Consider the following 72089-nt stretch of genomic DNA (forward strand, 5'->3'; position numbering starts at 1 on the left):
TTCAGGGGCCTTCCCCACCCGCCAAGGCTGGGTCTATACAAAGACCTCTACCTGTTTGGCTCTCAGAACAGAACATTTAATGTTTTGCCAAATTTTCAAAAATGCTGGGAGTAGGAACAGCATTTTTAATCTTTTGCTCTTTGGGCTACTAATTATGTAGCTAAGGGTATAAAGAGGGCTTTACAAATCATTATTTCCATTAGGAAGGTGTTGGAACCGATTCCACAGAGGGCTCCCCTCCTATTTGCGCAGCTGCTGTTCCCGGGGGAGGCGGCCGCTGTGGTGCTGGTTGAAGCGGGGCTTCTGTTCTGTTTCCCCAGCACTTGGAAGAAAAACAAAACAGGCCTAATGAAAAACACACACGGGAAATGCTTTATTACTTCATCAGCCTCACCTACTGCGCTCTGGCACGGCTCTGTGATCGGGAGGACTTCTCCCCGGCCGGCTTGCTCCCTCTCCGAGCGAGCAGAGGCCGAGTGGGGCGGTATGAGGCCGATACTCTGTCATTTCCTGTCAGATCATTTTGGAGGAATTTGCTCTTATTTCCTCCTGGCCACAATTCCCCACCTCCACCCCTGCCTCCCCAGCTCAGCACTGGCCCTATGCCCTACAGTACAGTGGTGGTAACTTCAAAACACAGGGATCAGGGGCTCCGGGGGGGGCGGGGGTGTGTGGAAACTCTGGGCACCCAACGCAATCAACCTGTAACTTCCGAAAGCGGAGAGATGGGTCAGAACCAGAGTGAACCCTAACCTCCAGAGAACACCAAGGGGCACCACTTCTCTGGAAAACCAGTGAGTCTGGGGGGAGAGGGGAGGGTGCTGAAGTGAGTCACAATATTAATCCAGACTGCAATCTTCCCACATACATTTTCTTGACTTTTCACCAGAAAAGAGCGTCAGAGAGCAGACATTCCCCAAATCTCATTGGACCGTTAGCAAGTGAATAACTCCTTTCATAAAAAAATGTCTCCATTTCTTTATTCCACACAGAGTGAAACCTGGATATAATAGACAATGCATTTATTCACATGGTACTCAGCAGCCCCCTACCAAATAATCCAGGCATGGTCAAGCAGGTATGGCTACCCAGGAAATTGGAATGCTTTAGGCCAGACCTTGGTGGGGCCACCAATGCCTGTCTGTAGCCATGCATCACTCACAGCTTTTTTCTGTTGTACAGTTTGGCAACTTGGAAATGGTACCGGGCCCTCTGCTTAGAAGACGTGTAATGAATATTTGCTAGATGTTCAATAAATATCTGATGAATTGAGAGGATGGAATGCTAAGCTGCCACCCAGTTTTGTGGTAATGGAAAGTGGGTGCTTCCAGGTAGCACCCCTATATGTTGCCACTCTCTTGGGGGTCAACACCACCTACCACCATAGCTAAATAGTAAGAGTTCTAGAATGTGGGCAACTTTTCCTTGATGAAATTTCTACCAGATTGGGTAGTTTTATCTGATATTTGTTAAACTACAACTTATGGCATGGGTAATACAGTATTATTACTTAGATGTTTCATTCAACGTGCATATCTTCTCAAAGAGTATTTCGTAAATAGATGGATCAGTAAGGGTGATATTTGTATAAGCGCCAAGTAAGTTTGTGTGGGGAGCCTTATGGTGAGAATTGGTCTATGTGTATAGACGTGCCCAAATGCAAGATAGTCCTGCCGAAATTTAATTCCCCATGGAAATGTAGAAATAAATCATGTAAAGTAGCTTGTCTGATGGAAAAAATTCGAGATGAGAACAAAATGATCCTCCAAAGCAGAAGCCATCCAAGATACCTGCCACCAATAGATGGCGGGAAAGGTTCTGTCTGGTGTATCTGTACTTCATTTTGAGGCATTTGATAAACATCATCAATCCCATCACAGTTGATAACTACAAAAGCACTGAGAATACTAGAGACGCTAAGTATATGATTATGATGGAAACAGTAAACTTTTTTTATAAAGGCAAAAGGCCTAAAATGTAAAAGTGCTGAGGAAAAACAAACCTTGCTCATAGGTATGGAGTGTAACTTTGACAGTAAGAATAACGCAGAAGGACAAAGAGTAGTTTTCCAACCTGTGGAAAGGTACCTACCTAGCGGATCGACAATTGTAGCCAAGAGATTGATGAAATAGGAGACATTCTTGTCTGGGCTATTACAGTGGTTTCCAACCCTCACTTCACCTTTGAATCATCCAAGGAGCTTTTAGAAACTGCCTTGGGGGGCCTACACCATAGACCAATGAAATCAGAACCCCCAGTGGTGGAGCACAGACATCTTGACTTTTTAAATCTCCCCACATGATCCACTGTGTAATCAAAGTGGGCCACAGCCATAGCGCTCAGGTTTTAGTATCAGGACCACCTGGAGGGCTTATGAAGCTACAGTTTTCTCATTCTCACCAGAGTTTTTCATTCACCAGGTTTGGGGCAAAGGCTAGGAATTTGTATTTCTACCACGTTTCTAGTTGATGCTGCTGCTGTTCAACCTGATGGTTTCTTCTTGACTTTATGGCGATAATGCAACTAGGGAAATTTTTTTTTTCTGCAGAATATGGTTCATTCTTCAGTTTCAAGGGCCATATGAATCTACACATGATGAAAGTAAGTGCTCGAGTAGAGTGTGAGACAATGCAGCTGCTAAGTTGTTTCCTCAACGCTTGGCTAGATCAAGGAATGTGGCCAGTCTCAGCATACTGTGTCTTAGAAGACACCAGGTAAAACATATATCAGCAACGAAAAGAGAATGGTGGGGTATAAAGCATCTCAGAAATTCACCTTGGGGCTGCAAGTTCATACCCTTCCTCCACCAGATGTTACCAACAAACGAACTTTAAAGCATTCATCTGGAACTTCTATATTAGCCAATGAGTATTTGCTATGTTTGTAACAGTAAAATTGTGATAAGCACTTTAAGCATAAAACCATGCAAATTATAAATGAAAACCATTCAAAATTACATGAGAGAAAATTGGGCTTTAAGAATGTGACTTTGAGGAGATGGTAAGTCAGAGAAAAACTGTGAATGAATTACTGTACCAATTACCATTAATTCCTAGCCAATAATTGTTTCAAGGAAAAGCCAGGTTTCACTTCCATCCCCTTCTCTCCCTGGCCACATGCCCATCTTTTCACTGCTGACAGATGCAAACGTAGCTCATGGAACCATCACACAGCTATGGCATGAGTAACCATCTCTGGTCCTCCAGTGGATGTGGCCACCAGCCCTTCTTCCTTAACACTTTACCTTCACGTCTAGTCATCTTTAGGTCCTCGCAATTCCATGGCAGTTCCAACCACGTTTTTTAAAAAAATACAAATTCTCCAGTGCAGTTACAAAGGCTACCATTTGTAAAGCTCTACCTTAAGAAATGCAGCCCTCTCTTCCTGTTTTCTCTTTTAAAAAATATTTTTAGATGATTAATGAAAATAGTGCAGTAGTCAGCCAGGCTGAAAGGAGACTGTAAGCTCATTCATGATTTACTGAGGTTTGTTGGGTGTCCAGGGGCAGCTCTCTGGGGGTGTCACATCCAAGCAGCTCTGTCTAGTCTTTGAATCTTCATATTAAAATCCGATCATGTGATTTTTACGTTTCTCATTTTCAGTGGTAAGTGGTGGGCATAGAGAGGGTCACTTAACTTGCTTTCAAGCACTGATAGTACCTACAGTCTTTGGATTCATCCTGCATTTTGGAAGTTTGTTGGCTTTCATGCGGGAAACCTGTCAAGTGAGCCATGTAGCATTAAAACTCCAATTAAAAGTAAAATGATGGGGTTGTGGCTGCTTCATAGAGGGGAGATTGAACCACATGTGTGGGTGAAGAACGCAAAGGAGAAATATGCATTTTGATGACTAAATATTACAGCATATTTTTAAACTATGTACTCAAATATATTTGGTCTGATCAAATAAATCAGAATGTTTGGAAATAAGACACTCTGATTAATATTCTAATTAACTGAGTATTAATCAGAATTTGCGGGGGGGGGGGGGAGGAGAAATCCTTATTGAAAAATTTTTAAGGGAGAAAAAAAACTGTACTCACCCAACTTCTCATTTTAGCAAATGGGGTTCATAGAATCAAGTGTATCCATTTACAATTGTAAAACTTGTGTCTAGTTAATGAAGATCAGCTAAATGTGGAGTTCAGATTAGTTGTTACTCATTTAGTTTGCTTTTCAGTGTCAGACTAACCTAACAAGTACCAAATAATAACTTCAATTCCGGGGGCATAATAAAGATGAAAAGGAAAGATCCCCACCCTGTTGGTTATATATATATAAGTCCTTTTTATTGTTTAAACATGTTAGATAATGTAAAAATATCCTATTAGTGTCAGTTTTTGTTTGAACACATTTTTCTTTTAAAAGTGCCTTTTTCAGTAAAGCTGTGGGAGATTTTTCTTTTCTGGTATTTAAAGTAAGATAAAGTTTGGCTGATCCCTTTGCCTGACTATCCACTTCCCCCTCCAAAGGCTTAATAACCACAATCCTAAGATTTATGGTGAGTGACAAAGAAAAATAAGTAAATTATCTGTCTGAGGAGCCATTCTTCCTCTCTCTGGCCATACAGACTATTTTAAATGCTGCTAGCAGCAGTCTAATTAAAATAATTTCTGTCAGAAGTCTGTGAAATATGCAGCCACAGCCCAGCTCAATGTTCTCGAGCAGGAATGACAAATCTCTGCTTAATTGGTACTTAATATGGTAGTACAGGATTAGTAATTCTCCAGGATAAAAGGAGATAACAAGTAGAAATCTCTTGCTTGGGGCAGGAAGCCTTGGAAGATGAACAGACCAAATAGTGCTTACCCCCAAACTGTTCCTATCAAGGGTTGTTAGTTTGGCCATCATTTATGAAATAAAAGACAATTAATGCACACTTTATGGCGAGTTCTAAGTCCTAATTAAATACAACTATGTACAAAGAATGTGAACATCCTGACTTACAGAGACCAAAATAAATACTGGCAGAATTATGGTGACCACTGCAGCCTTCGCTCATCTTTTTATCCTGTCTTGAGGATAAAAATCTTGGCAGAGTCATAAGCTACTTCTGAGGTACAGCCATTAAGCTGAGACTCATAGTGAATTTTAGAAAATTTGGAAATTGTAAAAGAGCTGAAGGGAGAAAATTATCCATAGTACCATTGCTAATAAGTTGGGTAATAAGTTGGGACCACTGCTAACAAGTTGGAATATTTCCTTCCTCTGTGTGTGTGTGTGTGTGTGTGTGTGTGTGTGTGTTTATTTCCAGTGCACAGTTTCTCTGTTTTGCTTATTCCAGGAATTGTTGCAGGCCATTTTGTATTTGACTTTTTTTTCACTTGATATTAAATAGAAACATTTATTTATATTCATAACTGCTCAGTATAAGCATCACGTTTCATGTTGACACAGTATTCTATCAGGTACAATAATACCTATCTTGTGCTGACTGTGTGCCAGATGCTATTCTATAGGCTTTGCTTGTGTTAACGAATTAAATCAATAATAGCCCTATGAATCCAATACTTTCATCATCTGCATTTTGTAGGTGTGGATACTGATACACGGAAAGAGTGCATTAATTTCTCCAAGGCTACATACAGTGGTTAGTTGAACAAGGACAGTCCAACCACAAAAACTGTTTTCAATTATTCTACTAGGTCATCTCTTGAGGCACTACCTCAACTTAACCAGACAATGCCCTTGATCAAAGTCAGGAAACTTTCTTTGCTAAAGGCCCAATAGTAAATATCTAGACTTTGTGGTCCAAATACAGTTTCTGTGTCATACTCTTCTTTTTTCTCTGTCTCTTAAAAAAAAAAAAAACAAAAAAACAAAAAAACCCAGCATTTTAAAAATGTAAAAACCATCTTTAGTTTACTGGCCATATGAAAACAGGCCACAGGGCAGATTTGGCCCCATGCTACTGAATAAAACCTAATTGTGTGAGTAGCAATTAAGATAATTAATTTCAAAAAATTTGACACTAATGAAGCCAAATAATTGATTTGATTGGATTAATTATTCTTACTTCAGCTTGTAATGTTAGTATTATGAATATACTGCATAAGCATTTGTGTATACATATTTCTAACGGCAGTTGAACTGATTGAAAATATTTAAGTTTTCATTGAAACCTAAAATTTAAAGGAATTGTGATTTGACTTAAGGACAAAATGAATTTGTTCTTGGTTAATCTCACAAAGTTGATAGAAAGTCACAAATTTATACATTTAATAATCAGTGTATGCTTTTGGATGGACCACATAAAATTCTAGTGTGTTCTGTTCATTCTTTGATGGTAGCGGTTCTCAAATTGTGGCCCTGAAACCAGCAGCATTGGCATCATTTGGCTTTGTGTTTGTTAGAAATACAAATTCTTGCATCCCATTCCAGAAATCAAAAACTCTGGAGGTAGAGCATATTAAAAGTTTGAGAATCACTGTTTTGGAGAAATTTAGTTCCAAACAAAATTTTTTTGAGAACAAAGCTCTGTGTGTGTGCACACAGGCACACACATATACACACAAACAAAAGGACTATTTGTGAGCTAAAAGTATCTCGTATTATGCCATATTATGATACATCATGGAACCGCCATGTAGATAAGACACAAGAATGAAAATGAGCAAATTTTAGGGTTGCATGTGTCTCTTAGGAATATGAATAAATCTATACTGTCACACCTATCTTGTTATATGACACTGTATTGATTTTGTCACAGCTATTTCCTGGCTCATTACCTAAGCATGTCTTTCTTTATAACATTAAGGGATTTAAGACTTAAATATCTGAAAACTTCTTTTTAAATTGAATGTCCTCAATTATTGAGGACACTGTCCCTGAAACTTTAATTGACAAGTTTATTGTAACAAAATGTGTCATTTTAAAATGTCACTCTCAAGATTTAGGTTCTGGGGGAAATGGAGAAAGCACACTCTTCTGTGCTCTCCATTTGAATACAGGTGTAAAACTTGGACAGAATGTGTGGACCAGTTGCTTGAGGACTTTGAAAAGTAAGCAGTAAATAGAAAGTTGCAGAAGAGGACCCAACTTCAAAGTACCATTGAACTGGTGTGAGTTTACCACTATTGTTTCCCTGTCACATGACCCTGGAGGCAGATGCAGCTGTAGAAATGCATGACAGAACCCCAGCTTTCTGACAGCCTCAAAAGGGAGTCCCTGGAAACCAGAAGGAGATTGTAGAAAGGGAAGGGCTCACAAAAACAACCCTATAAAGTTATTTACTAACTCTGAGACTCCAAGATTTGCACATGAATGATCCTCATCCTAATCAGTATATACAAGATTTTGAAAAGTGAATAGATTTTCATCTAGGTCTCAGACTGGGTGGTACACTCACGGCACAGATCTGAATAGCAAAGGGCTTAAAACCTGAACTTACAGTGGGACCACAGTCCATAGAAAGCAAGTTGAAACTTGTGGCCTGAAAATAATCAGGTCAATTGACTACTGAAACAAAATATCAATATTCTTCGCAAGCTTTAAATGAAATCCAGAGTCTTGTAATATAATAGTCACAATTTCCATACTCCAATCAACAATACTTGGCATATGAAGAACCAGGATAATTCAACTCATATGGGAAAAGGCAATCAATAAACATCAATGCCAAGATGACATGTAAGTTCAAATTATCTGATAGAATTTAAAGCAGCTATTATAAAAATGCTCTGATAAGCAGTGACAAATTCTCTTAAAGCAAAGGGAAAAAAGTCTCAACAGAAAAACAGAAAATATGAAGAAGAACCTAATGGAAATTTTAGTACTAAAAATACAATAACTGAAATAAAAAAGCTCACTGGATGGGCTCAATAGCAGAATGGAGATGACAAAGTAAAGTCTGAATGTAGAAATTATCCTGAGTGAAGAAATTATGCAAACTAAAAAACACAGAGAAACTAAGATTAAAAAAATTAATAGAAACTCAGGTGTCAGTGGGAAAATAATAAAGGACCAATATTCATGTCAAGTCAGTTCCAAAAGAAGAGAAAGGGAATGATGCTTAAAAAAAATTGAAACGATAATGACTTAAAATTTCCCAAATTTGGTAAGCCATAAGCCTAAAGATTCAAGAATCTTACTGAACCCCAATGGGACAAACTCAAAGAAATCCATGCCTGACACATCATAATCAAACTGTTGAAAACTAAAAGCAAGGAAAAATCTTGAAAGCAGCCAGAGAAAAAACAGCCTATTATCTATAGGAGAAAAAAGATTCTAATGACTGCAGATTTCTCATCAGAAACCAAGGAGACCAGTGGGAAGTGGCACAAGAATTTTCAAGTGCTGAGAGCAAAGAACTATCAACACAGAATTCTTTATCTAAAGAAAATATCCTTTAGGAATGAAGGTAAAATAAACATTCTTAGATGAATCAAAACTAAGATAATTTATTGCTAAAGAAATTGTTCAGAAAGAAGGGGAAAGATATTAAAAGGAAACTTGGAACATCAACATACGAATAATCAACTATTCTCCTCTTGAGTTCTTAAAAACTGATAATTGAAAAGGAACATTATAGCATTTTCTTATAGGGTTTCAAAGTGTATAGATGTAATACGTGACAACTATAATATCCAAAGAGAGGAGTATAAAAGGATCGATCTGGTGATAAGGTTTCTACATTCTATTTGACATGGTACTGAGTCTACATAGATTATGAAAAGTGTATACATTATAATCCTTAGAGCAACCCCTAAAAACTTATAAAAAGAGGTATAATAAAAACACAATAAGTTAAGATGGAATAGTAAAAAATAGTTCAAGTAATCCAAAAGAAAAAAATAAAAGGATAGGCTTAAATCTAAATAGCCCAATAATTACATTAAATGTAAATGGTCTACACACTCAATCAAAAAATAGAGATTACCAGAATGGATTAAAAAAATCATGCCCTCCACTTGTGCCTTCTATAAGAAACACACTTAATATATAGTGATATAGGTAATTTAAAAGTACAAGGATATGCCCCATATAAATAATAAATGAGAAAAATAAAATAATAAATAAAAAAGGACATGCCACAAAAACATGAATTAAAATATTGCTTCCATTTGCTCTTCCTGGGAAAATATCTGCCATTCAAGAACCCTGATACTATAATATGAAGTAAACTCATTTTATTACTTGAGATTGTGTTGAATGATCATCAGCTCTGCTTAAGCTGCATTTTTTATTTTTAAGTGGGCTAAATACAAGCTTAATGAGGAACGAATTAAGCTTTCTTCTGTCATTTCCAAGGAAGTATCGTTTCCTCACACTTTCACAAATGTTTTTGTGTAGCAACAAGCACCGCAAAATCCAAAGATTGATTTTAATTCTAAGGCAAAATCAATCTGAATATTCACATATAATCTTTTAAATGAGAGAAACACACATAATCCTCAAGCTCACATGAGGCTCTAAGTGTTTATTAAATATCATAAATACATCAGATTTGTACCTGTGCTCACAGATAGACATGCATACACAGGCAGGTCACAGCTCCTTGGAAAACCACCCATGTTCTCTTCCTCAGCTATATTATGTAACACATATGGTTCCTGTCAGTACCACTCATTCAGAGAGATAAAAATCCTGCAACAGCTAAGTTCAGCCTCTCTCCAGTGGCCCTTTCCTTTGATTTCCAAGATATCAAGTGACTATTCACTAAGCCCTATAATTGCCAACCTTAGCCAGTCCCACCTCTGAAAGAAGAGGAAAGAAATGGCCCATTTAAAAAATATTTTCTCCAGTACATTGCATAATTAACCTATCGTGGTTCTTTCTGATAATAGCCTTCTTTGTTAATTTTTTTAAAGAAATAAAAGCCATCAAAAGATACATGTGTTGATTAACTGTACATAAAAACTTGAAAACTAATTTAGGGACATATATCATAATTTTTGTTGTTAATATACACTATTAAATGTGTTTGATAGCATAATAAGAAGCGATAGTCATGGGCATGGGGAAGTTTCTTTCTTGAAAACTTTTACAGAGATGAAGCTAGCATTGTTTTCTTCAAACCTGGCTTGAATTCAACTTGACACATTGTTCTTTTTCTTTTTTGTTCTTCCTGTCCTTAACTTCTCTTCTGCAATGTGAAAATACAAGGCAGATGTCTTCATCTCACTGGAATGCTTTTAACCTTAATGAAGGGTTGTAATAAATCAGTACTTTCAACCTGCTTTCTATCATCAACACATACATACTTTTTGAGATATTGGTCTCTACAGAGATTATTAGAAATAATTAGAACAAGTTAGAGCTTACAATTATCAGTTTGTTAATGGACATATAGTTGTTTTTTGTTTACTATATTTAACTTACAGAAAATTATCTTGTTTGTTTCTACAAATTGTAGTTATTGGATAAGACCTTTTTCTAAAAAAAGCCATCAAGAATTCAATTTTATGCTAGAATATGTGTGGAATATGTATGCATATTTACACACAGAGATACACTCACATGTACAGGACTATTAAAGTAATTGGGTGATTTTTAAAGGTTACATGTATAAATCATACAAACTTAAAAACTAGGAAATGAAGAACTTTTTTCACTTAAAGATTTTCTTGATTAATATGATAAAATTAGAATTTACCTTTTCTTGACTAGATACAGTATTTCGTTATTTTGCATTTTGTATTTTTTATTTACTCAGGATTCAAATATGTCAATTTTTTCGATGAACAAAATTCAGTACCCTGAACTCCTCTCATTAATACACAGAAGAAAAATAACCTGCAAAACTGCAGCCCCAGAAAAGGGAGGCAGTATAAATAACCTCATAAAAACGTGGTGTCTTGGTGACCTATTTTAAATGGAGGAAATTTGGCGATAGCAAAACAAATCACTACTTTCCAAGATCACATCAATTAAGATGCAGCTAAAATTTCTGCTAAAAACTACAGCTAGCAATGGCTGAAACTGAAGATGTGATGGATATGAATAAGCTTTGCAGTATACTAAGCTGAAATAAATTTTTCTGATGGTGACATCCATAAGAAAATTTTATAAGGCAGACTAACTACCTATCTTGATTCTCAAATGTTTAAAAAAGCTGTTCTGACTTCCAATGAATCAAACCTACTCATTCACCTTTCAAGAGGCCATAAAGTTTCATGCATGAAACCCTGGATGAGAAATTATGAGATTTAGGTTATGGGCTTCCTTCTTGGAAGAGGAGAACCAGGCCACCCCAATTCTGTGGCACCCTTCTGCCACATGGATGGCCTCCCACGTGGGTGGCTAGGTTATAAAAGCCTTTTATATTTTTGAGTTTGTGGAACGATGGAATCCAAAGACTCAGTTTCTGATGTCAGCTTTGCCACTTGGGTGACATAAAGAAAATCAACTGCCTTGCCTAAGTTCCATTTTCCCACTTTTAAAATGGGGCTCAAGGTATTCTTACGATGTGTGTGCAATTGCTTGTGACCAGTAAAGTGGGATTCAGCTGTCTAGGTAAGCTGCACTGGATCCTGTAGATACTGTTGGTAGCTTGATCTGTATTGACCTGTCTGACCTTTAGCCTTTGAAACTTGCTCTTTCCCCTTAAAACTTCCTTCCAACACAACACACATTTTTCTGATCATAATTCCAGGCAGAGTTGGATGGGATCTCAAAACTAATCTCAAGGCTGATCAGTTAGAGAAACCAAGGCCCGGAGAAGAAGCCAGAATCTCTCAAGGAATCAGGATTTGAATTGAGGGTCTTTATACCACTGGTGTAATTCTCTTCTCTCTTTTATTAACTGATTTATTCATTCCATAAACATTTACTGAGCACCTATTATGTGCTAGCCACAGGACTATCCTAATCTCTCTCCCAAAATGTAGTCTGTGAAAGTATTATACCATCTTTTGGGGCGCCTGGGTGGCTCAGTCAGTTGAGCATCCAACTTCGGCTCAGGTCATGATCTCACAGTTCGTGGGTTCGAGCCCCGCATCAGACTCTGTGCTGACTGCTTGCTCAGAGCCTGGAGCCTGCTTCAGGTTCTGTGTCTCCTTCTCTCTCTGCCCCTCCCCCTGCTCATGCTTTGTCTCACTCTGTTTCTCAAAAATAAATAAATGTAAAAAAAAATTTTTTTTTTTAAAAGTATTATACCATCTTTCAATGCTGGTGTCTATGGCGGAGTTAAGATTCTGGTCATAATTTAGTCATCATTAAGTAACAAATTTATAGTCATACTGGTACTTTTCTATGACTGTTATTGTTGTCACTGTTAATACTGCTAAGGAAGCCTTCTTCTAGGTGGGCACTGAGAAAGAGGTCCAAGGTAGAGCTCAGATAGAAGCAGGCTTGCTCCAGGTGAGGCAGGAGTACTTCTACTCCAGAACTTCTGAGGCACCTTAGCCAAACTCCTAGAGGTTCAATGGTATCAGAGTCTAAACACTATGGCTTTGCATGATTCTCTTTTGGGTGTGTGTGTGGTGGGGGGAGGAGCTTGACTGAGTGGTTTCATCTCTAGATAGAGTATAGAAGTATTTATTATTATTTCAAGAATCCAGAGAAGCTTAGATCGCCTCAAAAAAGTTAATCTGCTTTCTTTCTAACATTATGCCTACATCCTTGAGATAGAGGGGTAAGAAATGTACATTTCCTTGTTTAGGAAGATGCTTCCTTTAGGTATCGTATGTTAGTTTGGCTCTGACTGGCTACCATTCTATGAAATAAACAGGCCTGTTAAGACTTTTCTAACACCAGGGGCGCCTGGGTGGCTCAGTTGGTTAAGGGACTGACTTCAGCTCAGGTCATGATCTCTCGGTTCATGGGTTCGAGCCCCGTGTCAGGCTCTGTGCTGACAGCTCAGAGTCTGGAGCCTGCTTTGGATTCTGTGTCTCCCTCTCTCTCTGCCCCTCCCCCGCTCATGTTCTGTCTCTCTGTGTCTCTCAGAAATAAATAAACATTAAAAATTAAAAAATAAAAAAGACTATTCTAACTCCAAATGAGTGAGGTTGTTCATTGGCTTGGTTATACTCTGTAATAATATTCCAGTGATATTAACAAACTCATCATCACAGTGTATTTTTATAGCTCCAAAGCCTTCTTTTCTCCCAGGAGCATGGGTGCTGGGACTGATGTTTTGATAGTTCTTCATCACTAAAAATACGCTGTCAGTGAAGACTACTGAATTAGGAACACACATGAGCTAATTATGGTGAGCAAGTCAAAATACAAAAACAAAACAAAACATATTAATAAACTTTCTCATGAAATCTGAAACAACTGTGTTTGTCTAGATTAAGTTTTTTTAAATGCTTTATTTATTTTTGAGGGAGAGAGAGAGAGAGAGCACACACAAGCGGATGAGGGGCGGAGAAAGATGGAGACAGAGAATCTGAAGCAGGCTCCAGACTCCGAGTCACCGGCACAGAGCCCTACACGAAACTTGAACTCATAAACCATGAAATCATGATATAAGCTGAAGTTGGACACTTAACCGACTGAGCCAACCAGGCACCCCTATGTTTGTCTAGAGTAAGAAGAGGTATATGACATGCAATAAATTGATTATTTTGAATTGAGCAGTTTTGGCAAAAGGTTACATTTAGAACACAGTAAACTTTAGTGACATCAGTTTCTTTTATAAAGAATGGATATAATAGAAGAAAACCTTCCTTTAAATAATTGAGTTTGGAATTTCCATCAAGCCAATCTACTTTTTGCACATTTTCAGGTAATCCATAGGCGAAATGACTTTCATTTGTCTCTAGGATTAATGCATGACAACTGGTTTCCACAAGCCTTGGACTAAGCCCATTTCTGTCAAATAATCTGGAGGCAGAGAGCCAACATTTACATTCTTCTTGGGGTTATGAAACATATTTTTGCAGTAACGATACATGTTTGCTAGATTTTTATTATTAAAGCTCCAGTTTTTTCTTTGTGGTCAATAAACCACATCAACTGATCTAATCCTCAGGATTTTTCCACACTAAATTATTTATTTTGCTTGCTCACAAGAAGAAAAGAAAGGAAAACAGTATTTCCACTCTGTCTGACTCTACAAGTAAATTACATAGAATTAAAGCAATTTGCCCTTTGGTTTCTTACATAGACATAATTAGATAGTGAAGGGCTGGTGCCATAAAACAACACTATTTTTACCCAAATTAGACTTATCTTATTTGAAGAAGTGGTTTTGCTTTGCTTTGGTATATTTGAGACAGATCCCTACTAGTTTATGTTTCCCTATTTTATTCATACATGATATATGTGGGAAAGAAAAATGATTGATCATTCCAAATGCTTCTAAAAATAAAAAGCTGGGATTTCATTTTTCAAATCTCTGCTTAAAGATGAAGTAGTCCCTTAAGAGTTTAGGGCAGATACCATTCTTCCAAGAAGCCAGCCCAATTTCTAAAGATTTACTCTGTGGTTTTAAGGACCAGAGCCATTCTAGCTCACAAGACTAAGCCATTTTTGACCACAGACAAGGAGCGGATTCTTGCCAAGGGGGGACCCCAGGCCACCATGCAAAGGACACACACACTTAGCAGGGCAGTACTATGAAACACCTCAGCAGGATTTTTTTTATTTGTTAGGGTCCTTTCACATACTATAATACAGTGCTCTAAGCACTAGTTACTGCAGAAAATGAATAAAAATAAAGAGCACCCCCTCCTATTATAAGTCTGTCACAAGGAAAGCACTATATCCTAAAGAACCAGGTTGAGGATAGTGTATTTACTTCCTTCCTCTCCCTGCTCCCCTACCACTCTCTCTCCTTTACGACGACCTTACCAAAGTGCAATAGAGTAAAATATAAAGCCTGGGGTAGAAAAGGACATGAACGGAAAGGTGACGGTCTCAGATCATCCACTGTCCGCTAGATATACAGATAAAGAAGGCCCCCGCTTTTCTGGGATAGAAAGAGGAGTTCACCAAAAATCCAAGAAAAAAAAAAATATATCAGAAGTACCATACTGTGTGAATGGAAACTGGTGCCTTTCTGGAGGAGTATTGGGCAGTATATTTCGCAGACGCTTGCTGTCAACGTGTCCAATGATAGGAATTTCTCCTAAGGACAATAATCGTGAATGCATACCGAAGAGTTTAACTACAAATATGTTCATTGCAGCATTATTTATAACGGCGTAAAACTGGAAACAATTTCAATTTCCAGCATAATGGTTTGGGTAAGCTACGACATAATCACCATTCAATGATGCCAACAACGAATATTTAATAATTTAATAATTTTGTGATATATTGATAAGTGACAAGAACAGATAACATTAAAAATGATGTCTGTGTGTATAATAAATATTGGAAGGCTCTATACTAAAATTTTAACAGTATATATCTCTGTATTATGATATTTGGGGTTATTCATCTATTTCTAGATGCTCTGCAAGAAATATGAATGACTGAAAACAAGAAAGTATGTATGTATGTATTTTTTAATGTTGATTTATTATTGAGAGACAGAGAGAGACAGAGCATGAGCATGGGGCGGGCAGAGAGAGGAGGAGACACAGAATCTGAAGCAGGCTCCAGGCTCTGAGCTGTGAGCACAGAGCCCGATGTGGGGCTTGAACTCACAAACCACGAGATCATGACCTGAGCCAAAGTCGGACACTTAACTGACTGAGCCACCCAGGAGCCCCAAGAAAGTATTTTTTTTAATAGTGGTAAAAAAAGAAGTGCCCTGAAGAGATGAAATGGCTTTGTAGAAATTGACTGAATGATTGTTTAGAAATCTTCTTTGTACCTTCACATTTTAAATGCAATCCAAAATAAAATATGATTTCTTTGTAGAAAGGTTTGTTTTGTTTTTTTTTTAGGAAAACTGTCTTCAACTTGGCAACGTAGCAGCCTATACATCCACATGTTTTACTTTTATTCTTTTTTTTCCTCCCAAAGTTCAGATTTATGGTACCTGCTGTTGCTTTTAATGTTGTGGTTGCTCCTAATTTCTGTAGCACAGTGAAATTCCACCAGTCTCCATTCCACGATTTGCCCTCAGCCACAAACAGTCTGGGAGACATAAAACCGAGATATTTTCTAAGGGCAGGTAGCAGACGCTTTTACTAAATATGAAATACCAGAGCCACCCCAAGCCAGAGGGCATTTACTAAAAAGGTTGCAAGTAAGCAGCAGATAATTTCAAGCTACTCTAACTGGGCAACTTTTGAAGTTGGATACAAGCCCCTTCAGTGAAAGAGGTCTTTGAAAAGAATCATGAGCCATCCTCCACGTAGACCCACAACTGTCCATCTGGAGAGATGTGAACTTGACCTTTGAATAAACAACCTGAGAGAAAAAAAGAATAATACATAATCTTATTTTCTCTTGCCAAAACCTGATAGGCATTGTAAAGAGATGGTTAAAGTCACAGGCAATAGAGCCCCTGTCCAAGTCCTATCTGTTTGAGCTTGGGGGAGTTTTAATCTTTCCATGCCTCAATTTCCTCAGGTGTCAAAGGGATATTAAAATGTGCTTAGTCTTATCAGGTTAAAATACAAGTTAAATAAAACCATTTTTATATTTTGCATATATTTGACAAATGGAAAATAATCTACAAATGTTACTCCTTTTATTTTTTAATTTTAGGATCATTTTTATTATATTTATTTGGTTCAGTCCCATCACCAAGAAAGGGACTCATCTTCTTGTGACTTCCAAGCAATAAAAGAAATTCTTTAGAAATGTTCAGAAAACAGAGGCATATTCCTAAATCGATTTCAGATTCATAAATATAGACCCAACCGATTTTTGGCTACAATCCATAGCTTCCACTCATAATTGCAATTCATAACTTCCCAACTCCTCTTTGCTTCAAGTTACATTCCTACATAGCTCTCTATTCTGACATGCATATACGTGATAAAAACAACTGACTGCCTCTTTAGAGTGGGAAATTGTGGGCAGTCATGAGCAGTGCTTAAAAAAAAAACACAACTGCCTTTTAAAACAAAAAAGGGTTTGTGTGTTCCTCTAGTTTTTGAACAATGTCAATCAGCAATGATTTCTTCACTTCCTGTTAATCTCATTGTGGTCACAGGAACGGACATATCATTATTCTGAAAATAACTTCTATGCTGCAGAGGAATCCTACTTAATCTTAGTCACTATACCCATCTTTGCCATTACTTCAACAAATCACCATCACCTAAAGGAAAAATTAACACCTTAGGATGTCCTCAGCTCTGTTCCACTGAGCACAGTACAGGTTGCTACCAATTTTTGTGTGCAAGCTAAACCATTCACTCGTGTAGCCATCCCTACTGAGAGTAAAAAATGTAGTGATCTTTATAATATTCTCATCATTCATATTTGAACATGGAGGTCCATGTCATGACCATCAGACTCCAAATACTATCGTAACATATATTATCATAGCAAAGAGGAACATCAGTGGCCCACATAACACAATAAATGGATTGTATTTTTCAACACAAAAAAGGTAAAAGACAGTTAACCACGGACACTTGCCTCTGCAAATTTACCACTAGCCCCTGGAAAACATTAATGGGCCCATTGATCCATTAACTAAATGTCCAAGTATCACAGACTTAGGCACATAGGTGCTTTAAAATCATTCCAATTTTCTTCATTCAAAAAAAAATATTCCCATTACACACTTTGTTAAGAAAACACCTCCACTGCAAAGGCTCTAAAGAAAGAAATGATACCAGATTTTAAAAAGTAATTCATGTGTGTTCAGACTATATTTTAAGTCTGAGATTTGTGTAGTCAATATAGCATAAGACAAGTAACGCGAAAATGCAAACACTTACTGGCCACAGGAACGCAGAGAGTTATTTGCTACGGTTGTCAAAACCAAATGGTGGAATGGAGGTGAAGGCTCTCCTTTGCTCAAAGGACCAAGGTCTGGGAGGTTCAAAGAAAAAGAAGTTCTTAGAATTAGGCTCCATAAGGGCGGGGGGGGGAGGGGGGAGGCTGTGTTTTCTTTTGTGCTGTGTCCCACAATGGTACACAGTAGGCATTCAATACCTGTTGAATAGATGGGCGAATGAAAAAAAAATTAGAAGACAATATCATAAATGCCCTGTATGTTACTTACAGGGTGTGATAGTGTGCATGCGCGTGCATTATTCTGATAATTGCAGGCGAACACTGGCACCCAGAGTAAGCAAACTTGGTAAGCAAAACTCTTTGCAGCATGGTATCCCAATAATTCTTATTCCTGCCAAACACCATCACTTAGCAACAGAAAGTGGAAGAACTATGCATTCCCTGGTTTTGTTTCTTCTGGCACTTGGGACATCTTGGCTACTACCTAGGAATTACGCAAAAAGTAAAATTCTGATGCCTACGTTAGCAATGACTTTATGTAAACAGGAAAAAATATTTATTGTTTAAATAAATCACAAAGTTGGACTAAGGCCTTGAAAAGGCTGAAGTTTCCGTATAAATGGCAACTGTCCAAACAATTTTACATTCTTAAGTGTACTTCAGAAAGATCTTTTGTGAAATGGACACTAGGGAATCATAGTATCAAAAAGGGAATAAAAGGACTTGGTATAATATCACCGTAAAACCCAAGTATTTGAGGTGCTTTCTTGGAAACTTTCAACAAAGTAATCTCTATTTCTGAGATACATAAATATATATATTTGTAAATACGCACAAGGTTAGCCATAAGTTTTATCACTGCTGTTGTATATTCTGGCTGCCTCTGTTACTTCCTGGTATTTAAAGAGTATGGCTGTGAACAAGAGTTGGAGATATGGTTTTATATGTCCTTTTTAGCCTTGGGTCATTATTTGATGCATAAATCAAAAGCAGGAATTCAGTTTTGCTACTAGAGTGCATGCACTGTAACAGAACCAAAAGAAAGCACCAGATTTTCATAATTTGGATTATAATGAAAGTCATAATTCCACTCCAGGCAAAGTTTTGGTTTTTAATGTTTGTTTGTTTTGTTTCATTTTTGTTTGTTTTTGGCTGTAGTACTTCTGCTCTATAAAATATTTTTATACAATTTTATAGAATATCTCCACTGAAACAGTTTGCCGACCATCACAGGAATCAAAGCTTAATATTTTGAAGTTTGTCTATTTCAATTCTTTGATACAATGATTTTCAAGCACCCGTTAAATGCCTCCCACCACACTGGGTCCTGTTAAAGATGCAAAAGAAATGCATTAAATAGCCCTTGCCTTCTGAAAGCTTACATCAGATGAAGTTGTACTCGGCCAAAAGTCAAGTGGTGAAATGTGTACTATGAGCTGTGCATGGCATGGAAAATCAGGCAGATGACGGAGGACAAAGCAGGTGCTGTGGAGGAAATGGAGCTGAGAAGAGGCTGACAGAGGGGGAAGCGGGTAACTGGGGTACTGAACTGGCAGGTGCAAAAATGTGCCAGCAGGAAAATCACGCAAAATAAAATGGAGTATAATTTTCTTTTGGGGAATTTCAAAATGATCTAATAGCTAACCTTCATTGGATATTTATTAAGGACCAGGCTGACTTGACTTCCATCATTTAATTTAAACCTAAAAACAAATGAGATAAGGTACTATTATTATCCCCATTCTCCAGATGAGGAACATGAACTTCTGAGTGCAGATAACTCAGCCACACAGCTCATAAGCAGTGCAAGCAGAAGTGAACCCGGGCAGTGTGGCTCCTAAGTCATCTTTTATACATTCCATTGATCCATGGAGTTCTACATGCAATATTACTAGAAAGAAAGCTAGACAGGCTTAATGTTAGTGATACCAGCAGCACTGTAGGGAAACTATTTAGAGATTGGAAACATAATTTCCAAGACTGTGTAATACCCTAGATGCTGAGAATGATCTTTAAATGGATTCCTCATTCTATAAAATGTGCACGCGCTCACAAACAATGCAGTGGTGATATCTCTTTGATCATAGAATCTGCTGTTATCATGCAGTTCAAGAAAGGCATCCAAATTCTACACAAGAAGTCAGCCAAAGAAGCCAAACCCTGGGCCAGTCACTTAACCTTTCTTGATCTCAGTTCCCTCATCCTAAATGAGGGGTAAGGACTTGGCGATCTCTAGGGTCTGTTTTGAAATTCTGCAAGTATTTTATAAATGTCACTAACAATTTCAGACAAACATTAGAATTCCAGAAATGGAAATGTCAACTGAATAATGAGTAGCAGGCGCCATGTGGAAATTCTGTCATGATCGTTCTTGAAAAATAAGCCTTCTTTGTTTCATTAGCGACACAGGAAGGCAAGTACCCCAAAGACTTCCTTTAACAACTTGAAAGTCTTTCTAAAAAGACAAATGCAGAAGAGCTGAGGTGGATTGTATGAAAAATGGGAAATGTGTATTTAATATCAATTTTTTTGGTCGTAAAATCACCATAGCCTCATACCTCAATTAATCTAAATATTCAAGAGAATGAAATATGTTTTACTGAAGTATGCTTGAGGCCAACAGTATCATTAACTAATTGATCTCTTGCTTGGCCAAGTGATGAATCAACCCTAAAATATCTATTTCCTGACTGTTTACGTTTAAATGCCACCATTTCCGAAGGAGAAACTTGCAAATGAAGCACTTCCTCATTTAACGGGAACATTCTGAAAACTTGTCCTGGAAGGTCTCTCTCCGTGAACTCCCAAGCATATCATATAATGATTTGAGTTTCCCTAGCCCCAGCATTTTCATGTCCTGTGGCAGAAGTGAGAACGGGTGAAAGGTTCATGTGTTTTCCTTTATCCTTTTTTCATTTACTCCTTAGAATAGAGTCTTAATTTTATCTCTGTTCATGATTGTTCCTACAAAGTATGAACGTGTAGTTTTGCTCTGTGTATTTTTTTTTTTTTTTTGGATAGCTTTTTAAATTTGTTATGCATTAAGCTACAATTTACAAACAGTAAAATGCACAAATCTTAAGTATACGGCCCAATGATTTTTTTCCATATTATGTACCGTGCTAACCACTGCCCAGATTAGGATAGAAGACATTTTCATCACCCAGAGAGTTTCCTTGCGTACCTTGCTAGTCAATAACGCTTACCCCACTGAAGTAGTTCACATGCAGATTTCCATTTCCATAGACTCGTCGTGCCTGTCCTTGAAATTCATATAAATGGAATCATATGTTACAGACCCTTTTGTGTCTGACTGCTCTCACTCACTGGAACTTTTTTTAGATTCTTCTGTGTTGTGTGGGTATCAGTAGTTCATTCCTTTTATTGCTGATGCAGGAATATAAGAATTTGTTTATCCATTCACCTGCTAATGGGTATTAGGGCTCCTGCCAGGCCTGGGAGGATAGGTATATGTTTAACTTTCTGTGCATTTTATGAATACCATTGGAGAATTGCCACATGAAACATCTATTGTGCAGGTGTATGTAGCTGAGATCTGCAGTAGGAAAAATGTGGAATTTCTGGGCACACTCATAGTAATCTCCCAGATCCAGCATTTGGACAGTGACTAAATAGCCGATCCAACAATTTTTCCAGAGTTACCTGCTCATATATAGAAGGTGAATGCACCTTTTACAACCTTCATGGATGCTGGGGAAATCCTGCCCCTCTACCACAGGGAGATCATTCTCTGGAGACCAGGTGGTATTTCCAAACTCAGATTTCCTACCAGGAAATGTGTCGCCAAACAAATCCTAGCATGTGAGAATCCTGGGCAAGGCCAACCTGACATCTCATTTGACCATTCAGGCTTCCACAGAATTTGATAACCCCTCACATCTAAGACTTGCCTGTGTCCCTGAACACAGTAGACTTCAGCCTCAGGAAGTTTCAGTCATTTTAAAACCCATCTCCCTCTGCTCAGATAATCATCTTCCCTGATTTATAGTGGCTAGCCTGCAGGTGTTGAAAAGGTGGTCTTCATTTAGCCAGAGAGCAATAATCCCAGAAAGTATATTTCCACAGCTACATCACCCTTCCCCCATTACCCACCATCAAAGCCAGCCAGCTCCTCACTCCCTCCAGCTGTGAATCTGTAACGTGCCTTGGGTCATATTTGTGTCATTGGTAGCAAACTCTTATAATTCTGCCCCCAAGTCGAAGTAGAAAAATGCCCACAGGGATCAAGGAGAGTGTCTCCTTACACAAATCTTTTTTCTGATAAGAGGTGACCCATAGCCAGAACCAGAGATTTATATATGCATTTTGACATAAATCTGCATCTGTAATTATGAGTCATAACGATCTTTATAGGCTGCACTAAATTGGTGAAGAAGAGTTACTGTTATTGACAAAGCATTGACCTGAACATTAGTGGAGGAAGAGCTAATTATTTTTTTTTCCTGAGGAGTGAGACTTCTTTTCTCGTTGTGAATCACTTTGAACCCGGGCCTTTGTTAAGTGTCTTTTCACATCTGAAAATAAACATAACTAAGCCTCCCATACTCATCCTGTATCTTTACATAATTGTAGATGTGTGAAAATGTCAAACCACATTCTAGAAGCTTTTTGATCATTTCCAAGACAGTGATCAGGGTACGGGAGGTGGCTGAAGAGGCCAATCTGCATTTTGTGAAAGCAAGTCATCTGGTGAGACGTGCTCCCGTGTCTCAAAGACCAAAGCCTATTTTCAGCTGGACATGCTGAGATTCAAGTGTGGATCCACCATTAGCCTTAATAGAGCTCCGGGCGGCTCACTGCTGTGGAGTCAGCCCAGAAAATGTACTCTTTGGAGCGGTGGAAGGTTAAAGCGAGCTTTAAATCACAGCCTTATCATACTTGCATGTTATTGGCAAGTCTGCCTAAAAATAGAATCTCATTACTTTAATTCTACAGTATTCTTAGGTGAGCCAACCTTTATTATTAATAACAGCATATCACATTTATATAGCACTGTCTGCTTAAGAGAACTTCACAAATTATACACATAAAACTTTCCTCCCTTAATGTAACAAGCTATGGGTTAAGAGGCCAGGAGCTAGGTGGTACGTAGTGGCCCCCACTCTCCAGCCAGACAGGAGAACTAAAGGAGTGTCACCAGGTGGCTCTAAACAAAGCCACTCTTTCAAGTGGAGCCATTTTAATTCTTCGAGAGTATGTTGTGGTTTGCATTGATGATTTGCAAGGCCCTGGGGAAAGTCACAGTAACTCAAGAATCATAGGCTGCTTCTAGAAAACATTTTGTGTATCTCTATTTAGGTCTTAGCTGAATTTTGAAACAACGGGGGCAACAAAAATGCACACCTTCTCCCTGCTTTCCCCCAACCAACCGGATGGTTCTGGAGTGCCTTTCTGTGGGTTCCCATATCTAGCTTGGGAACCCAAACCCAGCTATTTAGGATGGAAGGAAGATGGAACATTATAATCATTTAGTCTTATACCAATTCCTTACCAAATTGCATAGAACAGTTAGGAGAGTAAGTAGCCATGTTTTACAGATAAATACTGTGTGGATGTGTAAAGAATGCCTTTTAGGTGTGGGGCAGTGTTGTAGTCAAGATTCTAGTTCAACAATGTAACTTAATCGTGTGTGTGTGTGTGTGTGTGTGTGTGTGTGTAAGAAAGAGAGAGAGAGCTATGTAGTGGCAATAGGTATTCAGTCAGTCAGCCTACATTGAGTGGGACAAACATAGGAATGGGATAATACATTCTCTATACAGTTAGTGAGTTTTACTAGAAGCTCATGTCATCTAAAGAAGCTGTCAAGCCAAGACTTCCACAATAACAACCATTTATGAAGTGCCTTCTCTGGGTCAAACACTGAATGGGCATAAAAACACCAAAGAAGGCATAGTATCTAGCATTCAGCAGCTTGCAGCCTAGTGAAGAACGTTAAGTAAAAAGGAATTCCAATCAGTGGGATAAGAACAGAGTACACAGGCATTTTGAGGAGCCCATAGGCAAGGAGAATGACCAGATCTTGGGTGGTCAGGGAGTGCTTCCTGGAAGAGATGGCATTTAAGGTAGCCAAGCAGGCAAAGAAGGAAGGAACTCCTCTAAAGGAAGAGGAATCAACAGGTACAGAGTCCTCAAGGCAAAGAGAGCTGCACAATCCTAGCACTGAAAATGGGTAAGACCGGGGTGTATCTCATGAGGGGCAAACAGTGTCCACTGGAGGAAGAAGGAGAATATTGATGGGCGGGGTGTGCCCCTCTAAGGAGCTTGGGCTTTATCCTGAGAGCAGTGGGACTTCACAAACTAGTATTTTAATGGGATAAGACTGTTTCTATTTTGAAATATAGCAGGTAAGATATTTCAGCTTACTCTGCCTCATAGTTGTACTTTTGAAGCTAGCCTGCAGTCTCTCCTCCCCACCCCACCCCCCCACTTGATTTCCTTTTTCTTACCTCCACACAAACTGTCCCAGGATACCTACACCTCAGCATTGAGTCAAAGTTAGCACACTGGGTCTTCTTGCGAACTCAGAAGTAAAATCAATGGAAAGACCCCCAAGACAGTGGTTCATACCTGGATGCATTCAATACTCCCAGCAGCTTTTCTGACACCAGTCTCAGAGGTAAATCCTACAAAATGTCACCTAGTCTTGCGCTCTTTAGATGGACCAAGGCATAGGAAGAGGGACAAAGGAGAATTGCACAAAAAAAGGGCATTTCTCTCACATTGACTGTGATAAATATGTTTGTTCAGGAAAGAAAAGGTGAACTAGAAAGCTCAGGAGTCTGATCTGGAGAGGAATGCATACGTGTTTGTAGTTCACAGATGGAGAAATGCTTCATGAAAGGCCAGCCCATTGGCACTGTTAACTCCTCTCATGGTGCCTGATGATGTTTGCAGAATGTTGGCTATTTCCACACTGCAAAGTTTCAAGGGGACCTGCTGGCCCAAAGGTTCAAGATCATGGTGGCATGAACACTTCTGAAAGCTTCTGGAGAGGGAACAGTTTAAGTGCCTTTCTTCTTCCTCTTTTTTTTCCATGTTGAACCCCATCGGTGATTCTCCCCCCACCCCATTCCCGCCTCCAATGCCTCACATGACTTTTGGAGAAAGTACGGTGGCTATTAGCCTGAATGAAAACAAGAAAATTATACTGATTATTACGAACTCTCCTTTCCCCTTTGAAATTGTTCTTTTACGTGCTAGTAACGTTTTCTCAACTGTAAAATGAAGATTTGGGGAGGATTCGATAAGACAATCCATGTAAAGAGCTAAGCATGGACCTGGCTTATAAGAAGACCTTAATCAATGTTAGCTATTCTTGTCTTCCTGTGGTTCCTGTGAATTATCATATGGTTCTTCACAACAGCCTACAGGTCCTGCGTCCAACATGGCGATTCTTCCTTGTCTTCCAACTTCCAAGGAGTCTTGGAAGTTTGGGTAACATATTTCGTTATTGTGTCATCTGATAGGCACTTACATCATTCAATGCAGTGCTCTTTTACCAAATAGTTTTGAGGTGGAGATTTTCTGTAAGAGAAAAGAATTCAAGCTTATGCTGGAGTTTAATAAAACTCTATTTGCACAATGCATGATCAGTTGGAACGAAATTTGGAAATATATATCAGGTTCCATAAAAATGCTCAACTTTTTAACCCAGTCATTTATCTTTTATTTCTGGGAATCTTTTCTGAGGAAGTCAGCCAGAATGTAAGAAAAAAATATGATTATAAATATATTAACCACAATATGATTGAAAGTATCTTAAAATTTACAACAACCAAAATATCTACCAATAGGGTTGTGGTTTAATTCATATTGGCATATCCGATCAATGGAATGTTAGATTAATTCTGAGGGTCCACTGGGAATTTTCAAAAGGATTCTGAAATGGCATTCACGTGGGAGGAAGGTTTGAAAGAAGAAACTTAATGGGCTCTTTTTAATACAGCCTTCTTTTGAAAGGGGTTATTTCCAAAGTTGCCAGCCAATTTGCTCTTCAAAAATGAGCATAATGGGTAGTGGCTCTTTGACTATAGCTGCCAAATCCCAGTAGCACATGAATAACAGCCTCATGCTTCCTAATAAATGGTTAGAATAAACACAGTTTGGGGCACGTGGGTGGTCAGTCAGTTAAGCTTCGGACTCTCAATTTCGGCTCAGGTTGTGATCTCACGGTTGTAAGACTGGGCTCTGTGTAAGATGCTCTCTCTCCTCCTCTCTCTGCTCCTCCCCCTTCAACATACTGTTTAGGGAGGCTACAGGCTATGACTTTTAGTCAATTTACATCCATGATTTCGTTTTATCCTCACAAAAAAGTCAAGGAGTTATTATTATCCCATTTTGCAGATAAGGAAACTCAGTTCCAAAGCAGTGTAACCGATCTGCCTGACGTGAAAGCCAGGCACGAAATTGTCCTGAAAATTCAATGCCATGGTGCGTATGGAGCCATAGTAGCCTCTCAATACATAGCAGCTGCTAGTTTTGTAAACCACTATGCAACATTGCTTCTAGAAGTGCTAAACAATCCAATTTTTTTTTAAATAAAAAGTAATTCTTGGTCTGCAACAGAAAACATTCTTGCCATGTGGACAAGTTCCAGAATAATAATTTGGCCAGTACCTTTAGCCAGCATAGCTTTTCAGTAATTAAAACTCGTCTTTTGTCTGTCACTTTAGTGCCAGTTCCTTGCTAAGCTAGAGATAAAGGCAAATAATGGTGTTGGTCAACGGGTTTCTTCACTATTGGCCATGGGAGAGCCTTCCACAAAGATGGACAACCAGAACAGCTTATCCCTGGGGAATCATGCTAAGACACTTTAAAAACAGGCAGAAAGGGAGGGCGGAGGTTAAGAATATAGAAGAGCATGAGTTAATTTGCTATGAGAAAGTATTCTTAGCGAATGAATTCATCAGCACAGATGTATGAACTGTCATTTGATAAAATTAAATGAGGCAAATATTTAATGGGGTTAGGTTGGAGCAATCCAATTAAATGATTGGTTTTCTTAGAGTAAGAGTGTTCTTAAAAACAGTCTTTTCACACAGCATATGAAACTATCCCTCAGTGAACATGTTCCCCTTTTATTACATTCAAAACTTATTTTTTTAAAGCATGTTGAGCCAAGTCCCCTTATTCCACCTCACATCCAATTATTGCCCCCTTGGATCTTCAGGCAGATCACCCTGGCTTCCCCGTAGATGTGCAAATAGCCTTTACTATAAAGCTATATCTGAGCGGGAGAGAGAGAGAGTGGGCAGAGGCTGGGCGGTCCCAGGGTTCTGGAAGCACTCTCACTGAACCAGTCTGCAGCAGGGAGTAGGCACATACTAATTTCTAGAGGATAACCCAGTGCGAGAAAGCCCTTGCTTTGCTTCTGACAATCATAAAGTCTTTATTACATGGAGTACAGGTATTCCCTGCTTTTCAAAAGTTCACACTACGCCACTTTGCTTTTATGAAACACCTAATTAGTACCTGCTTTCGCTAACTGAAAGAAATCTGAAGAGGATTTTCATTTCTTTGAAAAAAAGCCAAAAGCAAAAATCGCGTTTTACAGCGAGCCATTATAGCGGCAACACACACCTTGAGCGCCAAGAGTAACCCGGCCAAGCTCCCTTCCCGGGGACCACACTCAGCATCTCAGCATCCAGACACCGCAGCTTTGAACTGTGTCTGAGAGCATCTGTGCTTTATCTCAATTTATTTTGTGCATCCATTAGCAAGATGTGTCCTAAGGTATCAGAAAAGCCTATGAGAGGTTATTTTGGGGGTCTAGGAACGCTCAACAGTGTTTCCATATTCATTAATGGTAATTGCTTCTTTGCTCTATATTGTTTTGGCTTAGGAAAGATTTCATAGGAATGCTCGACTTTCAGACGGTGGGGAAACCTCTATGTGCTTATGCCTTTTGTACCATCTTTCTACTTCCACAAGTTCCAGGACAGACTTTCCTTACCTAAACTGGAAATAAGCATTATTTTGCTTCTCCTCTTTATTCTTGCTATTTGTTTTTGGCTGTTTTTTTGACATGAGAATAATGGCAAAAAAAAAAAAAATGAGAGAGGTATCATTCAAGCTTTTTTTTTTTTTTTTTTTTTTTTTTTTTTTTAGCTAGGGCTTACTTAGAAGAGGTGTTTATAAAACAAGTAAAGTTCAGCTGGTTGGCCTCTCTGGCATAGAAGGTGAAAACTATGGAAAAAGGCCAATACTCTAACTGGTGCCCAAGAAAAATCGCCTCTCCACCAGGCGCTTGGAAGAAAAGCCACGGAATGAAGGCACAAAATAATCGCATAACATCTCAGAAACCTTGCTCTGAGCTGCTTGATGAGCTATTTGTGTCTCTTCGTGGATTTTTTTTTTTTTTAAGAAAAATGAGATGAGACACTTTTAATTTTCCCCTCCTTTGTAGTCTTAGAGGTTGTTTAATCTCAAGTGAACTCAATTCACATTTTCCTGGCAGTGTTAGCTATCAACTCAAACCATTTTACTCATTGCATCATACTGCCAGTCAGCAAGCAGGGACCTAATTAGCTCTTTGCTTTAATGGCAATAGTTAAATTTACATTATTAATTTAAATATTACAGACTCTGTGGACTTGAGCACATAGCTGACATAAAGATGTAAAATGAATAATAAGGTGCTGAAAAACACCAGAGTCATTATTCCCATCATGTTCAAACTTTGAGCTATAATGATGTCAATTAAAACTCTAATCCTAGCGAAAAAGCTTTTCTGGTTTTCTTTTGTTATAAAAGCTGCCGTTGCATTTCAATGCTGGGCTGGGGTATTCAAGCTATACTTCGCAAAATACAGTGGTCACATATGTCAAGAGGTATAATTACAGTTCTCATTATATTTTTGCTTTTTAAAAATCCCCAAGCAGTAAAAATATAGTGACTTCTTCAATGTCCTGTCGTGCATCCCTGGCTCTTCCTACGTCCCGAAGCGTTGCAATCACTCTGCAGTGTCAAAACCTGTTTGGGTTGCAAGACAGATGGGACCTTCAAAATGAAATGTACCTATGACTGTTTGCTACTATATATATAAAATGTCTCATTTAGTCTCATCTGTGATTTTCCAAGAGGAAAATGTTTCCAGGAGCAATTTATCTCAGTCCTACAGGTTTGTATCACTGAATGACCATCTGAAAAACAGGACCAGAATCTTTTCTTAAAGGGAAACTGCATGCTGGAGATGTTTTCCATGCAGTGGTTGAACGGCATTGAATAACATTAAATTGAATGAAATGCACAACAGGAAATAACTGGAAATTGCAAACTTCAAATTTTCATTTGGTGTACGAACCCTTTCATTTGAGTTCATACAATATTTCACATTGTAGCTAGGGGAACAAAACAACTGGTAGAAAAGATAGAATTAATACACGAAAACGTTTGTCATTTTAGTGCAGATCGAGGTTTTTTTTAGCCCCCTTGCTATCTAACCAGCTCTCTCCTGAGTAAACCAGTTTCTCACTTCTTTGACATGAGCTCCCTCCCCTGACAAAGCAGCCGTTCCCTCCCCCCAACAGGGCTGCAAGCCCAGCTGAAAAACCTCCTCAACCCCCTGACTCCAATCCCTCTTTTATGGCTATTACTATTCCTTTACCTTTGATGGAAGATTCTAATTTCCCCTTGCAAATGGGTTCCTTGTGGTCAGGCTCTGTGTCTGATTATGCCTAGCATTTGGGAGGCGATCCCTGATGTTGACAGAATGAACTAGAAATGAGCTAGCTCTAGAGGGATGATGCAGTAGTTCACCCACCAAGTTCAAAGTCACTTTTCCTTTGGATACAGGAAATACATTGTTCTAATTTTAAAAGATAACCATGGTTTTTCATTATTTATTTGAATCCAAAGATCTGGGTTCAAACTCTATGTGATTTGCTCATCGGTGGAGTGGTCATGGCCCAGTCATTGCTGTATCCAAGGTTTCGCTTCTTTAGCAGCAAAGTGGGGAGAACAGTGACCCCCTGGCTAGGGTTATGTAAACAAAAACCCTGCAGTATTTTTGGTAAAACTAAATAACAAAGGCGGGGAGGTCTAAATAGCAAAGCACGTAACACCCCATTGTGAACTGGAAATTACAAATAAAAGTGTAAAGGATTATGACTACCAGTACATCTGATCAAACTGTGTTTCATTCAACACAACATGGTAGTAACACATAAGGACTCATTCTTCAAAGAGGACAGTAAAGTAGCATCTGGTAATTTAAAAAATGGGTTAGCAATCAATATGACCTGTGGATGGTGGTTTAGGGTAGTCGTTAAAGGCATAGACTCTGGAGTTACAATCCTTGGGTTCAAAGCTTAGAATAATAACAGTGTCTACCTTTAGGATCCTTGTGAGGATGATTTACATAAAGTCCTCAACATAGTCCTTGGTCTTTGGTGAGCCTTCAGTAAATGCTAGCTATTATCAAAGAATAAAACTGTATAAAATTCAAAATTAGCTCATCTGTATGTATAGACAAGCTTCATGTTACTTTTTAAGGAATTGCATGTATTTTTGTCTCTCCAAAAAATAAGAGCTCTCCCTTCTATTCTTGAAAGGACTGGTACAAGTTGCCCACAGAGGTCCTTTCTTGGTGTCCTTTGAACGAAAGGATGAATGAATCCAGGTCAGTATCTAGGATCAGAGCTCCAAAACTAATGGAGAGGACGTGTCATCAGGAGCCAGAGAAAGTGTCTATAGTCCACTGGTTACATGTTGTATAATTGAACCAGTGTCTCCAGGATGGACCACTGAGGATCCATCTCGAGCCAAACAAAAACTTTGTGTAACACACCTGAAGAGTCCCATGCAATAATAACAGTAAGAGCAAACACTTAGTGATGGTTTACAATGGACCAGGTACCATGCTAAGAGCCTTACATGCATTATCATATTTCACCTTACCGTAGCCCCCTACCTTGCAACTATTCTTATTCTTATTTTATGAAGGATGTCACTGAGGCTCACGGAGGTGAAATTAATTTGACCAAAGTCAGACAGTGACCAAAGATGGTAGTAGGGCTTGAACTCTGATCATTGGTCTGACATAATCTAATACTGCCTCTGTGGAAATACTTAGGGATATGACTTCAAGATCTGGGAACTCCTGAGACCATGCTCTATCTACTAAAATCTTGAGATGCTCAAATTTTGAGACTTAGCGGGACGTTAAGTCTCAACTAAAGTGATTCTCCTGGTTGTTAACTCAAGGGCCCCGTTTGGAGCCAAAGTCAACAGCAAATCCTGTGAAACAAGCCTCCACAGAATTAAAAAGGTGACACCGCCCGGTGGGGCAAAAGGTCCCCCTCTTTCCTCCTATCCTCATCATCTGCCAGCTGCTGTACTTCTGGTGTGTTAAAACTCATGGGGCAGAGAATACTTAGCAAATTAATAGAAGAAAAAACCTGACTTTCCTAGCTCATAAAAGGCTGATACCTTCTAGCCATGCTACTGAACAGAACAGGATTTATGCTGTAACTTTCTTCCCAGATGGGAAAGTGCTTTACAAATAATGGAACTAATGCAATTTATTCCTGGTGAGTAAATTTGTCACCGTGGATGTTGTATTAACTCTCTAAGGCCAATGCAATTGGGGATTCAATAAATAAGCTCTTTCAGCGTAGCACATGATGCCCCACCGGTTCGCAAGAGTCCTAGATAAATAGCAATTTGATCCTTTGCCACCTTGAATTCTTGAGTCCTCGAAACATGCTTTTGAGAAATGTGGAGAGGATTAATGCCTCCATTTTCCTGCTGGAGAAGCTGAGGAACGTGCAATAAGGAGTGAATCAGATCTCAGATCTCGTTCAATTCTGTGACCATCTAAACTCCTCATTTCATGAGTGTCTTCTAGGTTTGTTCCCGGGTCATGTTTTTTAAAAGTGATCAGAAAACTGTGCTTGAAAAACGGTTCTCTGACTCAAGCACGGTTGTTGCTGTCACCCTTAGGTGAATCTGAAACTACCTCCTTCGGTATCCCGCTCTCACAAGCTTCTGTTTTATTCTTGCCCTTGGCCACTCTGAAGGGTTTCATTCTTTGAAGGGGCACCACTCTGTGCATTATGTACTGGATGCTTCCTTCATACGAAGCTGAAGGTCATTGTTTATTGAGTCAAAGTTGGCACTGAGAATGGAAACAAATGGGAAAAGGATGTGTATTTGAATTCACGTCGTGTTATTTATGCCCATGGACGATGGCATGGAGCACGTACAAGGAGTATTTATTTATTTATTTATTTTAGTGAACTCAAGTCGTGCTTCATGAAATGAATGAGTATTGCATGAAATTGGATTTTGGAAAAGAAAGAAACTTGTATTAAAGAGTAATGTATGTGACCATGCTGCAGTGCAATTCTCTGAACAGAATTCCTTTGGAAAAGTGAAATGTATGCACCTGGTTTCACTAAACTATTAAGATGGGTTAAACTGTTGCCTGCTGGAAAAGAAAAAACAAACCCGCACTAGAGGAGAAGCCATTCCTTATAACTCAATGGATAATAATTCAAAAGTCCACGTAATGCTCCTTAATTCCGACGTATCCTACATAGGATTTAAAATGCCGTGGGGGATTTGCTGGAAGCATTGTTTTATTTATTTTAAGCAAGTGTTGCTTTATTTTGTTTTAAACAAGGAAGATGGATCAGAATTGATAGGGTTTTTTTTCCACCTAAATAAATAAGAGGGTCCATTTTAACGTGAGCACTAATCTGGCAACCATGTTTCCTTTATTAGTAGTTGGCATTGTTATTATTCACTTAGTATTTTGTTCTCATGATGTCACCGTGGGTAGCTTGGTATTTCTGGGCTTTTCCGGATTCTTTCCTGTGAGTAATTCGCCTTCTTTGGATATTTGATAGATGGCATTGTAGGAAAAAAATATTAAAATACTCCTACGAACAATGTACGTGTCCATTGTGAATTCTACATTAAAGTGGTGTAGAAGCGTGTTGGGAACATAGAGGTTTGGTTCATTTGCTTTTTCCAGCTTGCCTTTTTCTTTTTTGTGAAACATGCTGAATGTACTGTTTGTCTTGATGCAGACTGTGTTATTTATGAAAGGTCTGCATGGAGGAAGAAAACATAGGCAGTATTGTTCAAAGAATCATTAAGGAGATATTATTTCAGATAATAATGTAATTAGATTCCGTTAGAGGGGAATGTAAGTATTCGTATTTTTAGCTTCTATATAGGAATGTAGCTGTGGCTAATTAAGGGGAAAGTCAACTAATTCACAATGTTTAAATTTAGTGTTAAACCTGATAATATATCTGAAATTACAAAAACCAAAACAACTCCAGTGTTGGCTCAAAAGCAGTTCTTTAATTCGGGGCCAGATAAACACTGTGTATAGTAATCAAAATTCTAATTTTATAGAGCCTTCTCGGTCTTAAAAGAAGTCAAAGGCAAAAGAAAATTCCCTACAAATCTGCCATGTTCAAAGTATCCACTTCAAAAGAGAACTTTTTTTTATGTCCAATTTATCCCGACAAAAATTCTCTTGGGTTTTTATTTCGAGAGATGAAAAATGAGCCATGGCAGTCAATAGTGTATGGTGACTATTTATCTGTTTACACCTATCCATGTGATTGCTAAGAAAACCAGATTAGACTTTGAATGTGATATAAAGAATCTATGCTATTCACAAGCCCCTATTCCCCAGAGGAGAAATAGGTTAAAAACACAAAATTAAGTTTTAGAAACCATACATTTCATTTTGGGGAACAATAACTCAAAGCCTGATTTTTTTTTTTCCAGGTAAAATATATAGGCCCAATTTTTAAATAAACGTATCATACAGCAAATCAATCCATGGTTTATACTTTATCCCAACAACAAAAAAAAGCACAAAGCAAATTATTTAATGATGTCCACATTTTAATTTATGTGACAGGTGTCTATCTGAACAATCCCTATACATCTGCTTTTGATTAATTGAAGAATATCATAAATGCACCAGAGAAGCCTTTTATTTACAGCCTTCTTCAGCAAATATCTTTACAAAGCAAAGGGCACTTTATCAAATTAATAATAGCCCTGAATCAGTCCCATTCTCAGTTGCCAATTTTCATAGATTGCATTTCTTTAAGAGGGTGTGCACCTGTAGGAAATTTTATACGGCAGGCGGCCACACTGCCATAATCAGAAACCAAATTCATTTTCAGAGGAAAGGAGGAAATACACAATGGCATACGTGCCTCTTTTATGGCCACATCTGCACAGCTCAGGGAGAAGTTTGCAGATATGTCTGGTGATCACATTACGGGGCTGTTATGAGAGAATAAAGTTGCACCTTTGATGGGCCATTGTGGCTGAGTTAGAGGTCCCCAGTTATTAGAAGTTTTGCATGTCACGCAGCGGAGCAGATTGGAGACCCAGAAATACTTTATGCAACTCGCTGAATTTTTGGTCATTCCCATCAAATATCAATGGACTTGTTAAACAGAGATGAACCACACACACACACACACACACACACACACACACACCAGTAATAAAGATGACTCTAGCTTATTTCTGACTTTCACCTCCATAATAGAAAGTCCCTTGTGCTCATACAGTGCCTTCAGGACACCAGCTGAGAACAAAGCTGCTTTCAGAAGCAGCAAGTGATTTCATTCTATTAATGTCCAGGTGATATGTGAAGCCCATTATCACATCACTAACGTGGCAGCAGACATTTCCTGGCCAACCCAAGGTAGCTCACATGTTGGCGAAATGCGTAACTGGAAGAGGTAGTCCTAAGAAACCCTCTCTATTTTTTTTTTTAACCAGTGTCCCTAAATGCTAAACACAAGCAAAGAACTGATCTTTTAAATTTCAAAAAAAAAAAAAAAAAAGAAAAAGTTGAACACATAAATGATCACAGGAGATACCGAAACGAAACAATTTGTAGAATTTAATTTAAGGGTTTGGGGGGAAGCGTTTGTGTTCCAGATGTAATGGATGGCGTGTTATCAGAGAGAGCCTAGAATATGAGGGGGAAAAGCTATTAATGTAAAAAATGAGAAATTCCGGGTCGCTGTCAGAACACACAGAGTGAACAGGAATCATCCCTAACTGTCCATTGTTCTCCTGAGGACATATCATAACACATCGGGGGCCACCTGTGTGGATTCCAGGCAGGCAGTGTGCCCTGTAAAATTAATGTAAGTTGTGAGCAGGAGAATCCGCTCCTCGACACATCAGGCATACTGAAATACAGAGGCAAATCGCGAGGCTAAAAACAGAATCTGCAACACGATTAAAAACGACAACTGCTACCTACTTTTGAGAAGGTCTTGGGAAACAGCACACACGTGCTTGTTTAATATTTTTCAACCATTCCAAGTCCATATGACCCGGGACTATCACTTCTATGAGAACCCACCTCAAATAAATGAAAATTTGTCATTTTCCAGATGGCAACACAGGTCGATCCAACACGTCTGATTTGTTTAAATGAGATATGTTACTTTAAAAACAATTAGGATTAGAATTCTAGGTAAAAATCTTAAGATCTAAAATGAATACAGTAAAATCAATATTGATTATTAGGCGTAAAAGTGCTAATTGAGGCTGTTAAATCTTTTAAGAACTAAGAGGAGAAAATTTCCGGTAAAACTACAATAAATTACTATTATTAAATAACCAGGATATTTGTGTGTAATTTAATGTCAGTACATCAGGCTCCCTGTAATTTTTTTTTTTTAAATAGTGTATTACTGATTCAGTCCGGAAGACTATTCCAGTAATATTACAAGAGCAATGTCACTTTGGCAAGTTACCTTTTCAAATGATATTTCATTACATTCTAAAGAAACCTACTTTTCAGATTTCTTAGGCTTTTAAGAATTCATTTTTAATTATTGCTTTTTTTTTTTTTGGCCCTCAGGTCTTTCGGAGCTTAATATCTACTGTTCTCACACTAGTTAAAGCCAAGCGATTTTATTGATGGACCACATTTTAATATTTAACACAACATTTTCACAGCAGATATTCTTGATGGCAATTTGGAAGAATCAGAAGGGCTCTATTCTTTACTGTGTTCTTACAAGATCTGACCCAAATTTTCAGTAAGCTGCCTTGAATGGGCACATGTTAGCAAGGTCCAAATCCCCTAGAAAAGCTGCTTTAATCAGGGCAGAAGCTGGTGCTGATTTCGGGTCAAAGAACCCCCACATTAAATCTGTATGTTAGCATTTAAACACTCCACTTAAGAACTTTTCATTCCAGAACACTCCAAGGGCTCCATCTAGGCTGAAATCCACAGTCTGGAGCAGCATTTAAATGCCCTGTAATATATTATTGTTCCCTTTAGAGGCATAAGGAATTCTGGTCTTTCTCAACAGCTGCTTCTCTGTCTTTGCTCCCTCTCATTTAGTCTCATCTTTTCCATTTGATCTATCTGCTTCATATCTTCCCGAAAAAGAATTCACATTTCTCACTTTCTAGCCATATTTGAGGTTTCATCCACCCACCCCCCCAAAAGATAAGAGGGAAATGGAGACACTGTAAACTGGACAACAAAATGTTCCTTACAATCTTTATTGACTTGGTTCCCTTCCAGCATCTTATGGGTGACATGGAGTGACAGTGTTGTTCAAGGTTCTTGAAGGCCCCCCAGAAATACTGTGGGAAGTGCCCTGAGCTGACGTCAAGCAGGCCTCACCTTCCTGATTGGTCCCTTTTGCTGTTCAAAGAGCCCACTGAAACATAGATTGAGCACAGATTCATAAAAGCCAGACCTGGAATCTACCTCAAAGAATATCTCTTCAAATAGGTCCTTTTGCAGATAAGAAAACTGAGGCCTATGAAAGTAAAAAGTTAACAGAGAACTGGGACTAATCTCCTGCCCCGGTCTCCATCCCAGAGGTCTCTTTTCAGGATATAGGCTACCCCATGGCTTTTGTGGGCCCCTGCGGTTTTGCTGGAATAGGAGCCTTTGGTGGAAATTGTGTAAGTGGCCCTAAGCATGTAAGCATTATGGGTAGTCTGCGGTCATCCAGAGCTCCCAAGCAGCTTCTGAACAGGCAGGTGGGCAAACCCCAATAACATAAGGCAGATGCTTCAGAGTTACTAGGATTTCTGCACATAATCCCAGAATCCTTCAGGCATGTTGTCAGTACGTTACAAACAACTCACACAATTGTCAAATGCTCTGCCATGAACAGGTACTATTTTTAAAAATTTTTTTAATGTTTATTTTTGAGAGAGAGAGAGAGACAGAGTGCGAGTGGGGGAGGGGCAGAGAGAGACGGAGGCACAGAATCTGAACCAGGCTCCAGGCTCCCAGCTGTAGGCACAGAGCCCGATGTGGGACTCCAACTCAGAAGTGGTAAGATCGTGACCTGAGCCGAAGTCTGACACTTAACCGACTGAACCACCCGGGTGCCCTTGTATTATCTTTTTAATAAAAAACACTGGGGCGCCTGGGTGGCTCAGTCGGTTGAGCGTCCGACTTCGGCTCAGGTCACGATCTCGCGGTCCGCGAGTTCAAGCCCCGCGTCGGGCTCTGGGCTGATGGCTCAGAGCCTGGAGCTTGCTTCCGATTCTGTGTCTCCCTCTCTCTCTGCCCCTCCCCCGTTCATGCTGTGTCTCTCTCTGTCTCAAAAATAAATAAACGTTAAAAAAAATTAAAAAACAAAACACTAAACATTATAAAAATATCATCACTGATAATAACACCTGTTTGATATCCCTTTATAGTTTATGAAGACTTTTCATGTAGTTATCCTCACAGAACTGTGAGATTCCTCGCAAAAACTGTAAGGTAGTCACAGTGTCCCCATTTTCCAGATGAGGAAGCTGAGGTTCAGAGGAATTAAGAGATCTGCCTAAAGATACTCAGCCACTAGGAGGCAGAACAAAAATGTAAAACCCAAGTCCTCTGATCCTAAATCACAATCCCCCTTGACATGAGCTTGAAAATGTCCTCTTTACAAGTTTTCGTGAGCCTCTTGCTGAACCCAGGTCTCTGAGAAGCCCAAATGTGTTTTCTAGCTACTGTCTGGCTTCTCGTCCTCTTTTTACTCTTTTGAACTTAATTTTGAGAGAATAAGGCCCCAAGGAGCCCAACTGTGTCCAGGAGACACAGACACGTGAGGACTGGAAGCCAGGAAGCCCACACTCGGGGACCCCACCCGAGGCAGGACTTAAAAGTTACGTGCCTACCGGGAGCACATCTTTTTAGGCCTCAAGCACTTTATCTGCACACTTTAAATTTTACCATCTTGTGAATTCACGGTAACCCCCTTTTACTGTAAGTATGTTGAACAAATACAATTGTCCAAGGACACAAATCAGTAAGAGCAACCACAACAAAACCCCCGAGGAATTCAGCAATTTACCTACTACTCACTTAACATTCAGTGTGCTTCAGGGAACATCTATCAGCTTGGGTTGCCCACATGTTCTTCTCCAGGAGATGCCTTAGAATGCAATTTATGACCAGGCCTGATGGCGGAGCTCTTGGGAGAAAATCGGGAGCTGGAGTGTCTGAGAACTTGAAGTGAGCTGTGTTTTCCGCCTCTCATGCTTCAAGGAAGTCTTTCTGTCACCCACAGCTTTAGCAGGGAAGGAGAGCTGCATGAAAAGGGCCAGTCTGGGGTCCTTAGACAGAGATTATCTGGGAGCACTGTCCGCCACTACTTTTACTAACGTTCAGCTGGGTCACGGCCGTAGCTCCAATGAGGAAAAGATAAGACTCAACTGTCAAACTGCATGAATGGCCGCCATATTGACTCCCTGCAGTGAAGCTCTGGTGTAAATATTTGTGGTTCTCTAGTTTTTCTGGTCACGTTTCTAGAAAAGAAAAGCTACGAGATACACACCTGCGCATGTGTGTGCACACACATGTACTCACGCATGTGAAGTAAACATGACTTCATGTTGGAATCTGGTTCAGGGATCGACTCTGCCCCGGATTGCATAAAAATAATAGTAGCATAATCTTTTAAACCATTATTTTCCTTTCTAGTTTATCTTTGTGTTGTTCCTTAAGCTTTTTTTTTTTTTTTTTTTTTTTTACATTTCATCATTTCTGCTTTGTTTTTCTAAGTATTCACACTTCTCGCATATTTCTCCTCTAGTTTTCACTTCAGGCCAAGAACATATTCAGTGACCTCAAAGCTTCCAAGTAGAATTTAACATGCTAAATTAATTTCTTCTTTATTTGAAGTGTTATTATAAGAGTAAATGTGAAAACGCTTAGCAAATTGTAAAGCAATATACAAATGCAAGATGATATAATCACAAATTCAATTCCTTAACTGAATTCACATATTCATTTATTAAACAAATATTTATGCAGTGTCCATGGTGAAGTAGTATAATGCCAAGTGTTTGATGCTGTCAGGGTTGCCTGAAGACCCCTATGATTCTGGTGTGTGGACAATAATTTATCAGTGGGTAATATGCCTTTGACATTATTCCTAAGTAAAAAGGATAGCATAGGCAAAAGCTTTCAATTTTAAATTTGCAAACAATTGAATTTGACTAAGACTTTGAAAACACACTATTCTATTCAAAGCATGAGTAATTTCTTTTTTTTTTAAATGTCTGTTTATTTATTTTTGAGACAGAGAGAGAGAGAGAGAGAGACAGGGAGAGCACAAGCAGGGGAGGGGCAGGGAGAAAGGGAGACACAGAATCTGAAGCAGCCTCCAGGCTCTTGAGCTGTCAGCGCAGAGCCCGACGTGGGGCTTGAACCCACAAACTGTGAGATCATGACCTGCACTGAAGTCAAACATTTAACAGACTGAGCCACCAGGAGCCCCCAAAGCACGAGTAATTTCTTAGCCTCATCAGCTGCAACAAATTTTATCTGGTAAACAAAGGCTAGGTCCACACAGTGCAAAATAATATAGCTATTTGGTAAGTATTTACTTAATTTTATTATTACAGAAAGCAAATTAGAATAACTTATGCTCTTAAGGGGATTTTTCTTCCTTTCTCCCTTTCTTTTTCTATATTGTTGTTGTTAGTGGGTGGGGTATTTTGAGAAGAGGGGGTCACTGATTATCTTGGTGAACTGCGTTGATCAAGTGAACAGATTCCATGGGCTGGGCAAGCTCTAAATGTTGTTTGGCGTTTGATGCCCCTAAGTCACAGTAGATTTTGTTATTTGGATTTCATGGTCAATTTTATCAAATTGAATAACTTCAACCTAACTTTATCAAAAACAGGGTTTCTCTGCTTAATACAGAGGAAAAAAGAAAGGCAGAGATATGGTGAGCAAAGAAAGAGAATTGTTCCCCAATAAGCCTGCATTTGGGATCTATAGACAAACACTCATTTTGCAATTTCTGCCTGTGTTCTATATAATGTGCCTTTTGTGCCTCATGGCATCCAAAGGGGGATACACATTTTTTAAATAACAGGCTCTTTAAAAGCAGTTTCAAGTTCCCTGAGGTTAGCAAGTTTATTTTATCTCTCTAGCACACAGCTTGGGTGCATCCAGGTTTGCTAAATAAACAAATGAGTGAATGAACAAACCAAAGACAAATAAGGGAAGCATGACCTTCTAAACACAATCTGATGAATAATGATAATGTAGTATTTTCCTCATGTCTTGAGATACAGCACAGTGTTTGATCCATACTGTATTTCCAACAAGCATTTGGTATGTGGTGAATTCCATTGGCAAATGCTAGCAACCTTTGTAAGCAAAGAACGAAACAAAAACCTTAATCATTCAGTCACACATTCACTCAGATTAAGAACACTGAGGGGGCGCCTGAGTGGCTCAGTCAGTCGAGCACCCGACTTTGACTCAGGTCATGATCTCGCGGCTCGTGGGTTCGAGCCCTGCATCGGGCTCTGTGCTGACAGCTCAGAGCCTGGACTCTGCTTTGGATTCTGTGTCTCCCTCTCTCTCTGCGCCTCCCCCATGTGTACCTGTCTCTTTCTCTCTCTCAAAAATAAATAAAACATTTTAAAAGAATAAATAAAATAAAATAAAATAAAATAAAATAAAATAAAATAAAAAGAACTGAGGGTCTAGGAGTATCCAGCAAATTACAGTTTCCAGAATGTGGCTGGTGGTGTTATCCCCATTTTATATACTAGAGAACTGAGATCCAGAGAGCTTAAATTATTTTCTCAGAATCTCCTAGCTAAGTGATAGAATGTCCAATGGTAGCCGAGGTACCTAATTCCTTGCAGAGAGTTTTTGTGACATCTCGATATGCCAGCCCAACCATAGGCCTTTAGAAACTCAGGCCTTGTACACTAGATGGCAAGTAGGAGCTTCTAGAAACAGTGGGGCCATCCAGGGCTCCGCTCTTGTGATATGGAACTGGGTGTTGAATCAGAAGCTGGGTCTTTGCAAGTATTACCCTGAATTAGAGCAGTCTTATGTATTTGTGAATAACTGAACCATGTTAACACCAGCAGCCTCCACCAGAGCTAGCGAACAAGGCTCCAGCCAGTACTAATTGACGAGCCACCAGAATTTTAAAGATCAAGCACACAGAAAGTTAGCCTGAGCTAGGAACAAAGCTATACTAAGGTCATAAGCAGTGAGAATTTTGTGATGCTGCTCAGCATACAGCAGTGACTTCCCAAAGGCAGGTCTGTGCAAAGATTTTCAGAGGTCCATAGCAAAATGAGAGCATTTTTTTTAAAAGGGACACAACATAGGGACTCCTTCCTAAAATTAAATGTAGGCAATTTGAAGGGCTTCATTGTCAGATTATGGTCTTATACTGCAGTACTAAAATTCCCCTTTTTGTATGAAACATGCATGTGAGGAGACTGGGTAGCTTCAATGTTTTTACTGGTCTACAGGTGGGAGGGAGTTGGCAATTCTTTGTGAGTCCGAGGATTCTTTCTGGAAACTTGGCTAATTCATGAAATGCTATGGTGAGGTAACCAGTGGGCCACAGAACTTCACCTGTCTGCCTGCTCTCATGAAAGTCAATAAAGCCTGTGACCACAAGTCACAATGACCCCCCTATCACTCTCATGACTGCCTGCAGCAAAGGTGGCGACACCCAGACCATCCTCTCCTCCTGGTGTCTACAAATTTCTGGGCGTGTTACTGACTGCACGTGAGGTTTTTCCCAGTCTGTTTTGAATTCATTCCTACGCTGACACAGGCTACATTTTCAACCATGTTTTTCCTACTAAATGCTTCGTTGGATTCCCCGTGATTGGAGGGGCTTCAGAATCACTTGGTTCCCGAATCCAAAAAAGCATTCCAACGCGCTGGCATCAGAAGAGGCAGAAGAGGGAATGCTTCAAATGACGGTGGAGGCTGCCACCAACCTCCCCATCCACGGTCCTGCTTTTCATGACGGGATGCTAATTTCAAACCAGAAAGTCTCTTGAGTCAAAAAACAGAAACTCCCCATGTGACACTGGGGCTGCTTAAGATCACACAGTCTATTACTCTGATCACACACACATGGGGCTCTGAAATCATTAAAGAAAAATCACGCCAATTCTGGGCACCCCAGCTGCCTGGACATTCAAAAGCTTAGATTGTCATGTGCTTTTTTGCTGTTATTCGTGCTGAGAAGACCTTTTCATCTTTTTTTTTTTTTTTTTTTAAGTTGGTCAGAGAAAATGGGTGGTGCTTTTCCTTAAAAGAACTGGAACAAAAGCTAGAAACAAGATAACATCTGTCACAACTGGAAACTCTATATTGTACTCATTCACTGAAAGCTCTTCTGGCAGGGTCTGGAGAGCTGGCCAGGCCTGGAAGTGAGGCTGGACAAGACCGTGAGGCTGGACAAGAAGTGACACTGGGCTGTGAACCTATATACCCCTCATCCAACAGAGCTCATCATTCTCGGTGAACTCAGGGAGAACTTCGGTTCAACAGAGAAATTCCGTAATGGCAGAGAGCCCCGGACTCGCTGAGCTGTGTGTCTGAGAATGCTCAGGACGGTCCTCCGGACCAAATGCACGACTCACTGACTCGGTTTTCCCAAACCGGAATAGTAGTGGATGCTGACTTATTTCCCAAGCCTTCCACTTTGACCTTCTCTAAGCAGCCTACAAACCATGGCTTCTGGGGGAAAGAATCACATGTTCAAGAGAAGGTAGAACACCCAGATGTTGTACAGGAAGGTCCAGAGCCACTGACTGATACCAGCACATGTACACTGATGTTGACATCAGATGGCATGCTAAAAAGAGAGTTCTGGACTTAGAAGTAGTGAAATTGGAATTCTGGCCCAAATTCTATCATTAATTAGCAGTGTGTCTCAGGCAAGTGATTTTGCCTCTTTGAGCCTTACTCAGTTTCATTATACGTAAAACAGAGCTTGGACTAGAACATCTCCAGGGTCTCAAGCATCTCTAACATTTTCTGATTTAAGTTGTTAATCAAATGTCAAGAGAGGACTGTTAAGGACTAGCATGGTTTTCAAGATCAATTTACATCATCCTCCTCGATCCGTGATCCGTGATGATCATCTTCTATGGTAGAACACAGCCCAAGGGTCTGGGGGAAGTGGGCCCAAAAGTTTAAATCCAATCTTCACCTAGGAAGGGTCTGACATTCTGGTGTAGGAGATATGACACATGCATCAACTGCAAAGTGCCAATGCTTAGCACAGGTACTGCACGGAATCCAAAGGAAGGAAAGCTGTGCCAACGTTTGGGGCAGAAGGAATTATTTGCAAGAGAGGCAGAGCTCTAGCCTAATCTTCCTTGAAGGCTGGGGGGCCTGGGTGGCTCAGCTGATTAAGCGTCTGACTCTTGATTTCAGCTCAGGTTATGATCTCATGGGCTCATGGGTTCGAGCCCTGTATGGGACTCTTCAGGGACAGTGCAGAGTCTGCTTGAGATTCTCTCTCTCTCTCTCTCTCTCTCTCTCTCTCTCTCTCTCTCTTTCCTCTCTGTCCCCTGCTCATTCTCTCTCTCAAAATAAATAAATAAATAACCTAAAAAACATCTTCTTTGAAGGTAAGAAGCTAGACTGGACCAGTTCTTGGGATCCTTAGAATTCTAAGATTAGAACGAATCAGAGACAATTAATGTTTATGGTACATAAAGGCTCCACTCTAATAGGTATAACTATAATTATTTGTACCATGAATATTAGTAGAATTTATAAAGGACTTGTGTTTCTAGTACAGATATTTCAGGATAGTTAATTACAAATTCATTTGACTAATTGTATCATATGGGCTAACTGCCTTATATGTGACTTAATAACTAATTCTGGTTTACATAATTGTTTACAAATAAATTGAAGATGATTGCTGAAAACTATTGCTGCTAAACCATTAGGATGTTATTTCTTGAACTTCCAGTAACCATCTTCTCACCATTGGTCATTCTGGGGTGGCACACGGGCAATTAAAAAGAATTAAAACAGGGGGTGCCTGGGTGGCTCAGTGGGGTAAGCGTCTGAGTCTTGATCTTGGCTCATGTCGTGATCTCACAGTTTCATGAGTTCAAGCCCTGCGACTGGCTCTGCACTGACAGTGTGGAGCCTGCTTAGAATCTCTCCCTCTCTCCCTCTCTACCTCCCCCTACCCCACTCACACTCTCTGTCTCTCTCAAAGTAAGTAAATAAACTTAAAAAATTTAAAAAAAAATTAAAACAGCTATTTGGCAACCATAAAGAAGTCCTCTCTTGCCATACCACCAACCTTTTTGTTTTTAAACTGGTGGATAGGGAGAAGAGTAGATTTTACAGTTCTCATAAAGCAGCTTTGTTATGTTGGGCACCTAGAAATTTGATAAGGACGCAAACACAACCTTCTGCCTGGCAAGTGGCAGAGAGATGAGTGGGTGTCCCCTCCTTGCAGTGTTCCCCAAACGCGACAGAACTCCCACTGGCCGTTTTCAGGGTGGAACGTAAAGTGTGTCAAATTTAGAAATACACGCAGAGACAAAAGGCTAATTTCACAGAATTGAGCCGTCCCAGATCTGCAGCTCTGATAATGGCTAGAAAGGGCAAGATTTTAAAAAATAAAAAGAAAGAAGTACAATGGGAAAAGGCTTACTTAAAATTAATGTCACACCTCATGTTCAATTAGTCTCTCATGAACTTTGCCTCACTCCCACACCCGTGCTTGTATATGCTGAAACCTGCAGATGACCATAAAATTAGTTTACATAAAAACACTAATTAACATACACCGCTGGAGGATAACAAACCAATCTTTTCATCTATTTTTAAATTCTTATTGTGAATCCTTAAAATATGCCCCATTTTAAAGCATCACTGACTCAATTTTAAAACATTGCCAAAACCTGCTTTGCTCATCTGCAAACTCGATAATTCTACCCCAAACCTCAGCACACTCAGCAACAATTTAATAGCAAATATCTCTAGTGGGACCTCGTATTACTAAGATTCTATTACTTTTTATATTACACAAAAAGTGCTAGTACACTCTAAAATATTATAAATAGTTCAGACCGGGCAATGCTTGTCAAAACACGTGGAAGTTTATTTTTTTGCACTCGGTAACCTGGGATTTTTATCTTGTGTGTTTATAATCTATAATGTGCCTCCCATAATTAGCAGGAAATGTAGATTACCAATCAACTTCCTAAAGTTTCTGGACATTTTATTTCTGTTAATATGATTACTAAGGGTGATACGTTGTATGGTTAATAACCCAATCCTGCTACTAAATGCAAATTCTAAACATATCTTAAAATAATTGCATAGATGCCGAAAATGGGCTTCTTTAATTATATTCTTCTTAGACTGCTAAGCAGCCCTTTTTTGATTAAAGGCGTTTGTGTTTATGGTTCTTGAAGAGGTTTAGTTTGAGGTTTTAAGAGACAGCTATTAATTTGGTGCTTATTTAATAGATGTTGTAATACATCTTAAATGACATATAAGAAGTATACATCCCCCTTTATTAATACTTCATATCTTGACAGAAGTCTCTGTAAAACTGTTCAGTTTTTGAAATGTTCGAGTTTTTTCATCATTAATATTAGTCCAGCGAGAAGTATATGAAAGTATGTCAATCTATAAATACAGAGATCTTTCCATGTAGAAGAGATTTTATAAGGCTCCTGTCTTTTCAGCAAATTCATGCTAGTTCAATTTTTAAATTGACCTTTCCTCATTTATTGTGCGACCACGATGCTATTTATTTATTTATTTGTAATAAATACTATTCACAATGCAAATCGGTTTTTAATAAACAGTTCACACTCTTTAATAGAGATGAATTGCAATACGCCACTTTCACCACGAAGCAAATCCACCGCTGACATTTGTGCCAAGTGGGAATTGACGTGCTTGGCAGCATGGACCTATCGGTTTCCCACACTTCACAAAATGTCCCCAAGGGTCACAGAACGTCTTTCTTTTGGCTCAGCTCTCTGCCCCTCCTCCGCCCTTCCCTGTCTCCCTAGTATGTTCTATCGCTTTAAATTCCCTCTCCACATTAATATTGTTACTACTCTTCTTTTAAAAGCATTTACAAGGAACTGTAGCTGTCACAGGAACCAAAATACTCCAGCTTCTTTTCTCCCTGTAGGTGGATCCAACCAGCCAGCCAAGTCATAAGGAATGGCTCCTTGATGAACCCTGACTCAAACAAAGGAGGGTTAACTGGAAATCTTACATTTAACACACAAAGCGCATCCCGAGCCCTGGAGTGGTCTTGCTCACAGGAATGGAATTTTCCACCTCCCCACTGAGGGAAGCATAAAACTGCTCTGGGTTCCCTTTGGCAAACGTGCAGCCCTACTTCCTTACCATTTCCATGGCATAATCTGGACTGCACCCCAGAATGGGATTGATTGAAATGCAAAACCGGGACGCCACGCTTGGTCTCTGATCCACTAGTCAGGTGCCTGGAAGCGACAAAAGTCAGAATAGCTTTTGTAAGTTGACAAGCAGGTGCTATCCTATCAATTTCTTATGCAAACAGTTCTGACAAACCCAAAACCCATTGCTGTTCCAAAAAGGCATTTTTGCTACAGGTGTAGTATTCAATAAGCTTGATGCCCAGTGGCTTGGAATCATCAAAATTCCAAGGTCCTTCTTTTACAGACACAGAAAATAAGACACAGAGAAGTTAAATGATTTTCCAAAATTTGACAGCTAGCTAGAATGCTCCTGCTTTTCTTTATAGGCATTTTTTTTTTTTTTTTTTTTTTGGATGAGACTTCATCAACTTTACTGGTTTTACAGCTACGAAGTAAATTAGATCACAAGCGATGATTGCAGCCAGGCAGGTGGGGGCAGAGGGAACAACAGTGTGCTCAACTTTGGTTTCAGAAGTTAATGGGGGTACCTTTATGTTGTTGTTAATGAAAATACCTGCAGCCTGAATAAAAACTGTTGAACTCAAGGTTAGCCCCCTCATAATGAGAGTCTCTAAATTCTGACTCCAAAACCAAGAAAAAGCCATGTGCCTATAGATCATGATTTGTGGGGAACAGTGAAGAGGGGATACATGAATTAACACACAACCAATGCCCCCCAACTCCTCTTCCTGGTTATTACCAAGTCTCACAACCTATGAGTGTTTCTCCAAATTCTCTCTTCTCCCTCTAAAACTCCTTCGAGGCATTTATCCACTCTCCCAGGGATGCTTCTGCTCTTGAACCCTCCCCAACTTTGTTGCTTGTATGAAATAGGCCGTTCTTCTCTGGGCTTCTCAAATCTACATTTCTACTTTGTGTGTGTGTGTGTGTGTGTGTGTGTGTGTGTGTGAGTGTGCGTGTGTGTGGGTGCACGGGTATGTGTGTGTGATCCATCCTTGCTACCTTTCTAATCTTGAGTCATATACATAAAAAGAATATTTTTATATATTTACAAGCTTCTAGAACTAGAGCCGATGTCAACTGTGACAGTAACTAGAATAAATGGGTTGGCTGTGTCATGGAAAGATTTTTCGACTGGACTAGAGAGAGGATAATCTTTCCCTGTCCTGGTCCTCAGTGTCCACCTCCCCGCCCCATCCCCGCCAGATTAACAGAGGGCATATTTAGGTTATTAAAGTTATTTCCTCCTCCTAGTGACATCAGTTATGATGGAAGATGCTCAAGCATCTCCCTTCTGTAATGAAAAAGATTAGAATCTACTGTTCGTGTCAGAGGATATTTATGAACTCTTAGAGTCCTACTAATTATACCATGTATACAATTCTATATAAATGAACCAAGCAGTCAAAACGTCCAGGATGATACTATAACCAGATAACAATCTGTTCAGCTTTAGGTGCTTCTTAACCCTGGAAGTGACCCGCAATGCTCTTGATTCCGCCTACCCAAAAGCCTCACATGCGTCTGCCCCTTCGCATTCCTCTGGTTAAACCACTCAAGTGTTAGATCAAAACCAGCCTGCGAGGAAGTTGTTCAAGAGTTAAGTATCGATGCCAGAGATAGAAAAAGTAATGAAGACATTTTGGTTGTAAAAAGGCATTTGGCTTTCTGCCATTGGCCAATTTCTCCCTTCAGTAGTGACCACTGAGCCTTCCTTATTTCTCTTCCATTGTTTTTCTACTTTTTTCAGGAATTATATCACTTCTGACAAGAAGAACTCGAAATGGTCTGAAAGGTTTTCATTAGGCCCTGAGGATACAGCTGTTGGTGCGTAACTCAATTCCCATACCCCCAATCCTGGCTCATCAAGGGGAGATGCAAAGTGTTGTGCTATAGGTTTGTAACAGCAGGTGAGAAAGAATACATTTTAGAAAGGCCTCATCATGAAGTATCCAAAACTAAGGTAAAGTCCCCAAATCTTAAACTCTTCAGGAAATGCAAATGCAAAGATCTGAGATTTGGGGTTCTGAAGGATTTTGTGACCATCACATGTTACTCTATTTGACAGATAAGAATATTGTCAACTGAAAGGGCGAGGATCATTAGTTCTCTGAGATTTTTAAGAGATTAAAATGAGAAAGAGGAAGCATTAATTGGTGCCATTTTAAAAAGTAACCTTTTGTCTGCACAGATCTTATATAAGCCAATTTCTAGTTATTACATAAATATTAATGCCATGGATCTATTCAGGAAAATAACCATGCTAAGTTACAGAGAATATCTAGTAATGCTGACTTTTCTTAAATACTAAACTGTCAGCCTTTAAGTTTTTTTTTTAATTTATTAATTATTTATTTTTTGAGGGAGAGAGGGCACGTGTTAGTGAGGGGGAGAGAGAGGGGGAGAGAGAATCGCATGAGGGGTAGAGAGAGACGGAGAAAAAGAGAACACACATTGATAGCACGGAGTCCAAAGCGAGGCTCGAGCTCACAAACTGTGAGATCGTGGCCTGAGCCAAAGTCGGATGCTTAACCGACTGAACCACCCAGGCACTCCTAAACTGTCGGTTTTTAAGGACCAGTGTCTCAGCAGAGAAGGTGCCCAGGCCCCCTGACAACTTCAGAGCAGGACCAAACTGAGAGGGCTGATAAGAACATAGAGCCTCTATTGCCTTCTCTGACAGTCTTTTCTGGAGGAAGCAACAGAATCCTAGGAAAGCAGCAGCCTCGGTCCAGTTTTAGATCTGCCACTAAGCAACTGTATGGTCTTGGGCAAGACATCCAGTCTCTCAGTCTTGATTTTTATGTGCAAATTAAAAACTTCAAAACCCCTAAACACTTCCTTCCAGCTCTGAAATTCTGTAAATTCACTACGCAGAGCTAGGGAGTGATCTCATAATCGCCATGTGTGTGCTCAGGGCAAATGTTTGGTCCAAACACAGAATTAAGAGGGCAGGATGGGGTTAAGGAGGTAAGCATGTTGGAACAGCAGCTGAACATAGGAGGGCCCCAGCTCCTGTGTATTTCATGTAGCCATTTTATTGACAAGAGCGGTTATAGAGAAAGGCGTGTCGGTTTTCCAGGCGAAATCAATAGAAACCAAGGTATCCGACTCAAGAGTTCAAGAAGATTGGAGAGAGGAGATGGGCAGGGTGAGGATGACAGTGATATGGGACCACACAAAGACATAACTCAAGGGGTACACACGAATAGAGAGATCGGCCCAATACAGTCATGCCTCTGTCATCTAGTACCAGCATGGTCAGAGAATTTTCAAACTTCTGGCTCTGGAATTCTCTTGTGGCAGCCACTATTGTTAAGAGAACCCACGGCCATTTCCTTCTCTCCCTGCTTCCTGTCCCCCCTACACCAAATCTCAGGCCAGCATCAGCTGCAGGTATATGGGGTTCCTTCTCAGACCCAAAGTCCAAAATCGAAGAATCCCATGTTGTATTTAACACACAGATGTTAATTTTAGTGTTTTGTCCAGGGCCACAGCTACTTCGACACAGATTATACAGCTGGCTTTCAAAAGGGAGTAGCCGGGTGATGTCGGTGCTGGGTAAACCAACACTCCATGACTGCCTTTCTACTCATCGTTTCAACACAGAAATGACAGAGGACGGGAAAATGAGATCCACTTGCAATGAGGAAGAAAGACGGAGACACAGCTAGCAACACACTCCTACCTCATTCGTGAAAGGAGGAGCCTAGGGTAGCAGAAACCTTGCCACACCACCCAGACGTGGCAGGCTGGAGATGCAGGGCCGGTTTGTTTATGGAGTTTGATGGTTTGCCCACTTAAAAAAATTTTTTTTCATGTTCATTTATTTACATGGGGGGTGGGAGGGGCGGAGAGAGAATCTTAAGCAGACTCCATGCCGTGTCAGCACAGAGCCCCCCCCCCCCCCCACGCGGGGCTCGATCCTTGGAACCGTGAGCTCATGACCTGAGTTGAAATCAAGAGACAGATGCTTAACGTCTGAGCCACGCAGGCACCCCTACTTGCTCACTTCTTAATGAAAACAAAAAAGTGTTATTTTCTGTGATTTCTATGTTTTTGTGGTTTTTCAGAATTAAAAATGTATTACTTTCATTGTTAGAACACTAACCCATAAATATCCAGCTAGTACTGCAAAGTATGAATTTGATAACTACTATTCCTAAGAATACATGAATTTCTTTTAAAACATGATATATAAAGTAATATATATATGAGTGTGCATATATATTTTAAAGGAACCAGTAGTTAGCATAGTATTTCAGAGGAAAAAAATTGTGAATATTGATTTCTTTTTCCTGATGAGATATTACCTGGGAACCACAGCCAAGGTAGGACTATTTAGACTACTTTATTCTTAACCTTTCTTCACATGTAAATTCACAGACATCAGACTATAAAATACACTTGCTACTTCTCCCAAGGGACCTGAAGTCTGGTACAAGCTCTTATTTTGAAAATGAATGGTTCTTATACCGAAAGCACTCCAAAAATTCTTGGGATAGCCCATTCACGAGTTCAGTCATATTTACAGACCATTAAGTCTTCCTGTGTCTAAAAACAGACTCTTTCCTGGTGCCGTTTAGTGAAACTCACTTTCTTCTGCTCTGTCCAGTGAGGTGAAGAAGGCTAGTTGCCCAGAGGTTAATTTTGTCTCTCTTCAGCCTCTTCTTCTCCAGGATAAATAACCCACCTCCTTTCCTTGTGTACATAGTCTCCAAGCCCTGTCGTCATTTTCCTCTTTCTCTACATGAATTCTATGCAATTTTCATGCATATGTTTTAAGTTACAGGCGCAAAGTGTAGTGTTCAAATAAGAACCCAACCTACGATGAATTTACACAAGGATTATTTCCTAGCTACACATGGTACTCGTCTTAACACAGTTCAGGATAATATTGCTTTCTTAATGCCATCACTAGGTTAATGACTCGTGTATTTCTGGAATACCAGGTCTTTTCCAGCCAAGTTTATGTCAAATTATACTCCCCCTATAGCCCTTTCTCCTACCACCAACTACTCCCCCAAAGAAAGTCACTGTTAATAAATTTAGATGTTAGTTCTTTTAGCGGTTTTCACTGAAACTTCAAGTAAATAATATATCTACACCTCTTTCTCTTGATTTTTCAACCTTAGGCAGTCAGTAGCTATTGACTTCTCTACATGAACGATGAAAACTTTCACTCATTTATATGCCTTCCTTCTCCATCTTCTCCCCAATTTAGGTTAGTTCATGATATTTTACTTCTTCTGTTGAGGAGCTGCATACTTTTAAGTGATATAATTTTACTTTTAAATGTATACTCTTAAATGATATGATTATCCCTCCATTCCCGGATCCAGCAGCTTTACAAAATATTTATTGACCTTGGTACTCTAAAAATAAGGAAGTTAATACAACACTCTACCTCCAGACATCTGTTAGGGTACAGCTTTTAGACTGCCAAAGTTTATAATATTTACATTCTGTTTTATAAATATTATGACTTCTGATACTATTATTATATAAATATTATTTATTGCAGATGCAAGAAAAGGGAAATTAATCCTAGGTCACCAAACCCATACCGTTCAAGATACAGTGCTCTAAGCATCACCATCAAATGGATTCTCTATCCTTAAATGCCACCAAACCCTTAAAACCATGCCACAATTTAGTTTACTTCTTATTTGAGTCCTGGCTTTTTGGCAGTTTTAGAAATATCATAACTGGTTGCAAGCGGTTGAAACTGATCAACAATGAATTTGTTGAAAGAATACAGTGTGACTCTCAAAATGAAAAGAAAAGCTAGGGATGAAGCAACTACAGGTTTCCAAGATACTAGATTATGAAACTACAGAGAGAGCTCACCAATTCCTGGAAAAGAGCACCTGATTGGCCTGCTTTGGATCACAAGCTAGGGGCAGAGCACCTTGACTGACAGTCCCGTCAAGGTTACATGCAGTGGTGAAGAGTGGTTCTCAAAAATAAAAGCTGGGGCACCTGGTGGCTCAGTCGGTTGAGCATCCAACTTCAGCTCACGTCGTGATCTCCTGGATCATGGGTTTCAGCCCCTCACTGGGCTCTGGGCTGACAGCTCAGAGCCTGGAACCTGCTTCATATCTCCCCCTCTCTCTCTACCCCTCCCCTGCTGGCAATCTGTCTCTGTCTCTCTCTCTCTCTCAAAAATAAAGATTAAAAAAATTTTTTTTAATTTAATAGAACAAATAAAATAAAAGCAAGTCGGTATCATCAGAACCAGAAAGAATAGAAGCAGAGTAAGCAAAAGAGTAACACTTATTATGCACAATCACACTTGTTGCATTTTAATTAATAATTTACATAGTTAATTGTTTGATATTGTCCTTCCCCATCAGGTTTGATGTTCCACAGGGAACATAAAATCCACATGCTTAGCACAGTATACAGCATATATAAGCACTTACTAAATATTTGTTGAATATTGTTTTAAAAAAAGAAATGCCAAGGGTTTCTGGCATATGCTGCATAGACTATCTGTATTCCTTTATTTTAATAACAAATACTTTCAGATGGCCGAATTACATATTAAAGTAGGAAATACTCTTTCCAAAGTTTTCTATTATAAGTGTTGTATTTTAAAATAAAATCACCTCTCAAAACCTCTAGACCATGGCAGGATCCCATGATCTTGTCTACTTCCAAACAACTAATAGTATACAACTACCTGATGCAAAGAACTGGTCGGTAATTTGAATTTTCATTGTGCATTCAGGATGCAACAGCCTCTGGATCTCTGCAGCTGGATTTGATAAAGTAATATTTAAGATCTGATCTAATATCTCCTCTGTAAATCTCCTTGCCTTCCCAAGGAATCAATCCTTCTCCCCCACTCCTCTGTGTGCCACTTTTCCCAGTTCTTAACAAATTCAGTGAGAGTTATTTGTTTATGTACCTGCCTCTACAGCTAAACTATGAGTCCTGTTAACAGAAGAAAGTATGTCAGATTCATCTTTATATCGCCAGTGCCTATCACAGAACTTGAAAGTAGGAAGTATTTTTAAATGTTCATTGACTCTGAATCACCATCAAGCAAGAAAGTCTTTAACAAAGAAATAGAATGAGTTCATAGAAACACTAGTCCAGACTCTAAGGAGAGATTTCATTTTCATTTAAAATAATAAGACCAAAAAAGAAAAGAAAAGAAGGAAAAGAGGGAGGGAGGAAGGGAGGAAGGATGGGGAGTTTTAGTTCTTTAAGTTGTAGAGAAATTGTAAGTTATTTTTCAAGTGAACCCATTCACGGATTGGCCAGAGAGGTATAATGTCTCTAAATCAAATGATGACAAAAGAAACAACAAAGAACGCAGAAATTCGCCTCTCTAAAATTTCCATTTGTTTCTGTCAATCAAGAAGAATGTTAATAAGGAAGTTTCAGCAGGAGTCACTAATTCCTCACCAATGTCAGAAATTTAGTTTCACTTTTCAGAAGGTGCTCGTGGCCACGCTTGCAAAATCAAAACCGTAATTCGTCTCTAGACAATACCTAATTATTACTGATTACTAAGAAATAAGTCAACAAAGATATTTTCCTGTTTACATTCTTATCAGACTGTATCAGAACCATCTGTTTTCAAGTTTGTTGGTTGCTGGGGGTTTTTTTATCCCAAGGGATAAATACTCCACATTGTTCTCCAAATATATGCATGCAAAACTGCCTCTTGCTGCACAGCTGCAATGTTCACTGAAACATTTGGGTAGGGGAAAAAAGAAACACATATTCTTCTGGGAAAGAAAATGAAAAGAAAATTTGATATCTCACTAAATTCACCTTCAAACGAGGGACACGTCTGTCCCATCTCTAAGTACCATCTCCTCACCTGCATGGGTAACTATTGATTCTGTTAAAATATATGTGTAGTTTTAACACATTAACGTGGCACCAATCTAGAAAACATAGTAAAAGACTCTCTAACATGAGAAAGATTCTGCAATTTTAAAACAAATAATATGTGACCCCTTTGTTCCATTGTTCATCTGCTCTAATTTCCTGTGATACACACGATAAATTTTCCTTCTTTAAAGAGAGGCATAATTGTTCCATTGCCAAAGAAGCAAGAGTAGGAGATTAAAATTGTGGTATAGACTGAGTTGCTACATGGCTTCGGGCAAGCAATTAACCTTTGGTGTCTCAGTTACTTCATCTGTAAAATAGGGATAAGGGTTTTAGCACAGGTGTGACGCCTGGACTAATTACTATAATTAGCATTATTGATGGGAAAATAAGGTTGACCACTGATTTCACATCTCATGCTAACATCCAAGATCATTTCTATCTCCTCTACACTGAATCACTTTTTTAAGAAGTCTGTAAAAAAAAAAAAATGATGACAAAAGCCACATATGGAGGCTGGGACAATACAATTACAATGGTCCATACTCACATAGGCATGTATCCATTAAGGTGGATTATGTTTTGGTCATCTGTATTTCTCACTTAGATGTTTTCTACACTTAGGCTAATTATGTAAACCACAAAAATACAAGGAAACCTCACAAGATACCCATTCAACAGGTAATGTGCACCTGCTGCAAAATGTTCTCCAGCTCGTTGGTAGGCGACATGATGACAGTACTATAGTGGCTTCGGCTTGAACTACAGAAATTAGGGTAAGTGAAGTCAAGTAAAAAATATACACTGAAGACCTTGCTCTTGCATCATCAATACTCTCTACTTCCTTGTGCATCATCTGCCTTGCAAGAACCCCAGCTCAAATAGCCAGGACAGAGGACAGGGGTACATGAGGTGCCACCTCTACAAGCATGGGAGGGAGCATTGAAGCTGGGTACAGTAGGAGGTCCTTACACAAGAGCGCAGATAATGACTGTGCTCTGCGTCAAGGAAAGAGACGGAAGACAAAAATGGGGATTCCCTGGGTTCTCATTTAGGACTCCCCCCCATTCTTACTACGTGCAGCCGCTTTAAAAGAAATTACCTTTGCATGTTGGCGAAAGTGGCAACGAACCACAGAGGGAAACATAAACATTAGAAAGTGCTCCAAAGATCGGTACTCAACATTATGACCTCTGCCTCCTTTTGTGTAAACACGTGTTGTTTGCAGATCCAAAATGCCTCTCCATGGCTTCCGATACTAGGATTTCTCACCGCAGAGAATTCTCTTTTCTTGAACTGAGTAGACCTCAAGCTCCAAATCTCCTGTGTCTTTGAAGAAGTTAGCCTCTCGACAAGTCCTTCATACTAAGGACTCTATCCCCTGCCTCCATACTTGCCTCAAAATTATAGGCAACAATTTCCAAATTGGAACACTGAAGCTGTTGCCATTTTCATACTCTCCTCACCTATCATAGGCAACATAACAATTAGCATTTTAGCAGGACTAAAACTGCTAACACAACTTCTTATGTCCTACACCATTAAACTCGATTAGAAATCCCTTCACGATTAACATTCATCTCGCTGTATCGCGCTTGAAGGTTAATAATACCCACCATCTCCGGAGAATGGGGGGGGGGGGGGGGCGAGGAGGGGAGCGTAAGCAGGAAAAGAGGAGCCGCGGAGGCGGCGGGAGAGGGAATTTCCCCTTCAGTCCACTAGAGGGTGGCTCGGCAGGCAGGACGCCTGAGACCGAGGGAGGCACGGCTCCCTGTCTGGCTCGCCCGCCTTGACTTGGTAAGATGAACAACATTAGTATTCATCGTTCTCTGTGCTTCACTCTCCGTAGGTTTTAATTTCTAATAAGCCCCTTCACTAATGCCAGAAGTCATTGTTGGCTGGGCCAAAGCGCGACGGGGGAAAAAATATCCACCTACGATATTAGACTGCTTAAAATGACATCCCGTCTAGTTCTTCTCCATCAACACTGGGTAAGAGAAATACATAACATGTATTAGCAGAACCTAAGTTTAAGACCTTCATACGTTATGCAGCAGTACGCGTGTGCTGCGGACGTGGCTATGGGGTGAACCGTGCATGTACGTTATAGGGCAGGGCAGTTACATTACAGACAATGCATAAAGAAATGTACCTAACCTTTAGCACGCCGGCCAGTTCTGCTTCATAGGACCGAGTTATCCATGAAATGCAGTAGGACATTTTGTAGTGAATATCCTACTTAATGGACTTTCTTAGACCCAGCCACCTATGCGGATTTATATAACGGAGGAAGAAACAGAAATGTTACCAGTGAAAGAAAAACCGCCAAATTTTCCCTCGTCAAAATATGTTCTACGAAAGAAGGCATGGGGGAATGAGCCTGTTTTGGTGGACTCCACACAGAGGTTAAAGCAAAATATAATACCTTTCTCTATCTGTAATATTGTTCAGTGTAGCAAACCCTTTTGCTTGTTACAGTACAGTAAATGGGGTGTTTAATTTGGGATTCAATGTAGTCTAGAGTCAAGGTGCAGCAGTTTTATTACAGAAATACAATTTTATTGGAGGCTGAAGATTTAATTTCCACCTTACGTAGAGAGCCATAAACGTCATATGCCTATTTTACATTTTGCATAGCATTTGATATATGTAATTTCTGGTCTAATTTTAGAGTTTGAAAAGGTGGAAGAGTCACAATATGTCGATTCAAATTCTCCAACATTTTAGCCACAAATGCCATTGAAAAATGAGCAATTTTCTGTTTCTCAGTCCTGGATTTGAAGTTATTTCTTCCCTCCGCCGATTGAATTCTGGATCACACCCTTTCCAGTTCCAACTAATTAGGTTCACCGCAAAGCCACCCACAGAACACCTTTGCGTGGGAGCAAATGCTTCCTTTGTTTAAATTTGTCTACTAGTTAGTATTGTACTTAAAAGTAAGATGGTCACATGATATGGATAGTTTCTCTATTGTGCTTAATATCTGTCTGGGTCACATGTTAATGGCTGTTCCGATGGATGCATTTGGAATACAACAATTTGGAAATGTATTGGGAGGGTTGAATTTGAAGAAAATAATCAAATGAAGTTAGCTGTAAAGCTATATAAACATTGAAGTCCAAATTTGGGAACTGTGTCATTCTCTTTCCTTCAAACGTATTCGTTACAGGAAACACACTAAACACTGCCTTTCCCATCTGTTTCCCTTTGCAGCGTTAGTTCTCTTCAACATTTCATACCTTCTCTTGGCCGCCAGGTGGAGCCCTTTGTTTATGGACATCTGTCCATTTCCTTTTTCTCGAAGATGCTACCAGATAAATAGCTCCAAAGCTAAAATACTGTTGCAAACACGAAAATTTAACACCCACAGATAAAAAAGTAAAGCTTTTCCAGGCGCTGGTATAATAAACCTTGCCTTAAGAGTCCTATTGCTACTAGATTTAATAGCGTACACATTTTCCTATTTACAACTTCTGCACACCAAACAGCAGAAAATAATACTATTGTGTGTGCCATAAACAGTGTTGCTGCAGGTCTGTTTTATGTAGCATCATCGTTTTTATAATCTCAAATGTTTAGCAACTGCGATCAAAAGGCAAAAAAAAAAAAAAAAAAAAACCAACCCGCAAACCTATATGCTATGAGCCTCAGTTTTCTTCAGTCTTAAAAAATATACACCTCATTAAGAAGAAAATGTTTTCCTTCAGACAAAAGAGAGTGGTAATTCAGCCGTAGGTTATAGAGGGCAATGTCAAATTCTTCTCTTATTCAAATTCATCTCTCTTCTATTTGAGATCCAGTTAAGGGTAAGTCAAAATCTATCTTACCTTTGGTTCTATTTAGCAGCTAATAAAAAAATGAATGCTATTAGCAATGCTTAATTCTTACATTGTTCAATTATTTTGATATTCTTATTTTAAAGAATCAGTTAAAGATCTTCTCATGAACAAAAGGCAGTAATATAAGAAAAAACTAGAGCCCTGATTTGCATGCACAAATAACTGTGGAATGAGTTCACCTAAACTAGTTTGCCAATGACCTCAACCTTGATCTGGAAAGATCATTTAGTCACGAGTAAAACATTCACATTCTCTACGCTAACTCTGTCTTGGATCTTTTCTCAAGGTAGATTACTAACTGTGACGTTCCCGGGTCTAGGTCTATTAATAACGTATGCATTTAACAACACTAGGGCGTTCTGTATTTGATTGAACTGTCATTTCTGTTGCATTTTTTTATTTTAGTCAGGATTTTCTTTGTTTTATATATATGTATGTATATATAAAATTTTGCTTAAGCATCTGCAAAGCAGAGAGTGGAGGAGAATTTGTGGGTATGCTTTACTGAATCGGTCTCCGGGCCTGAGAAAAGTGGCTTTTCTTTTGGTATCCAAACTGGTTCTGCAATCTGCCATCAGAAGCTAGCTGCGTAGGAGCCCTCATACAACAAAATGCTGGAACCACCATTTTGCTGTCCGCTCGCACACCATAAAATGGTGGGACAGAAAACAGTTAACACATTGTGCCCGCGAGAGTTGTCTTTGAAAGTATTCTACTCTCTGATCCAAATATCGAGCTGCTTTTTTAAAATATTGTTACCAAGGGACTAAAGGTATTCATTTTTCTTTAATATATAGAAACTCTGTGTGTGTGTGTGTGTGTGTGTGTGTGTGTGTGTGTGATGCTGGAAGAATCGGCAGTATACATTCCACCAAAGAATAGAAAGAACTGGTGAAAAATAAACACTAGAGCTCAGAGGGAAAGCAAACCTAAATAAAAAACGCAGATCCTGAAATTACTTCTCACAGCTCACAAAAGCCTTGTGGTGAATTTGGCCTCGATGACTCCTTTCATTTCAGCATCCACTTGGTGCAATTTAGAGTTAGGAAATTTAAGAGGAAATTCTTTCTTTATCTTCATCTTCTTTTTTTTTTCTTTTTTTAGAGTAAATGTCCTGTAAAAATTAAGAGCAAGCCCATATTTGACTCTCACCTGGGACCCCCACGCTCATTTTTTATAGGAGAAAAAAACAAAACCAAACAAAACAATCGTCCCCTCTTCTTCCATTTCTTCTGCTCTTCGTTTTAGTCATTAAAAAATGCCGCCTTCGCTCTGTTTAAGTGTGGAAATTCTCATTTTTCTGCAGTGCTTCAGACGCTCATAGACTCCTTGGGGACATAGTGAGGAGCTAACCAGTGCACATGGGAAATGAGAATTTTCGTGGTTAGGAAAACTGCAGCGTTTGGTAATTTTCCACATGGAGTACGAGTCAGCAGTGACTTTTTTCTTTTAAACATAATGACTTTACTCAAGCACTTGGTATATAGAGTTGTAGGTTCGAGTTCGAACATTTGAACGCGTGGGAAGTTCTTACAAAATTTAACTAGACCCATCTTTATAAACATTGTCACTGTTTCCGAGTGCATAATAAATAGGTTGGAAGAGGATCCCCTCCCTTCTCCCCGCCACCCCCGACAGAATTATAAAAGGCTACTGTCTATAAATGAGAAATAACCCTGGAGGACCCACCAGCCGGTCATGCAGTATATGACACAGACCACCAGGGGCTGAAATGAAACCACTAACACTTTTTTCATAGATTCATTAGCTAGAGTGAAACAAGGTGTCCGAGTGAAAAGACGGGGAGGTTGACCTGGCTCCTTACCTTTGCATGCCTTCACTTTAATTATTTTTTGCATTAAAATTAAACACTAATATTCCATTTTATAATTTAAACACGTGGTCACCCAAAGACAATACGCTGCTTTTCGTGTTGTTAAACGATTCATAATGTGTTATTCTGTGGTTACTATTTATGGCCGGTTTTCAATAGATACTAACCATCTTGTGAAAATGCCAATTTAGATTTCAGGCTAAGGGGAGGGTTATTTTTAAAATTTTCCCTGTTGTACTTTATGAGGCAAAATTAATTGATTGGTTTTGAAATTTGGGTCTTAAGTTAAAACCTGCCTCCAACCAAGATGGGTAGGTCTAGGGTTCACGGAGTGAGTTTGCTTAAGTTCTTGACCTTGTACTGACAGTCACTGGGAAGGATATATTCTCTTTATAATAGCTGCTTTACAATTTCAGAGACATTGCTCAGCTCTCGCATGTGCTAATGCTAGTTGCCCCCTGTACCTTAAGTAAAGCCAATCCAATAAATTTACGATTGTGGTTGGGAAATAAATGTCACGTCAGTAACTCTCAACCAGGTATCAGAAGAAGGAGTATGTGATTGTTTAGTCCAAAAATTAAGTTTCGTGTTTTTAATTGGTGTCATATCCTGTCCCAAGTCTATAGTGCTTCTATCAAAGGCACCTATATTAACCTGAAGGGGAATCATGATAGCAACTCCTTTTATCCCCTGGCTCAAATGTTTGGGTGTGCAACCCTAATTTTTGTTAAAACACTTTCAGGCCAAGGCAACAGGAAATCGTAAACGTGGCTACACCATGAAAATAATTTTCGAGTACGTAATTTCTCTCCGTGTTCAGAGTGAGTTGTGCAAGCTGCAGAGGAAACTGTTGTATCATTAAACCCACTGCGACGAAAACAGCCACTCTTCCAGCAAAATAACTACCCTCCTCCTTTCATAAATCTTGATTCCAACTAGACGGAGGCCAGAAATTGACTCTGTCTCTCACATCAGTGGCTTAAAACTGTTGCATCACAGTAGTATGTTCAAAGGGAATCAGAACTATCCAACAACAACTTCAGGGGCAGGGAGGCAATTATAACTGACAGCCAGATGTCTGGCCTGGCTGCTTTAATACCCATCAAGACTGCAGATGGTCTTGAGACCTCTGCATCCAAACAGTGAGTCCCAGTGAATGATAAACAACAATACCACAAATCATCAGCGCAAACCAAAAATGCCGCTGGGACTGATCAAGATTTCAGATGTCAAGAGTTGGCCACCTTCTCTCCCTTCTTCTCCCCCTCCCCCACGCCTGACCCCTCTCCCAAACAAAAAGCTTGTTAGTGGTGGAGGGCCCAGCAGGAAATGTTTTTACACCCAGGGCCAAATGCTAATCCTTCACTGAAGCTTTTAATATATTTAAATGTTTAGATGAAGGAGGCAAGAAACGGATTCCAGTAGAAATCACTTGACATGTGGGATATGGAGATTTCATAATTTGGTTAAGTCTATATTACATTCAGTGGACTTCCTCTTCAATTTAGGATTACCTTAAAGGAGCACATTCTAATTCAAAGAGAAAGGGAATTGGCTTGAATTATCCTTTAAGCAACTACCAGCATGAAACTTTTCGTTCCTTAAATGCGTGTTTCTGGGACAAAGCACGAATAAGTTCTTAACCTATCCAGGTGCACGTATTTCTTCATTTCTTCATATTCACTGGCTGCACATTGTGTTGTCTTGAAATACTTCTTTGGGCATAACTAGACTTGACATGTACTTGCGATTCATAAACTATTACAAATATCAAACCACGCTCCTCCAAATACGGCTAAAGGATTCTGGGGAAAACTCGGTAAAATTGTCTTGGTGTGTAAAGTGGTTTGAATTTTTCACGATGGCTTCAAATATTTGCAAAACTGAAAGAACTAGGTTCTTCCAATAATCAGTGGTGGATTTTTCAGTGCGGTGACCGGTTTTGCCGTTTTCACCCGTGTCTCTTAAAGTAACTACAAATATGCCTTCTCAAGCAAATTCCTTTCTATGAAGTCTTCACAAAGGTGTTTCGAGTTCCCATTTCAGATACATCTCCCTCTTGTGACGTTCTCCCCAAGGGCTGCGGTGCACACTCCTGTAGTTATCTGTCCCAAACCCATTTTGAAACTCGGCTTTCTCAATAAAAATGTCAAAACCAGGGGCCTTTCAGAGTAGCTGCTATGAACACGAGCCCTTTCTTCACAGCCGGCCTGACCGTGTCTTCAGTCTCCATCAGAGACCTGCTGCGTGTGGACACGCATAGCAGTTTTCCCAACAGAGACGCATCGAATGCCCTTTTCCGGAAACAACACTTCCAGAAATGTGCTGACCAAGAAGAAACAGCAGGGGTGAGAGAGGTGGCCAAAGCACTCACAACATCTTAACAAGCACTAATTAAATGTCTTTCTTTAAAAATATGGCTTAAGAAAGCCAAATACAATAACTTCTTACAGATGGTTTTAGGAACTAACAAGACCCATAGGAAATGGTGCAGTCATTAAGATTAGTGTCCCCAAAGTCTCCTACAACCATTAGTGACTGGAGGTGCTGTGCACTTTAGGAAGAAATGATGAGAGTCTGTCTGATGTGAAGTGACCCCCCCCCCCCCCCGCCCACCACCACCATTTGTCTCCGAAGGGAACTTTGCATCTGTGTTAGTGCATTACACAGTCAGTTATTGAAAGAGCTAGTCAATTGAATATAAAACGAGTATTAGCAGCCTTGAAATCTAGTTTTCTGTCAGGGGGCCAAAGTTATCGTGAAAAAGGATCGTCAGTACCAAAAAGGCAGGAACTGTGTGTTATCATATCAATACCTCAAGTTCCAACACATAGTGGGCATGTGGTAAGTGCTCATTCATTTATTGGACAAATATTCCTTTAGTGGTTACCCTGTGCAGGCACGGGCGAAGCTTTGGAAATAAAGTAAACGAGAAGACAGATAAGGCACCTACCTTTTAGAATAGATAGCCTGTGTGAAGATGTTTGTTAAAGGGATGGATGGATGGATGGATGGACGGATGGATAAATGATCTAATAAAAGTATTTCTCAGACGCACTTCTGACTTTCCTTTAGGATAGGAGCCTTGGGCTGAGCTCATTCAAAGAAATGTAGAGCCAGGTTCCCAAGAGAGATGGCTCAAGACAATCCCCGTGGCAGTGATTGGCTTCAGCGTGGGCTTGGAAATAGACGCTTCCACGGCAATCTGAGTTTCAGACGAAGGAGCTACTAGTGTGAAATGAAGTTTAAAGGATCTTAGAACCCGTTCGAGATTACTATTAGCACTAGCGTTCTTAATAGGATCTGAAGACGCGCCTCTGGTAATAAAGGAAAACCCAGGCCTGACACTCAGAAAAAAGATTTTCACCTTCAAAATATAACTAAAAGACTAAAAGGTAAGTGTGTGTCCGAATGTATGATTCAGAAAAGACCTCTTGTTTCTAGCTATGTGTGTAATCCCCCTCTGGAAGACGTGTCTTGACAGCCCCCAACTGCTTTTCACTCTGGCAGGCTTCTTGATCTCTTTGCTGTTTTGTTTTTCTTAAAAAATTCTATTCCCATTTGCCATTATTCAGCTGCTTAATGCTGATGTTCTACAGCTTGTAGCTGCAGGCTTCATGATGCAGACTGGCATCCAGGAGCAAAATGACTGTTTGGAACCAGTAAGACCAGAGGGACAGGAGACCTTCACACCCGATCCCCAGGGCAGTTGGCTGAGTGCTTTGGGGACGTGGGCCCTGTCACAGAAAGCATCAGGTAAAACTTCTTGGTGGGAAACAATAAGTCAACCTAGCCTGGCCGTGGGGGAGGTGGGGGAAGGGATTCAGGGGGAAAACTCCTGCCTAGGCGTTTTCTGTAAAACAGCTAGTTAACTGGATGGTTGCTGGTTGCTTTGCAGTATGATGAGAGAGAATTTCCAAGTTATTGGGTTGACGGGCCAGCACCGGACCCCATAGAAACACCTGTGCCAAGTCACTCCGTTTGTCAACATGACTTACCAACCACCACCACCACCCTTCACAAACAAAGAATCCTTACGGCGACCAGTGGGAGAAAACAAACTCTCTTTGGATGTGGTGTGATTTATTTCATGCATTCACTCAACAAACACTTACTAAGAAACTCTTCAGTGTCATTTGCCGAATAACTCTACCTGAGCAACTTGGCAGAAAACGAAGAGCTGCTAAAGAAGCTATTAGGGGAAAACATTAAAATTATAGCATTACAAATCAAATCTTCAGGCTTGGGGACAGAGTTGGGGGAAAAGTTGCTGCATGTGGCTACCATTCACAAGGTGATTGCTCGCCACAAGACCCCACTGCCCTCCATTCCTTCCTTTCATTTTGTTGTTTAATGGCTACAATGAATCTATTAAGTAGGACTCATTATTCTCATCTTATAGATGAAGAAACCGACGGCCAAAGAGGTTCAGTAACATCTAGTAAGTGGGAAGATGTGGTTTGCACTTTCAGTCTCTGCAAACCTCCCTCCAAAGCCCACAGGAGTCTCCGGCTTCTCTCACATGCTCTACTGCTCACATTTGAGGCCAATTAATATTCAAGTCGAAACTTTAGGTGATTGTCACTAACGCATCTCACACATGTGAGAGTTGAGTGAGTGTCTTTTAAATGCATGTGTTAAATGCAACATTCACAGGTATGGTCCAAAAATGTTAGTAATATTTTATGAGCTCCAAATCTCATTCTTTGTGTTCTCTTTTACATCAGACCTCTCTCAGAGGGGCTAGATACAAGGTTTCAGATCAAAAGTTGTTGATCTTGAGGGCATTTTGCTAAGTGAAATATGCCAGACAAAGAAAGAGGAATGCAGCACAATCTCACTTACACGTGGAATTTTTAAAAATCAGATATGGTGGAAACGGGGATCCGATTTGTAGTTGGTGGGAGTGGGGCAGGAGGGTGATTTAGGTAAAGGTGGCCAAATGGTACAAACTTCCAGTTGTAAGATAAATAAGTCCTGGAGACGTAACGTACAACGTGACGGCTATGGTTAGCAATGCTGTATTGTAGATTTGAGAGTTGCTAAGAGAGGGGTGTGTGTGTGTGTGTGTGTGTGTGTGTGTGTGTGTGTTTGAGGTGGGGTGCAGAGACAGAGGGAGAATCTTAAGCAGGTTCCATGCCTAGCGCAGAGCCCAATAAGGAACTTGATCTCATGACTGTGAGAGCATGACTTCCACCAAAATCAAGAGTCAGGTGCTTAACTGACTGAACCACCCAGGCTCCTGGAGGGTAGATCTTAAACGTTCTCATATGTAAGAACTACGTGATTGGATGGGGCCCCTATGTGTGGTGATGAATATTAACTAATCTTATTGTGGTAGTCATTTTGCAATCTAGACAAATATCAAATCATTCTGGTGTGCATCTTAAACATACTCAATGCCGTATGTTAATTCTGCCTCAATAAAAACGAGGAGGGGGAAGGTGTTGCCTTTTCCTCTCCCCGACAGCACAGTCTTGCCTATGTTCCTACGGCAGCTGTGATGGTCAAGGAGCCCACATATGTGATGCCTGACAGGAATGTCCCTCAGGGGTCTGAGGTGCTGGTAGGGAAGAGGAAAGAGGAGGGGAGGAAAAGCAAAGCTAGCAAAGCAGAGGGAGAAGCAAGGCAGAAGGAGAGAGAAAACCGCTCTCCTGTCTTCCTCTCGCATCCTTGTAGCCAGTTCTGTGGTCACTTCACAAACAGCCGGCCATTTGTCACCATCTTCCAGGTGGCCTCCCCCCTCACCCAGGCTGCTTTCAGAAATGAGCAAAAGAAGTGTGTGGGGGCAGAAGACCCAGAAATTTTGGCTTGTCATCTGAAACTTATGAACCCAGGCAAACCATGAGCCTCTCTGGGTCTGTTTCCTCATCTGTAAAAATAATAAGGTGCACTTCACCAAATATTGAACATCTAATGAGATTGTGCATTTTCAGTAGTTTCATTGAGTTATAATTGATACATGACAAACTGCATATGTTTAAGAGACAGCACATTTAAAAGAGCATTTGTAAACCATAGAATTTTCTTCTCCACCAGGCTTAAAATCTCTCAGTAGTGCCTGAATTTTTGAAGACAGTTTCTGCTTAATCTTTTTGATGTTTGTTTGCTTGTTTGTTTGTTTGTTTGTTTGTTTGAGACAAAGCACAAGCAAGGAAGGGGCAGAGAGAGAGAGAGAGAGGGAGACAGAGGATCCAAAGTGGACTCCCAGCACCCCTTTATTATTTATTTATTTTTATTTTTTTAAGTGTTGAGACAGAGACAGAGAGAGAAGAAGGGAAGGAAGGAGGGGGAGGGGCAGAGAGAGGAGGGAAGGAGAGAATCCCAAGCAGGCTCCACACTGTCAGTGCAGAGCCCTACATGGGGCTCGAACTCACAAACCGTGAGATCATGACCTGAGTGGAAATCAAGTCAGATGCCTGACCAACTGAGCCACCCAGGCGCCCCTTCCTTCCTTCCTTCCTTCCTTCATTCATTCTTTTTTCTTTCTTTTTTTTTTTTTTTTTAAATCTGCTTAATTTTTAAGAGCCCTTCATAACCAGGCTGCGCCTTAGCTGGTCAACCTCATTTCTCACCACTTCCTGATTCAGTCACTCTGATACAATAAGACTAACCTTCCTCATTTCACATTCTTTCAGCTGGCTTTTCCCTGGAACACTACCATAAACTCCAAGCTCCCACCACTCATGGGCCAACACCTTCATAGTCCTGCATTCATTCAGCCCTTGACTGAGCACAGACTGTCTGCCAAGCACTGATCCAGGCCCTGGGACTGCTTCTGCGAGCCAGCAAGACAAGTCTGCTGTCCTCAAGGACCTCCGAGAGGGCCCTCTGCAGTCTACCTGGTGCTCTCTTGCCGGAATCGTCCCTCCCTGGACAAGTCCTCCCAGCTTCCAGTTCCCTCTCCTCTATGAAGCCTTTCTGAATTCCTATTAACTCATGATCTTGTCCCTCTTTGTTTCCTACGGCACCTGAAGGCTGTTTCATACAATTCGATGTGTGTCATTTTATTTCATAAAATTCCCACAGATTGAAAGCACCGTGCAGGAATCTATTTTTCCACATCCTCACAACCCCGACTAGACGCACAAAATGCCTATTGATTTCAGAAGAGTACACCAGAAAGGCGGGGCATGTGGGAGAAACTTTCTGAGGGAACAGAACCCCCCATGGCCACTCTGTGTCACATGCACGATGGGCTGGTTGGCTCCTTGGGAAGGGCAGCACCAGCGAGGACAGACTGATTCATGGCTTGTCCAAAGCCAACCACAGGGGAAGCCACGCTCAAGGACATGTTCCTGCCGCCAGCGAAAGACGAGTGTCTCCTAGCAACCAGATTCCAGTGGCTTCCTGGCCTCCAGAGTTTGCCCCTGCTCACTGCTTTGTTGCCTCTGGGTTTGCATTTTGGCGTTTGCTGACCATGGCATTCATTCTTGATTCCAAAACTTGAGGAAGAATGTCTGATCCGTAAGCTAGCTGACTGGACTAGCTCTGAGAACCATTTCATTCATGACATCCTTTCGGTAATGCTATAACTTTCAAGGAACAGAATGTTTGCTCTTAGCTTAAAAAGGGTGAATACATTTTCCCCCAAGATTTTTATTTATATCAGAGCAGCTGGTTTGAAAGATACATAAAAAGGGAAGAGCATACATTCTTTCCATCAAATAATCAAAAAGTACTCAGACATTTTCAAAAAAGATACACTGTCATTCAAAACCTGTTTCAGCAATAAACTTTAACTTGGCAAATTCACAGATGCAGAAGGAAAGGCAAGTCAAATTTGAAGAAAATGACTCAAGGTCGTTAAAAGTTTGGATGGCTAATAAAATTATGTCTGCTGCAATATATGGCCTCAGCATCAATTCTTTCAGGGTTCTTTCTAGAGATTTCCAGCCTCAGCACTGTTGTAGGTAGTGCTACGTTTTTAAACTGGCGGGATGAAATTTAGCAGCTAACATTGTCTTTTTTGTTTTCTCTTGTTCTAATCAAATATTCATCAAGACACAGTCAGTTACTCATCCATTTTTAAAAAAATGTAGTTCAGACTTCATGGTGAGGAGCCCAAAACCAACTCTAAATATAGCCTTAATTCCCCAAGCCCCATAAATGCGCGTGAAAATTCGGATGACTTTTCTCTTTCAAAAATAACAACTCGGAGACTGAAAGGTGAATGAAGTGCCTGCGTCATGTTCTCAGAGGACTGGTACCCCCTGATACCCGAGCCAACCCCAAACCACCGCGGCCTGAAATTGCCTTTGATTCGCGAGGAGCAAACCCAGGCTTGCAGAGCCCGCTGCTTTTCCATTTGCACAGTGAGCTTGGTCTCCGTCGAGTTATGAGTCCTTTGGAGGTATCTCTCCCGTTTCCTCTCCCTTTCCCTCCCCTTCCCCCAGCAAGAACAGTCACAAAGTCTCAAGTTGAAGATTCATTCTAACTATTTCAGTGGTGGGGGAGGAGTCTCACTAAACCTAAAATCGAGACTTTGAGGGATGGGTTTGTACTAAAGCAGTGTTGAAAATTCCCTAGAACAACTTAACGAGCTCTTTGATACACTCTTCTGGGGCTCTGTGCACGTTCGTTTTAAGGGTGCAGAATTCATCACGTGGTTAAAACCATGCACCCCTGCATAACCCACGGCTTGTTCGTTGAGAGACCTTATTTGTGAATCGAGGCTTTTCTTATTGTCTCAGGTTGTTCTTCTTTCCCTGAAATGGTTAGGACACCCACCAACTCTCTTTGGAGAGTGGGTATCCTTAAAGTCCCCCGGTGAAAAGGAAAACCTGTGCTGTCCCGCACTTGTCTAAGGTCTGGTTCTTCACTCTCTTTTCCATGCAACTCCATTCACGTGTTGCGTGAGGACTAAGTCAGCTAAGTTCAGCATCGTCATGGCTTTTCAAAGGGGGAAAAGTAATCCTGACTTCTCTGCAGGCCCTTTTTAAGCACCAGTTGGGGATAGCCCCTGGGAGGCAGCGCTGTATCTCACTCCCTTGAGCCCAGCATTCAGATCACTGCACAAGACACAGATGATTCAAGAACAGTGGGCCTAGGTTTCAGCCTTAATCATTTCCATTTTCACCAGGACTTATACAATCGTAAATGACCAAATTGCTTAGGGGTTCTATAAAGCCAAGCAGACTGGGAGGCAGTGTAGAATACTGGTCAACTGACTGCATAGCTTTTACATTCCCATGGCCCTGGGTTAAACTTCCACGTCTGTCATTCCCTAGCTGTGTGACCTTGGGAAAGTCCCTTGACTTCTCTGAGCTTCATCTGCCTTACCTGTAAAACACACATTGATAACTCCCTGTATGAAGGTCAGTGTGAGGAGGAAGTAAAATGACATATCGAAGAATTCAGCATAGTGCCTGCAATTGCTGCTTGTTAAATCATAGATTATACTGGAGAATGCTTCGATATGTATTGGTAATTGACTTATCAGTTTTCTGTTACTTCGATACAAGCCACTGTGCTTAGTATAAGGACTTCCTCCCCACCCCTCACCCCAACCCTGCAATTTGAACTCTCTCTTTCCCTAAAAACTGTTAGCTAATGGTTAATTGAGAAACAATATAGAATTCGACAGGAAAAGTAAAAGAGCAGTTGGGCACAACTTTTCCTGGGGCTCTATCTATTCTCAGTAGCGTCGAGACCTGAGGCTGATACATGTGTCCCCATGGGTCACACCTGAACGACCAGTGCAGTCAATGAAATAACATTCAACACTCATCCAACAAGCATTTATTGACATCTACTATGTGCCAGGTGATGGATATGTCAATCTCCCTGGGGTTTGTTTTAAGCAGCGCTCAAGGTCTGTTTTAAACATTTTCATATAAATTAACTCTTTTTTAAATTGTTGTAATGTTCATTTATTTGACAGAGAGAGAGAGATGGAGACAGAGACAGAGTGTGAGCAGGGGAGGGGCAGAGAGAGAGGGAGAAGCAGGCTCCAGGCTCTGAACAGTCATAGCCAGAGCCCGATGTGGGGCTCAAACCCACAAGCTGTGAGATCATGACCTGAGCTGAAATCAGACGCTTAACCGACTGAGCCACCCAGGTGACCCTAAATGAGCTCTTTTCACCCTTCAACTAAAGGTGGGAGGTACTAGCATTGGTCCCATTTTACAGATGAAGAAACTGAGCACAGAGAGGTAACGTGTCCAAGGCCACACAACTATTATGCAGAATTGGATCAAGACCCAGCAAAGTAGTTGTAGGGTCTTTCCTCATCATCCCCAAGTCTTACTGCTAACTGCATTTGTTCATCTGAGCAGCCAATGTCATGCCTCCAGCTTGGTTTCTTTACTCCCCTTTTCGAAGCTGGATTCCCTAGATGATAGGATTGGGGCTTCACTCTTTCCTCTCTGCTCTGAATACCTCAGAAGGGGCTGTAAAATCCCCTGGACGCTGGTTAGGCCCTCCATTGATCAAGCCGTGTGTCATCGGTTACTGTGTTGAAGACAATCTCTTGCTCTTTCCAGTAACAATTATAAACATACTTTGATGCATTAAAAATATCTACCTTAGGGGAGGTTTGCTTCATAATCTAATAAAACAGATTTCTAACTTGCAGGTTATTACAGCCTTTGAAGTATTATTTAAATTGTCCTAGACACAAATTACTTATAAAATTGAACTGTCACTTTATAGCAGAATTAAAATTAATATGCTCCTCTTGATTCCCGTACTTGGGTATAAATTCCCTTATGTAAAATGCTCTGAAATTTGGAAAGCTCAAAATCTGCACCCGTTTCTCTGTCCACTCTTGTGTCTCTTGGTAAAAGGGAAAGAATACAAACTGTCACTAACAACCAGAGTGAAGGAAGAATGTTTATTCAGAGCCAAATGTCACTTTCTTTCAGCTATGTTAAAAAACATCACTTGAAAAAGAGGAAAAAAAAAAAAACCCTGTCATATTTGCAAATGGAAAACACTATAAAAAAGAGAAAAATGGCTGCCCAAATAATCCCAAGACGTAAATTTTTCTTAAGGGGTGGGTGCTATCCTTCATATGCTCTTTTCAGAACCTAGACCGTCCTGCACACACAGACTATTAGACCAGGCACTAAGTTTCATCCCTGGTTAGCAAATGACATACAAAGAACAAAATTGCTCCCTTGAAGTTGAAATCAAAGAGCCCTGGTGAGCAGCCGTATGTCCATCAGGATGGGAGAGCACACACATGTGGGTGATGGAGGCAATCCAGAGAGGGGCATGCCTCCCAGGGGTTGTTTTAAACAATGACAGACTGCAAAATCTGAAAGTGATGTGTTGGAACATGAAACACACACGCACGCATGCACACACACACACACACACACACACACACACACACTTGTAAAAAAGATCACCAAAGTCCCTCAGAGCCAAAGTTTAAAAGAACACGTGCTCTGGACATAGTAACAGTAATTTCAAAATCACTCCATTTATGACTCTATTCCTCATCTCTTTGATCACTTTGGCACACTATTCAGGAAATAACAGAAAAAGAAATATGAAGCTGGAGACAGAAAATTTGATTATAAAACAAAGCCACCCACCTTGCTTTCAGGGTCAGGAAGTACAATGGCCTTCTTTTGCAGCAAGAATGAACTTAACACCAGTGTGTTAAATAATCATGTATATATTTAAAGGAAAAGGAAATGGTTCTTTAAAAAAAAAAACTGCAACATCTCAGTCCTCTTAGCAAGTCTTACCAAAAAAATAAAAATAAAATAAAAGCAGCATACTGTGGTTCTTTCGCACAAGGCAGAGAGCGGCGTCTTCAAGTCACTATTTCCCTGTTTTGCAAAACCGAACAAAAAGCAACGGCAGAAGATGCGGGGAAGGACCTTCAAACATCTCTTGCCCTCCTGGGTCCCTCCCAGTGCCTCCTCTCCGTAAGGGCTGTAGCAGCCGCAAAGATCAACACCAATGTCACCATCGGCTGCTTAAATGCCACAAAAGTACACTTAGAAATGAGAGGAAAGTGACTGACACGGATTTGCTGAGCCAGCCCCACTGCCACTAGAACAGCCTTAAATGCCCACACAAGGAGAATAAAAAGAAAAGCACATTTTGCAATAGAATAAATTCTTTTTTTTTTTTTTTTTTTATTGAGACCGCGGAAAGTCACATGAC

The sequence above is a fragment of the Panthera onca genome, chromosome C1, assembly GCF_046562875.1.
Source record: "Panthera onca isolate mPanOnc1 chromosome C1, mPanOnc1 haplotype 2, whole genome shotgun sequence".
In the NCBI taxonomy this organism is placed as follows: domain Eukaryota; kingdom Metazoa; phylum Chordata; class Mammalia; order Carnivora; family Felidae; genus Panthera; species Panthera onca.